This window comes from Liolophura sinensis, chromosome 4 (genome assembly GCF_032854445.1).
Source record: "Liolophura sinensis isolate JHLJ2023 chromosome 4, CUHK_Ljap_v2, whole genome shotgun sequence".
NCBI lineage: Eukaryota > Metazoa > Mollusca > Polyplacophora > Chitonida > Chitonidae > Liolophura > Liolophura sinensis.
The window spans coordinates 24,687,464-24,758,364 of record NC_088298.1 but is presented as its reverse complement, the minus strand read 5'-3'; the positions used below and the strand labels follow the sequence as shown (position 1 = coordinate 24,758,364).

General features: G+C 40.4%; 3 protein-coding genes across 7 annotated transcripts in view; 1 reads left to right on the top strand and 2 right to left on the bottom strand.

The window, feature by feature from the left end:
- Nucleotides 1-21,564: 21,564 nt before the first annotated feature.
- On the bottom strand, nucleotides 21,565-24,055 carry LOC135464544 (uncharacterized). Its single transcript, XM_064741969.1, has 2 exons — nucleotides 24,005-24,055; nucleotides 21,565-22,086 (listed from the first exon to the last, which is right to left on the bottom strand). Exons 1-2 carry the CDS (start codon nucleotides 24,053-24,055, stop codon nucleotides 21,565-21,567), a joined length of 573 nt encoding a protein of 190 aa, XP_064598039.1.
- Nucleotides 24,056-26,795: 2,740 nt separating this feature from the next.
- Nucleotides 26,796-44,017, bottom strand: LOC135464769 (chondroadherin-like protein). 2 transcript variants are annotated; one of them, XM_064742312.1, is made up of 2 exons: nucleotides 43,603-44,017; nucleotides 26,796-29,888 (listed from the first exon to the last, which is right to left on the bottom strand). In XM_064742312.1, exon 2 carries the CDS (start codon nucleotides 29,838-29,840, stop codon nucleotides 28,227-28,229), a length of 1,614 nt encoding a protein of 537 aa, XP_064598382.1. In that variant the 5' UTR covers nucleotides 29,841-29,888; nucleotides 43,603-44,017; the 3' UTR covers nucleotides 26,796-28,226. The 2 variants fall into 2 exon arrangements, with proteins under 2 accessions (XP_064598382.1, XP_064598384.1); XM_064742314.1 differs by lacking the exon at nucleotides 43,603-44,017 and adding an exon at nucleotides 31,886-31,945.
- A 9,349-nt stretch (nucleotides 44,018-53,366) lies between these two features.
- The window catches only part of LOC135464579 (oxysterol-binding protein-related protein 6-like), an 81,760-nt gene continuing 64,225 nt past the window's right edge, over nucleotides 53,367-70,901 (top strand). For all 4 annotated transcript variants that reach the window (XM_064742015.1, XM_064742013.1, XM_064742014.1 and 1 more), the window contains exon 1: nucleotides 53,367-53,480. The gene's annotated coding sequence lies outside the window, so the exon portion shown is untranslated. The remainder of the gene's footprint in view (nucleotides 53,481-70,901) is intronic.

Below are 70,901 nucleotides of genomic sequence, written 5' to 3'. Positions count from 1 at the left end.
CATAGAAAGTCCAAAAATCTGATCAAAGTTTTTGCTCTGACTTTGTACTTTTCGGACATGTAGATCACAGGTAAGGAAATGACACGAGCGTTTACTTACCTGAGCTAATCTATCTTAGCTCACTGTAATAATGGGTGTAAATAAGAGAAGTACATAGCTAGGGATATTCAACTAATAGCGTACTGCTACATTTTCTTTTCTTCACAAACAATACAAACCACCTTTTTAAATTGATCTACTTATATAATTAACTGAGAGTCTACGATATGTTGACGTCTTTCTTTCTTTTTGTAATTTGCCCAACACCTTTTCTGGCGATTTTTCATTTTAACAAAATGTATGATAAAGCTACCATTGGGGAAAGGCTATCATACATGTCTTAATTTACTTCTACTGACCCTATAAATATGTTATTACCACTTTGGTTTGGCCACCCCAGATGGTATCAATATCAGATGTCCTTGATGAGAAGAGGTTACACTTCCCTTGCCGTCGAACAGCGGACTGTCACCCGCTTTATCTTTTTTGTGCCTTTGTTGTTATATGTGTACGGGTCTCCAGAGCGCAAACGATAAGACTTCCGCCCCCACATGAATGGAATTATGATATGAGTATATGAACAGTTGTGATCAAAGAGCAACTAAGATATATATTTACACTATGGACAATTTATTTTCTAGCATCGTATATAATTCGGATACTGATTGCACTCGTTCGCCTAAAACATTTCTAATTGTTCTAAAACGTCCATTTTGTTTCACGGCTGGTATACGAATGTATGTTTTGATGCCAAGAGTTATGGACCCTAGCTAGTTCAATCCGCCTCTGACCAATGAGGTTGCGTGTTCGAATCTAGTTTTCGTCAATTGGACTGTGACTTTACCCCGTGCAAACAGAATTCCTCAGCCCATAAACATACGTGCCGTCATACTGAGAAGTGAAAATTCTTCAATATTTCGTTAGCCTTTTATTTCTCTAATCAAATTACTACCGTAATTAAAATGAATGGCCTTCTGAATATCGCCCTTAGTATCAATCTTATAACTTCATGACTAGATGAGATATGCTTTGATGTTCCATCAGGACAAATTAGCTGCGACCATCAGCAAGTTATATCAGTCCTTCAGCGAAAAGAGTATGAAAAATATGAAAAAAACCTTAACCCCTTATAGCAACAACGGGAGACAAACATCGCAAATCACATTCCCGTCCACTTCTCTGGAGTTTACTGTTCTTTGTAAAAATTCTTGCTTTACTTTTCATAATGCCAAATAATTTTAGTTAAATCTTTTAGTTGTTTTTCCCCACTTATTGTACCATAAAACAAGTATGCTTTTGAACATGCTTTCTTCTTGAACATGCTTTCTTCTTGAACATGCTTCCTCTTGAACATGCTTTCTTCTTGAACATGCTTCCTCTTGAACATGCTTTCTTCTTGAACATGCTTCCTCTTGAACATGCTTTCTTCTTGAACATGCTTTCTTCTTGAACATGCTTCCTCTTGAACATGCTTTCTTCTTCAACATGCTTTCTTCTTGAACATGCTTTCTTTTTTCAAATTATTTTGATGATGTATTATTTATACTATATAACCATCTTAAAAGAGACAATTTTTTTTGCTCGAAGTAACTTAATTACTTAAAACCGCCACAAGTTCCCATAAATGAGGTACACCATCAAGATTTAACTGGTTATATTCTAGAAAGACAAAAAGTATTGGCTCCTTAAGGGATTCTATAAGATGATTTAAATGGACTTTCTTAGAATTTCACCCAAATGGCCAAAACTTGAAATGCTTTACTATTTAATTCAACTGGCCATGTTTATTCTTTCCCGAAATTAAGCTTGTTTTGAAGCACAGGAAATCGCTTTTCAGTTGAGGGCTCTTATATTATTCTATAATTTTAAACACACAAGGGCCAATTTAATTTCTTTTGATACCTTAAAACGCTTTATCGATTGGTTGCTGCCGTCAAATTGAATCGGATGAGTGCAGTTACATGCCATTCTCGCGAGATTTCTTACCATTACAACTTGAGCTATTTAAATTGCTCTTCAACGGATTCCTATCCGTGCAGAACGAAGAAATGGAAGGACACAGGGTTGGACATTATACCTTGTTACTTACACCTAACTTATCTGTCCTGAACAGAAATGCCTATGAATTGATTCAATCAAAAATATTTATTGATGTTTTACGCTGTATTCAAGAATTCTTAACAATCACGAAAGTTGATTGGTGAGGAAAATCGGAGTGCCCTGGGTAAGAAGTGCCTATTAAACAATAAGTAAAGTTTTAAGATCAAATTTCAGATTGTTAGCAAAAAAAAAAACAAAACGCAAAATATAAAGGATTATGTAATGGCGTAAGGCACACATTATTTTTCTGTCTTTTACGGTAATGTGTATTTTTGTAGGGTTCAAAACCGGCCTTAGACTGGACACTGGTACATTCTCGCACCGTCACTGCCTATGGGGCTTTTGTGAGAAATCTCACACTGTCACTGCCTATGTGGGCGTCGTGAGAATTCTCACACTGTCACTGCCTATGGTGCCGTCGTGAGAATAAACATTCGACGACGCTCGTGTGACCGTTTGCACAGTTATTTATTTTAAATAAATAAATAAATAAATAAATAAATAAATAAATAAATAAATAAATAAATAAATAAATAAATAAATAAATAAATAAATAACTAACTGCTCCCCAAGAATGTCCATTTATCACAAGGCGAAGTGTTATAATAACATTTCCTGTAAGTGCCGGTTTATGCATGGACAGACCTTCTCTGACATCATACATGCAGCTTTTATCAATGTACCTTATAATATGGCCATTGCTCTCACTAAAGCTTCTCATTTAATGAGTTAGACGGTTACAAGTCCAGTTATCCCGCTTCGCAGTTTCAAGAGCCGACCCACAATCACAGTTAATATCATTTATATTTAGGCACTAGAGGAGGAAGTGACTTTCGGTTGGATAATCTTCTTTGTGACGCAACTGTTAATATATTTTTTGCGTGGTCCATGGAAGAAATTTCACTGTGTTGTGGCGAAATGCAAAAATACTCTCTCTCAGCAGTTGACATTTGTTGAATGACATTAAGAAATCAAAAAACTCTTCCATGATATTGTTCTTTTCTTGTTCTCTCTTTCAACTTTTGAAGAATGTTGCCAACAAAGGCTTCCATCGAAATTCTATCTAATCGAAAGTCTATCGGTAATATTTAGCCGACGCTTTTAGTAAGAATTTAAATGGAGTGCGAGAAAAAAGAGGCATTTTCAGCTTGCCAGAAATCTTGATATAGCATCACCTTGGTGACGCGAGCTGTGTTGTTTGGGGTGTTAGGGCTAAAGGAAGGGTAAGAGGGGATTGACTAGAATCTCCTGTTTCTTGTGTTCTTGGGGCTTTGGTGGCAGAAAGCGGTGGAGAAGGATCGTGGAGTGGGTCGTGGGGTAGTCTTCCGTGGAGCTGGTATAGACGACCATTTGCGCTCCCCCAGTACGATATACCAGCATGAGGTAGCCTGCCCACAGAACTTGCCTGTGCTTTTAATATTCTGATTATCAAAAGAGGATGGTTCCAGCAGTAAACATTAAGCTGTAAACTGAGGAGTTGACGACATGACAATCGAATAAGGCAGCGCTATGAGTATGTCGACATTGGAAATGGCCGGCTAAAATCTCGCACACGGGATGGTGAATTTATCACTATTTTGGCGACATTTTTTCATGATCTCCCATGACCGAGTTCTTGTGTGCATATAAAAAGACGAACGCAAGATCGGTAAATCATTTATTTCGATCATTAATTTATTCTAATCGATCGTCCTTATATCATACAGAAATAGATGTAATATGTCAGAAAACAACCGATCTTCTAATCAAGGAGCAAATAACTGATTCCCACGCTAGCATATCAGTCATGCGTTGTACCCATCATTACACTTTCTCCTATACACCACACTTCCTTTATCCCCCAACCTTCTCACAAAGCGTTGTAAGGTTTCTACGGAGGACTAATTGCACGTATGATACGGCGGTATATCGATTGTAATCAGAGTATGGTAACCTACCATATTTAGACTAAAGTGTTCCACCAGATCAGTTCATGGCAGCCTCTCCTGTAAGATATTTCGGTGCTTACAGGCGACCGTTACATGGCATATAATTCTAATTTATCTTACTTTCGTTTTCGTGTATGTGCTGGAAGTCATTGCCTATATTCGTGATATATCAGCAACGAACAGAATTCTAATTTATCTTACTTTCGTTTTCGTGTATGTGCTGGAAGTTATTGCCTATATTCGTGATATATCAGCAACGAACAGAATTGTAATATATCTTACTTTCGTTTTCGTGTATGTGCTGAAAGTTATTGCCTATATTCGTGATATATCAGCAACAAACAGAATTCTAATTTATCTTACTTTCGTTTTCGTGTATGTGCTGGAAGTTATTGCCTATATTCGTGATATATCAGCAACGAACAGAGTTGTAATTTATCTTTCTTTCGTTTTCGTGTATGTGCTGGAAGTTATTGCCTATATTCGTGATATATCAGCAGCGAACAGAATTGTAATTTATCTTTCTTTCGTTTTCGTGTATGTGCTGAAAGTTATTGCCTATATTCGTGATATATCAGCAACGAACAGAATTGTACTGTCAATGATTTGAATGCAGTTGGAGAGGTACTTGTATTCCTGTCCATGAAAGTAGCTCTCTTCTTTATGAGAAGAATGCTCCTATGTACGATCAGGTCCAGTTTACTTTTACCGGTTCGATGACCATTACCAGTTAGCTAGCCATTACCGGTTAGATGACCATAACCGGTTAGATAGCCATTACCAGTTAGATGGCCATAACCGGTTAGATGGCCATTACCAGTTAGATAGCCATTACCGGTTAGATGGCCATTTCCGGTAAGATGGCCATTACCGTATAGATGGCCATTATCTTTGAGATAGCCATTACTTCGTTCGATATGGAGATTTATTCGAGCAGACATAGTGACGGAATTGTAAGTAGACGCACTATGGGTAATTGTTGCTGAAAACCAGCTTTCATCAAAACCTCCGGTTTCCTCTTCCCTAAAACGGTGGTATATATTGCTCACCATCGTTTAAGTGAAAATTCTTGAGTATGGCGTTAAACACGGTTAATAAAAGAAATCCTCAAAAACTCAGAAATTGCGATTATTGTGTGTATTGCGCTGAGACCAGTAACTCCAAAACAAAGAAGCACTCCTCCTGGCATTGTTTGTAACCATTTTGACACCTGATTCACAAGTTTTGAGAAACTATGTACCAAGCATACAGTATTTTTTCGTTTAACTGATGTTTCACCGCTATTGTTATTGTTTTTTAAAGGAATTTCCGGAAGACCTTCTATCCGTTAGCTCTTTCTGTTTTCTGCGATCGTGGGCGTTTAAGAGACAGTGTTTTTCTGTCCTTTCCTTTTTCAGTTTTCTTTCTTGACACACATTTGCACACAGGGTTCGCTCAAGCCGTAAAATTTGATGCATCTCTTGCCAGAAATATCGATTACGTTTGCCTGGCATGAAGAATGTCTCAGAATTTATCCTAAAGGTCTGTTGTGCATGGGGACGAAACATGTCTTGCAAATAACGACTTTGAACGACTGGTATATTTCAACTAACAGGTTACGCAAACTTGACGTCCGTATAATGTAGGTTGGGGAATACATTGCTGGCTACATAGTTATTATGAATTCCTTTGTGTATGGGTTGTCTTTCCCAAGAGAAAATATCCTTTTAATCGATGGTAGTCACCACGAGAACCTGTCTCGTCGCAGGTGGCAAAGTGGGCGCAAGTTTCACATGGCATGTCTATCATTATATTATAATTATATTTTGTGTATTTCAGTCTAACAGTATTATCGTTAATAGGGATTACACTTTCTGAATATAACACAGATTCTAGTGCTGAAATTTAGCTGAGACCACTGCGGGTTTCGAAACAACGACCTCAGAGTCAGGCACCAAATCGCCAGCAATACATGTCAACCGTCTAGACCACTCGACCAACAGGCCTTCCACAAAAATAGAAGGTAGTTGACCGGTAGACTTTACAGCAAACATGCATTACCCCTCCGATGATCACAAACGACGTCACTCCCTTAGGTGAATATATCAGGTAAGTATAGATGTCATTTAGAAAGTGGATTAAGTAACAGTATTATTGTTAATAGGGATTACACTTTCTGAATATAGCACTGATTCTAGTGCTGAAATTTGGTTGAGACCACTGCGGGTTTCGAACCAACGACCTCAGAGTCAGACACCAAATCGCCAGCAATTCAGAAAGTGTAATCCCTATTAACGATAATACTGTTACTTAATCCACTTTCTAAATGACATCTATACCTACCTGATATTTCAGTCTAGTCAATTTTCTTCGACAGACAACAGAGAGTAAATCGCTAAAAGAATAAATCTAATTTTGTAGTCAAGCCTCAAGGGAATCATGTGGGCTTTGCCTCCAAAAGCAAAAGTCCAGCCTGAAAGTTTGTCATGTCAAATTACGCCACTAGATGGCGCGGATTTGTGTGTAGTCCTTTCGGTTTTCTGCTAGCTTTAACCCACCTCTTTCAGACTGCATCGATTGATGTCTCTTACGGGTCAGTCAACCATTCCTGATTTTCTCACAGATCGATTTTTTGTTTGACAGTTTTTTTCCAAGGACCTTTAGGCTTTAACTGAATTTTAGAAGGCAGCATTTTCTCCGCAAGGCGTGTAGACGAGCTGGTTTTTGTCTGATCGATCAAAAACATCACCAGATAAGATCAACAATGGATGGTGGTCTGTATGATGATCAGTGCATACAGGACCACGATCACTTTTCAACTGAATCACTTGGGCGTCTGTTCAGTTCATTATTTATGCCACTATTTTGAACAGAAAAGAGAAAAGGAAAAAACACAGAATTGGAAACTATTCTGTCATGCGCAGCTTATTACCCTGTCCTAAAAGAAATTCCTGTTAATTTGTTTAATTAGAACAAGAAAGGATCACTTATGGAAAGACAAATGTTTAGGTATAAAGTTGCGAAATGAAATTATTCGTCCCCAATACACGCTAGGCAAAAATGAATCTCGTTATGAACACAAAGACATTTTGCTTTCCTCCCACCATAATGCTGGTCGCCGTGGTATAAGTGAAATATTCTTGAGTACGGCGTAAAACACCGATTAAATAAATAAAGAAAGACATTTTGTAATTCAAGTATTTTTGTACGCAACATTTTATTACCAGGAAACAAAGCGAAACGATATACCTTTCGCTTTGCTTACGTCTACACATTTAATATTTCTGCCCATTGTAATGATGCTTGTTCAGTAGGTCAGCTGGGAAACTCGGTATGAACATGTAGAAAATGTCCATACCACACATGTTGAGTGAATGATTAGAGTTTAGCATCACATGGGCAGTATTTCAACCACACTGTGGCGAAGCGGAATTAGAATCCGAGTTAATTAACAGCCTAATACCAAATTCAGATGCTATAGAGGAGCTAGCAAGTCAATTGGGTTGGTTAATCGACTTAGTGACGTAACTATTTATATAATGTTTAATGTCTTTAGATGTGGTTAAGTCTGGCAGCAACCTGTGGATGGTCGTGGGTTTCCCCCAGGCTCTGCCCGCTTTCCCCCCACCATAATGCTGGCTGCCGTCGTATAAGTGAAATATTGTTGAGTACGGCGTAAAATACCAATAAAATACATAAATAAATTGAAATGATGTCGAAAGCAAGTTCACCGAGTTGTGGCGAAATGGAAAAATACCCTCTATTAGCAGCTGAAATTTGCAGCGTGTTATTAGGAAATCAAAGTCGACTTCTATTTCACGTCATATTGATTTTTTTACACTGAGTTAAAGATCTAAAGAACTCACAAAGGCTTTAATCGAAATGGTAAAAAAGTCTATCCCTATTTCTTTTGCTGATGCATTATAGCTTGCTACAAAGTCAGCGTCGAAATGTGGTGTGTTTGGGGCTGGTACAAAGTCAGCGTCGTAACGTGGTGCGTTTGAAGCTGGTACAAAGTCAGCGTCGTAACGTGGTGTGCTTGGGGCTGGTACAAAGTCAGCGTCGAAACGTGGTGTGTTTGAGGTAGGTACAGTCAGCGTCGTAACGTGGTGTGTTTGGGGTTGGTACAAAGTCAGCGTCGTAACGTGGTGCGTTTGGGGCTGGTACAAAGTCAGCGTCGTAACGTGGTGTGCTTGGGGCTGGTACAAAGTCAACGTCGAAACGTGGTGTGTTTGAGGTAGGTACAGTCAGCGTCGTAACGTGGTGTGTTTGGGGTTGGTACAAAGTCAGCGTCGTAAAATGGTGTGTTTGGAGCTGGAACAAAGTCAGCGTCGTCATGTGGTGTGTTTGGGATTGGTACAAAAACAGCGTCGTAACGCGGTGTTTGGGACTGGTACAAGGTCAGCGTCGTAATATGGTGTGTTTGAAGCTGGTACAAAGTCAGAGTCGTATCAGTGGTGTGTTTGGGGTTGGTACAAAGTCAGAGTCGTAATGTGGTGTGTTTGGGGCTAATACAAAGTCAGCGTCGTAACGTGGTGTGTTTGGGGCTGGTACAAAGTCAGCGTCGTAACGTGGTGTGTTTGGGGTTGGTACAAAGTCAGCGTCGTAACGTGGTGTGTTTGGGGTTGGTGCAAGGTCAGCGTCGTAATGTGGTGTGTTTGGGGTTGGTGCAAAGTCAGCGTCGTAAAGTGGTGTGTTTGAGTCGTAACGTGGTGTGTTTGGGGCGGGATTGGGGAGAACGTTGTTGCGGTTTTCTTTTGGATCGAAAGATCAGACACAAGTGATCCATTTTCACGCCAAGTCTTTCGAGATTTCCTCTCTTCCTTCATTTTCAGCTGATGAATATTCTGAATGACCTAAAATAATTCGTCCACAAAGGTGCATTTTTAGAGGCAAATAAATGTCTCAAAATATTATTTTTGGTGCTGAAACAATTTTCCAGCGGAATATCATCTCATATCCCAAAAATACCTTTCTAAACTCTTTAGAACACTCAGAATCAGGAAAAATGGGCAAGTTCGTCATGGGCGAAATTTATGGTCATTTAAGGAATATGCATCTATCAACAATCGGACCAGTTTAGCAGTCAATCAAAATGTGACGTCGCCTATCTGTGGAAGTTGAGTATTGTTGGTTATCATCTTTAGGCAAGGTTTTCACTCAAATTTTTTTTTTACTGAAAATCCCTCAAAATGGCGCTGAAATAAATAATTTAGGTTCTTTTCCGCAAAAGAACTTTATTCCAAGTTGACTGTAGGCTACTGTTTGAACACCAGTGCATGAGATCTGTCTGGATCATGAAAGACGCATGTGCATCCTGGCCGCGTATTTCAAAGAAATTTTCAATTGTTCGGGATGAACAGCTAATCTCGTGTTCTCGAAATTTTTAGCTTAGTATTGCCATGCGGGGAAGGACGAGAGTTGGGGAAGACCGAGTGGTCGGGGTGAGGAGGGGGTTTTAAAAAGCCCAAGACGACTATGAGACATTTTCACCATTTAAACGCCATTTTCGAACCTGTTGCATTGTGGACTTCTGATGCTGTGTGTTATGAATTCTTACAGCGGATGTGCCACTCTCTAGGCATGCTTTACATCACTGCCACTACTAGACAAGCTTGACCTTTGGCGCTTGTGCGACGCACGTAGACGTGTTTAGGCTTAGTCTCACCACTGGTGTCCTCGATCGGAACTATTTCAGGTTTTGGTTAGAATCATGTTGTGGATACAAGAAATAAAGAGAATCCATGTGTATAAAGTGCTATTAGAAACAAAGGTTGAGAAAGAGTCACTGCCGGATCACCGAGACCCCATGCAGTGATCTCGGCGTTGTTCGAGACTTTTGCAAAAAACATGCTAGTGGTGCCAGTGATGTGAAGTGAATATAGAGACCAGCACATGCGCTGTAGGCCTACGAAGTTTAAACGCGAGTGGTCAGTCATTTACTCTAATTCCTAATTTATTCCAATCCATCGTCATTAGATCAGAGTAATGAACGCAACAAGTTAGAAAACACCTGATCTACTAATTAACAAACAAATTACCGATTCCCACGCAAACAAATCAGTCACACGTTGTACTCACTCTGTACACTTTCTCCTATACACAACACTTCCTTTATTCCCCAACCTTCTCACAAAGCGTTGTAAGGATTCTACAGGGAACTAATTGCATGTATCATGCCGAGGTGTATCGATTACAATCAGTGTATAGTAACACATCATATTTATATTAGAGTGATCCGCCAGACAAGTTCATGGCAGCGGTCCCTGTGATCAATTCCGGAGCTCACAGGCGACCCTTGTTGCGATGTATATATAAGATCGATTTCCGGCCAATTGCTTATCAGGAAAATGTCGCAACAAATTAGTTCATTAGTACAAATATTGATTTATCTGTTTTCCATAACTGAGTATGTGACAAAAATTATTATTTATACGGATGATAGCAAACAGAATTGTACTGTCAAATTGTACTGAAGATTTACGCCTCACTCAAGAATATTTCACTTAGACGACGGCGACAAAACACATGACAAACCTTTCCACGTGCCACCAGAGATGAAGCCAGCATGAACATGCATTAGTGAGAGGCTCCTGGGTCAATGCGCAGCGCTGTCACGCTAGCCAACTCGACCACTTACGATAGACACAAAAAGTAAACATACAAAAATCAAAAAAAAAAAAAAATAATACCAGCAATAATATCAGCTAGAAGATATTCTTGGTCATAGGTCGAAATCAGCTGTCGTCTTTCCCGAGAAGAATTCTCCAGTGCGCGGTCAAGTTCATTTTGCGTTAATCGGATGGACCTTTCTTCGTTCGGTATGAAGATTTATACCAGCAAATGTACCGACGGGATTATAATCAAGTTAATTGTGTTAATCAAGACTAGCCTTGTAATCTGAGAGTCAAGAATCGTTCCTCTCTCACACTTGGATTTCTGTGGATTACTCGGGTTTATAGTAACTGTGAGGTAACTGCATGTTATATGGGCATTTCCGGTATTTGCTTTTGGCTGTTTCTGCTCGGCTCAGAGCAGTAGACGTCTGTCTTCTGCTCCACTGGAAGCTAGTCTAAAGGTCTTCAATGGTAGGCCAATGATCTGCCGTTAACACATTTGTTGCGTGCCACTAATACATTTGTAGCATAATCAAAAGCCACCACAAGCACACCAGCAGCACACCTCTAATTACTCCAAGTCCACATCTAGCACACCTTTTGTCATGATAGATGACAGCATCTTAATTATTTATTTATTCATTTATTTATTTAATTGGTGTTTTAGGCCGTACTCAAGAATATCTCACTTGTATAATGGCGGACAGCATTATGGTGGGAGGAAAGCGAGAACAGCCCCCGGAAAACCCACGACCATTCGCAGGTTGCTGACAAAACTTCCCATGTACGACCGGAGAGGAAGCCACACTACTCAACAACAAGCACACCTGTAGGGCGCCACTACTCCACCTCTAGAACACCTGTAGCATGATACTATTCCGCCACTAGAACGCCTGTAGCATGTTACTACTCCACCACTAGCACACCTGTAGCATGACAGTACTCCACCACTAGAACGCCTATAGCATGTCACTACTCCACCACTAGCACACCTGTAACATGGCACTACTCTTGTATAATGGCGGACAGCATTATGGTGGGAGGAAAGCGAGAACAGCCCCCGGAAAACCCACGACCATTCGCAGGTTGCTGACAAAACTTCCCATGTACGACCGGAGAGGAAGCCACACTACTCAACAACAAGCACACCTGTAGGGCGCCACTACTCCACCTCTAGAACACCTGTAGCATGATACTATTCCGCCACTAGAACGCCTGTAGCATGTTACTACTCCACCACTAGCACACCTGTAGCATGACAGTACTCCACCACTAGAACGCCTATAGCATGTCACTACTCCACCACTAGCACACCTGTAACATGGCACTACTCTGTAGCACACCTGTAGCATGACACTACTCCACCACTAGAACACCTGTGTCATGTCACTACTCCACCACTAACAGGCCTGTAGCATGTCACTACTCCACCACTAGCACACCTGTAGCATTTCACTACTCCACCACTAGCACATCTGTAGCATGACACTACTCCACCACCAGCACATCTGCCACTTGTCCACCACTAGTACAACTATAGCATGCCACTAGTCCTACTTCAGCACACCTGTAGCATTTCACTACTCCACCACTAGCACATCTGTAGCATGATACTACTCCACCACCAGCACATCTGCCACTAGTTCACCACTAGTACAGCTATAGCATGCCACTAGTCCTTCTCCAGCACACATGTATCATACCGCTAGTCAACCACTAGCACACTTGTATCATTGCACAAGTCAAACACTAGCACACATCTGTCATACCACTAGTCGACCGATAGCACACCTGTAGCATATCACTTGTCCACCACTAGCACACTTGTAGTATGTCATCGGTCGACAACTAACCCACTTGTATTATGCCACAGATCACCACTAATCAACTTGTAGTATGCCACAGATCACCACTAATCCACATTTAGTAAATCACAGATCACCACTAATCCACTAGTAGTATGCCACAGATCACCACTAATCCACTTGTAGTATTTCACTGATCACCACTAATCCACTTGTAGTATGCCACAGATCACCACTAATCCACATTTAGTAAATCACAGATCACCACTAATCCACTTGTAGTATGCCACAGATCACCACTAATCCACATTTAGTAAATCACAGATCACCACTAATCCACTAGTAGTATGCCACTGATCACCACTAATCTACATTTAGTAAATCACAGATCACCACTAATCCACTAGTAGTATGCCACAGATCACCACTAATCCACATTTAGTAAATCACAGATCACCACTAATCCACTTGTAGTATGCCACAGATCACCACTAATCCACATTTAGTAAATCACAGATCACCACTAATCCACTAGTAGTATGCCACTGATCACCACTAATCTACATTTAGTAAATCACACATCACCACTAATCCACTTGTAATATGCTACGGATCACCACTAATCCACATGTAGTATGCCATAGATCACCACTAATCCACCTGTAATATGCCACTGATCACCACTAATCCACTTGTAGTATGCCACAGATCACAAGTAATCAACTTGTAATATGCCACTGATCACCACTAATCCACTTGTAGTATCCCACGGATCACCGCTAATCCACTTGTAGTATGATCACCAGTAATCCGCTTCTAGTATGATCACCACTAATCCACTTGTATTATGTCACTGATCACTAATCCACATTTAGTAAATCACAGATCACCACTAATCCACTTATAGTATGGCACTGATCATCACTCATCCACTTGTAATATGCCATAGATTACCACTAATCCACTTGTAGTATGCCATAGATTACCACTAATCCACATGTAGTATGCCATTAGTTCACCAATGGCCGAGGTATTTAGCGTGCCAACTCGACGCAATGATCCAGAAACCAGTAACCAATGAGGCCACTGTTAGTTCAAGTCCAGCTACAGGGCTACTTCCTCTCCAGCTGTACATGGGAAGGTCTGCCCCTTTACCCACGGATAGTCGTGGGTTTCCTCCCGGCTCTTTCCTTCCACCATAATCCAGGTCCTGACATTGCTCATTAATGGAAGCTGTTCAGTGTATACAGTGTACATATGACGTTGATATGAATTGTTGTGCGCATCACTGGGGGGTTAGAGCCACCAAACAAGACTAGTTGGTCCGGTGTCAGTAATGTGACCGAGTGGGGTGTCATGTCTGGTGTCATAAAATAATGGTCATTGGACTGACCCTCACGATAGTGGGTTAAAAATTCTTATACTGTATACGTATTTCCATTGGGTCATAACCTAAAAATGTTCTATCTCTCTATCAGTACCCCTATAAATGATATGATGCAGGCTTAGAAAATGTCATAGCACATATTTATCTGTATGTATGCACATTGCTTTCCTAGCCTGCTTAGTGCATCAAACGCGACGACATTCGTGTATCTCAATGACATTTTGAAAGCACGTTGCGACTGGCGCCATTTTAATCGCTGACCTTTCGCCCAGGCATTCTTTCTCGGAGCCCAGCGGAGATTGCCGCTGTGCCATAAGTGTATTGGCGTAAGCATACACAACATCCTAGTTCTTATTCACCCCGATAGCTCAGTGGATACAGCCTTGGGGAGCAGTAAATCCAGGGTCAATTTGGGAATTTACTTAGCGATTAAAGACCTGGAACGTCCTTTTTGGTTGACGGCTGGTATACGGATGTCTGTTTCGACGCATAGATTGAATCAATTTAGTAACAATCATAACAAATTACCGGACTGAATTGGAAAGTCACACACTTCATCCTTTCAAATTCCATTTGATGTGTCAACTAAAACAACGACAGGAAAATAGGCGAGTGGTCATCATACATCATACATATACTGTGATTTGTTTACTGATTTTTTTTGGCCAAATTTGGGGCCCATGGCTCAGACGAATGTGGAACTGAAAAGAATTGTTTCTATCATTACTTCTAAATATAAAGCTGTGGAAAATTTATTCTTTGACTTCCACAAAAACAGGGCAGTCTGCTAATGGTACACTTGCGTACCACATTCCTTGAACTGCGTGACGTGTTTCGGATGCGCCTTTCAATCGTTCTGTACAAACACGCGATTAGCATCAAGGAAATTACAGCCTGTAATTAAGCCACATCATTACCCTTTAATGGCCCTTTGTCTGTCGGAAACAGATTGCAGTCATCAGCAAAATAAACGGTTGTTACGGGGGCTGTAAAATTACATCTGTGGAAGCCCTTTACCTCCATCATGGAATCTTGGGTCCCTGCCAGTTTTTAAACAAAGCGCCTGTATAGCAGCATTTTACATTCTATTTTCCTTATTTGGGAACCTTTACCGCCTCAGGTTATTAGAGCCAAGGCTATGTAGTCTGTTGTCCATTCCTCTTTTTATGATGACTACTTGTAGGCAAACGTTGTGTCATATATTACACGATGACGACTTGTGGGCAAACTGGTTACGTTGTGTCATATATTACACGATGACGACTTTGGGCAAACTGATAACGTTGTGTCATGTATTACGCGGTGACGACTTGTGGGCAAACTGGTAACGTTGTGTCATGTATTACGCGGTGACGACTTGTGGGCAAACTGGTAACGTTGTGTCATGTATTACACGATGACGACTTGTGGGCGACAAAATGGTAACGCTGTCTCATGTATTACAAGATTTATTTATTTCTTTAATTGGTGTTTTACGCCATACTCAAGAATAGTTCACTTATATAAGACGGCGACCAGCATTATGGTGGTGGGAAACGGGGCGGATCCCGGGGGAAACCAATGACCATCCACAAGTTGCTTTTTTGGTATTCGTGGGGGGGGGGGGGGGGGGAACTATACAAAATACGATTCTGCTGTGTGATTCAGATGATTTCTTGTCTATACACTGAAAAAATTTGTCACCAGTTTATTTTCCTCTTTACCACATAGTCTGTTACAACATGTTGATCTTCTCGAATGAAACCTGGGATCAACGCTAGCTGGGATTTTATATACCAAAGACTTAACAAATGGTATTTGTTTCTCTCTCACTTGGCGCTCAGCACTGGGATGTTAAAGCAAGGAAGCAGAACTGGTTGGCCTGGTGTCAGTATAATGTCACTGGATGGGGTGTCATGTCTGGTGTCTTCGGTATGATACTTCAGCGGCGGTCTCATTCATTTGAAACACGCCTCGGCGTCTTGTGACTACGCCGTAAAACATCAAGCATACATACGTACATATTCGAATGCGCCTTATCGCGTGTATGGTTCACGGGACATGACTCAGTGGTAACGTACACGACTCTCAACCCGAGGTACACATATGCGGGTACAAATCCGAACCTTTGTCATGGAATTTCTATTCCTGCGTTTTCAATATTTTGGGGTACAATAGTTGATGACGCTCCTAGGGTCACGTTTGCGCAGTCTGACGTTCGTCAATTCCACTTGTCTTCCAACAGATATATTTATGTTTACATCTATATATACTGCATGCATGCCTGTGCGTCAAAAATGGGAAAGTTCGTGAGTGACTTGCCGAGCATCGGTGGATACCCAGCCCACTCCGGTTTGTGGATACATAGCCCAGGCATGAATCCCATATCAAAGTTCAAATTCGTAGTCCATGAATGAGTTCCAGGCCGAATAACAATTAAACAAGGTATCTCAGTCGCGCTTTGATTGCAACTGTCTACAAGATAGATGGTTACACTCGGCAACCAGCGCCATCTATGTTGTTAAATACCATGTACCCGATAGATATGTACATAAGGATAACAGCGCCGTCTATGTGGTTGATCACAATGCAGATCGCCAGAGATTCTGAACGCTCTGTCCATACCTGCCCATTGTAAAATTTGAGAAACTTAGAATGAAGGCTTTTGATGGAGTATCCTTTACAAACTAGTTTTTTGATATGCAGGACCCTTTGGTATATTGCTATCCAAAAAAGGATAATTTACAATATCAAAATTGAAATTATCACTTTTGTCGTAAAGGCGGCACGAAAGGAGACCTTGTTCGTCTTTGTGCAGATAAAGATCCAAATAAGATGTACCATCAGAACTATCTGTTGTCTCCTTTAAATCCAGTGAAGGCAAATAGATTTCCTGCACCGCTTCAGCAATATGGGGGTTATTTAACGCCAGTAGATCATCAATTTACCGCTGGGTAAATCAAAAGGATCGAGCTTTAAAGATATTACTTTTAAGTAATTTGGTAAATGGTATCCCCGAATTTCACATAGATGTTATTAATGAAATGTAATTCAATAAATAATGTAACATCCCATGAGTGGTAACCTTTATAAATAGTAAAACTAAAGAATGCCGTATTGCTTCTGACGCTAATGTAACGGTGACCTGTTTTAGTAAATACCGAGACAATTAACGACGATATTCTTTCAATACGATCTTTGTGAGGAATTGTAGTATAGAGAATAGAGAAATCCCATGTGGATACATCTTTGTACGGTATATGCATGTGACCATCAAGTTCTTCTGTAAGACGTTAGGAGTGGTTAAGAATCCACATGCAGTTAACACCTGAATTTTTTGTTATGGCACAACAATACACAGCCCAGCCCACTCCGGTTTGTGGATACCCAGCCCACTCCGGTTTGTGGATACCCAGCCCACTCCGGTTTGTGGATACCCAGCCCACTCCGGTTTACTCTACCCATCAAAAAACACATAAGCAAAATCTCCTTCAGTATACAGCGCGAAACATCGATTAGTTAAATAAATAAACAAATAAATGTAGTCTCATATTTACGTTATGAAAGGAAAGGGTGTCCTGGAACACTTTGTCAGGTCTGTCATCAATTCAAACCAATTGGTTTGTAATTTATTGTTGGCAAACACAAGCAATTGAGGCAAGTAATTCCCTCTTGAACTACACAACAATTGGTTGAAAGATTGCTCATTTAGTCTCTTATGGTATTATCCTAACACAAATGTTAATTGCTATAAAAGATTGCCCCGTGGATGACCCGTTATTTAGACAACTGGCTTCATAAACACATTACATATTGCCCATTTTAATAGGAATGGGACCTTTGATCCATAGCACAAGTAACAGCGACGAAGTCTTTGTTCTAACTACCTCATATTGTAGATCACAGTTGTCCTCGATTATATACATGTAGTCTTTCATTAGAAGGTATATACGATAGTTAATGAAAGCATTTCTTAATATTGCCCTTCCTAACAAACCGATTGTCTCAGTATGCAACTTTGACCAGGGAACTTGTCAAAGCCGTGCTGGCCTGGCTGTAGAAGTTGTTCTCCACAAACACAAAACCGTCAGCCTTTGATTAAATGTAGTAGTGTATTGCCGCTCTCGTAAGGTCGCCTTTTCAGGTACCTGGTTTACGAACGGTGGTTTCCCTTGGACTCTTGCCGATCTCATCTAATCATGACCCCAACCGCAGTCATGTAGATCATATATGTGAGATATTTCTAGCCTAGGGCAGCACAGCGACTCGGGAGCCTGTCATCAATGCGATCGCTGCGAGTTCAAGTCTAGCTCATTCTGGTTTTCTCTGGTCGTACGTGAGAAAATCTGTCAGCAACCTGCGGATAGTCGTGGGTTTCCCCGTGCTCTGCCTGGTCTCCACTCACTATAATGTTAAACCTGCGTATGGTCGTGAGTTTCCCTCGGGATCTGTTCGGTTTCCTCCCACTATAATGCTGACTGCAGTCGTACAATCAAATAAATAAATAAAAATGTGTTACAAGAGGACCATTGTTTATGCGGCTTGGACCAGAATAGCCATTAATCTAGAAAAGGCAACCCAATCAATTTTAGCGGAATGAGGGGCTACACGACCTACTTCTGGCAGCCATATTGGAGTGCTGTGGCTATACCATAATTCTTACAGAACATGTACCGCTCTCGACGCTCTCTGCTAGCTCTGTTCCATAGGGGCTACACGACCTACTTCTGGCAGCCACATTGGAGTGCTGTGGCTATACCATAATTCTTACAGAACATGTACCGCTCTCGACGCTCTCTGCTAGCTCTGTTCCATAGGGGCTACACGACCTACTTCTGGCAGCCACATTGGAGTGCTGTGGCTATACCATAATTCTTACAGAACATGTACCGCTCTCGACGCTCTCTGTTAGCTCTGTTCCATAGGGGCTACACGACCTACTTCTGGCAGCCATATTGGAGTGCTGTGGCTATACCATAATTCTTACAGAACATGTACCGCTCTCGACGCTCTCTGTTAGCTCTGTTCCATAGGGGCTACACGACCTACTTCTGGCAGCCATATTGGAGTGCTGTGGCTATACCATAATTCTTACAGAACATGTACCGCTCTCGACGCTCTCTGTTAGCTCTATTCCATAGGGTATCTTCATATCATTGTATCATTGTTTTCGATTGCTTTCTTGTAGGACTGAAGTAGCACTAAATATAGTCCATGTATTAGTCTAATATGACTACACAACATGGACCTGAATTACTCAACATAGAAAATAACTCCAAGTGCTTGGTTTGCCATCTCGAACTATTCCTGATACGCGGTACACTTTGTGTGTTCAATTAACCACGCTTCGCTTCTGCCATGGTTAATGTTGGTTCGGTTTGTTTGAGCTCTGTTACTGGATGTTGCGCAAACACTTGGCTATTCCAACGGGAGAACTTTCCCGCAGTCTGCCAGGTACTGACTGACGATCAGGAAGGTCTCTCAACAATCTCACCCTCAACCGTATCTGATCCTTGACCTTCGCTAACGGCTGTCGTTTCCTAGAAACGGCGCCATGTTTGTTTGAGGCACACATCCCGTTTGCAGTCTTGCCGAATGATTCCGATATCTGACCTACTTGCAGTCTGTGGGAACTGTTCGTGGACCACATCGAAAATGCTACGTTATAATCTGTTTACAAAGCGTTCTGTAGTTTTTGTTCCACGTTCACTTTTCGGTCAAGCCTGTTTCTGTACAAGGGTATGGTGGTTAGCGTTGTAGTGCAGCACAATAACCTAGAGGCCCCTTACCAATACGATTGCTATGAGTTCAGGTCCAGCTATACTGGCTCCCTTCCCGGTATTACGTGGGAAGGTCCTGCAACAACCTGCGGATGATCGTGAGTTTCCCCCGGGCTCTGTCCAGTTTCATGCCACCATTCTAATGCTGTCCGCCGTCGTATAAGTGAAATATTCTTGAGTACGGCGTAAAATTCTAAAAAAAAAAATAAATAAAATAAATAAATGAATAAATAAATGTTTCTGTACATATATGCATTCTAAAACTTGCTTCGGATTAAGTATTTTAGTGCTTTGTTTTAATATGGAAAACAGTTATTCTCCAAGATAAATCATTATATACTTGGATCCCCCAGTTTCTATAACCTGATGGTACGTGAACGATATATAACATGGAAATATTTTCTATAACATGATAGTATACTTTGTGTATATATGGTTCTAGTTATATTATTTTGTGTGCAAAGTTGTGCGACTCTCAAGCCAAGAGTTCAATCCCGGATTTGAACAGAGCATTTCTCGATTGTCCCCACCCGTCCCGATGACTCAGTTGGTAGATCGTCGGCTTCGGGGACGGTAGATCCAGGGTCAGTTCTGGGTCGGGTCACACCTACGACCTGAAAAAGGAAGTTGTAGCTCCCTCCCTTGGCATTCAGCATTAAGAAGATCGTACTGGTTAACCAGCAACTGGTTAACTCGTATCAGTATGATGGCTTTTTTGGGGCACCTTACTTGATTTCATCACGGAATAAAACCCACTTTCCAACACGTCCAATGCATGAAGGGTCGAATGCCTGAAAGGGCTTTTTTGTCTTGCTCACCATCACAGCTGTGGTTTGGAGCATAAACGACAAGTTCTAATCCCCCCTTGTTTATGTTAAACATACACACTGCGTCTACTGAGGAACATTTACGGCCTAAACACATCGGTTCCTAACCCTGTAAAGATACGTCATTCTCTGCTGATACAGATGTAGTGCGTGTAAACTACTTTCTAACTTTACGAGCACACCTAAACCGAAACAGTGACGGATTACAACAATGAACAAAACAGTATACCGCTCTGTCCGACTTTATTTATACAGGCAGCTATGTTCACCCTTTCCGCAAAATAGGTTTTGTATATGGTAAGAAGAAACTTTACTAGTAAAGCGCTTATACCTTGCTTCTAAAAGGGTTCCAGTACCTTTGCGTAACTAGTGTTAAAATAGAAGAAAGATTTTGGCAGTAATTGTAAAAGCTCCTCAGTTTATAGCGGGAAATCCGTTTTCCTTCAACCACAAAACTGAACGCTGTTTTATTAATGAAAAATGTTGAGTGTGACGTTAAACATCAAGAACATTATTATAAAGAGATAAAAGATGCTATAGGTAAAAATTGTGTTACTTTCAAGTGTTTTTAAGTTACACTAAAAAATAATCAACTAAATTAAACTGAAAATCAGTTGTCTGAAATGTATTGAATGTATTCTGATATTGCAGCAGATATTTCTGTTCAGTAAAACACACATATTCTATCAATTCAACATAAATATTCTATTACACTGACGGGATATTACGCTGATATTATCAATCGCCAAAGGATAAGAGAATACTAGAACTTAGCGCGTAACGATCGATCGAAATGTGGTGTAGTTTTCTTCGATTGTCTTTATCTGTAAGGATATGGCGCTAACTCAATTTTGCTGGAATTTCGATCCAGAAGGAGGCAATAAAGCTATAAACGCACTCGGTATTTGAACATCGATTCTAACATCGAGGTAATGTTAGGTATATCGTTACATTTTTGGCAACGCAGGGGGCCTGTGCACGGCTACTTCTATAAACAAACTTCCGGTACCAAGAGCATTTAGAGGTTATGCCAATAATTAAAGCCTAATAAAGCTTCCCCATCCTGACTTCTGTTGGTAATTGAACGCATCTAGAAGGTTCCAGTAGTTTTGTGTAGCTAATGTTAAAATAGAAGAAAGAGCTTATCAGTAATTGTGAAAGGTCGCAGTTTATAGCGGGCACTCCGTATTCCTCTATCGCGGGCACCGTTTTCCTGTATAGCGGGCCCTACTTTCTCTTCTATAGCGAGCACTCCATTTTCCTCTATAGCGGGCTCTCCGTTTTCCTCTATAACGGGCACTCCTTTCTGCTCTATAGCGGGCACTCCGTTTTCCTCTATAACGGACACTCCGTTCTCCTCTATAACGGACACTCCATTCTCCTCTATAACGGGCACTCCATTCTCCTCTATAACGGGCACTCCGTTTTCCTTTATAACGGGCACTCCTTTCTCCTCTATAACGGGCACTCCGTTTTCCTTTATAACGGGCACTCCTTTCTCCTCTATAGCGGGCACTCCGTTTTCCTCTATAGCGGGCACTCCGTTTTCCTCTATAGCGGGCACTCCGTTCTCCTCTATAACGGGCACTCCGTTTTCCTCTATAACGGGCACTCCGTTCTCCTCTATATCGGGCACTCCGTTTTCCTTCAACCACACAACTGATCGCCATTTTATTTTGTCAAAAATCTTGAGTGTTGCGCTAAACAGGAAATGAAGAAAAGAGATAACAAAAAGAGATTTCTCATGATGTATGTAAACATTGTATTACTTTCATGTTTTTTTAATTTTCCATCGTCCCAAAAGATAAATTTTTTTCCAAATTAAAGGCATAACAAAATGTGAATCCTACAACGGATTAAAATTCATGCTGACTACCTATCCCGTCGTACTTGAGACGGTCTGATAGCAACCTACCCAATGGTCTTGCGTTTCCCGTAATGATGGCCGCCGTCGTATAGGTGAAATATTCTTCAGTACGGCGTAAAACGCCAACAAAATAAATAAGTAAGGCAATTAATGAACACGGAGTCATGAAAAAAGGCTGTATGATACCGAACTAAACACCATTCTGAAATAACGACCTTGACACATTCAACTTCCTTGAGCCGTTTTCATGGCTATCACATTCCCACTAAGTTCTTGTACAATGTACGACGTAAGAAACTTCGCATTTTCAAATTCAGTCTGAACGATCTCGCATTTGAGTGGTTACTCTAAGAGAGCATATCCTAGGAAATAGATGTACTACTAAGTTTTAACTTCCACCTCAGTCTACAGCGTGATAAACGATGCCTTTTCTTTTTAATGTTTGTTTTCATATGAATCAAAAGTAATCTAACCTACTAAATCTTATACTAAATGACTTCAATTCCAAGCCTATAATCCACCTTTGGGCCTGGCCTTGTCTAATCTAATTATCTATTACACAGGTGCCACATTTTTAACTTTCAGTGTGAAATTCTCTTGCTGGCTACCGTGTTAAAATATATGTATTCTTTGAATGTGTTACATAGTTAAGGACCGAGAAAATCCTACTACCACAAACGCCTTACAAGTAATTAACAAAAAATGGCAGTCAAATTGAGATGAGGCCGTGCATGAACCTGGATCTGAAACCGGAAGGCCATCACGAATTATCAGGCATTATCCATTGAGACTTAGACGTGCAAGCTTTACGTATTTTGCACGCTCTGGTGTCAGCTTGACGTATTTTGCACGCTGTGGTGACAGCTTGACGTATTCTGCACGCTCTGGTGTCAGCTTGACGTATTCTGCACGCTCTGGTGTCTGCTTGGCTTATTCTGTGTGCTCTGGTGTCAGCTTGACGTATTCTGCACGCTCTGGTGTCAGCTTGACGTATTCTGCACGCTCTGATGTCAGCTTGGCGTATTCTGTACGCTCTGGTATCGGTAGTTGCAGAGTAATAAAACAGACCTGGACAAAAGGTAATCTCTCCATTATTCGACGGCTGTGGGTGAAGTTCAGGCCTTAAGTACAGGTTGGGGGTTCACATTTAATTTCATTATTACAGGTAAACTTCAAGCAGATAAAACAGTGATGATAAGATTATTTTGCCCACAAATGACAGGTTAACTGTAGGTAACTTCTAAAGCGGTAAATGTGTCTTCAAAACAATGAAAAACCCACAAGAGATCTAAATAGAAAACGTTCATCGGCAAAGAAGATTCACTGAGCAGGAATTCACTTAAAATGAAAAAGGAATGGAAAAGAAGAATACTTAAAGGCTTTCACGGTTTTCGTGAGGTTAAATGATCTCCGAAAACAGGTGGCCGTTAGAGACAGGTTCTGGTTGATATAGTTCGTCATATAAACTTACTATTTTGGCTCTGTATTGCTTTCTAGATCAGTAACTAATTATTTATAACGTGACTGCTCTCCTCTCTATTTAAGCATTTACCTGAACAGTCAGAATAAAACCCTGACTGAGGTAAATTGACAAGAGTCCGTGTTTCACCGGTTACGTGTGATCATTTGCTACTATCACCCTGTCGTCACTACTCTGATTTAACATGCCATGCTATAGCCGTATTTCACCGGTTACGTGTAACCATTTGCCATCTATCACCCTGTCGTCACTACTCTGGTTTTCCATTCTATACTGTACATATTTACACATGTACCTACTACGTTTCAAAACACTACAAGGATCTTCCATAAATGATGCTAGTAAGAATCCATTGGTATAGGGATAGCAAATGAAAAGCGCCAAAATGCTATATATCTTCCAGTACCGTTCTGCAGCAAGCTCAAAACGCGCTATAATCCATATGACAATCATACAAAGTGCCAAAAGCTGGGAATTTATCGCGCTAGCACCGGCGTGGCCATCATGCATTAACGGTTTGCTTGAATAAGCAGGCAAGATGCCATTCTATTCATAAAGCGATCACCGTGCGTGGAACCGGCTTTGCTGATACCTCCTTGTCGATTTGGAATCGAATTAAGAGTTGCCTGGGTAAACACATCGGACCGTGAGACGATGGAAGGCTGCCTGTATGGTCGCGATCCTTTTTGGAATTGCAAATGGTTAGATACGCTGAATCGACTCGCGATTTGCCAGCGTCGGTACTCAGACGTTTCTCTGTCAATCCAACTGATTGCGGTTCCCCGGAGCTTTTAAGATGAATACTGTTATATATATCGCGGCCTAGAACGTTGGGCTTTTTTTGACTGTTTTATGCTGTGCTCAAAATTTTGTCACTTATACGATGGTGGTAAGCAAACCACATCTAGTCTGTCAAGCTCACCAGCAGAATCCAGGCGTTCGCAAGTTATAAATCTATGTGTCGAAACACACTCGTTACCTGCCGTCAACCAAAATGGACGAGTCATGACAAATCATGAGGCCTCCACCCACAAAACTTCCCGACATACAAGGAAAGAAAATAAACTTCTTGAGCACGGCGTTAAAGATGAATCAAATATATCATTAAATGAACATTGTAGGACAGAAAATTAAAAAGACAATCGAAAGTTTATGCTGGATATTTTTGTTCTGAGTTGGCAATAAATGCTCCAGCAATAATGCGTTCTCTGAAAAATCTATTAAAACGACTGTGTACAAATTTACACATCCACAACGACACGTGTATCAGTTATCTATCACTCATACCATGTCATTCTGGATGTGTTACACAAATTAAACATTTTGTGTATTGCTGTCACACAAATTAAACATTTTGTGTATTTCTGTCACACAAATTGAACATTTCATGTTTTGCCGGTAGACAAAATTATATGGATGTGCATTTTGACGCAGTAGACTTAAGAGGGTGCAGAACGCCAAAAGCGCAAAAAACCCCGGACGGCTGTAAAAGTCGAAAACGGACTATTTGCAAAGCTTACAACACGTCCATGGTGCGAAATGATACAAGTTTTTTTCTTTCAGATTTATTCCAACTTGATGAATTAGCTGTCTCTCAGAGTGTGCAATACAAAAGACGCCATAAACTATGCAATTACTTAGACTGCAAGATGCCGTCCTGCTATCATCCATCAATTACTGTTCTCGCTCTCTGAGAATTAAATTCCTGGACGACCTATCATTCAGCCGTCAATGTAAGAATTCAATGGAAGGTCGTTGGGTTCAGATCTTTGTATGAGTCTTTCCCAATCTGAAAGAATGAGTAGCGTGCGACGTAATTTGTTTTGAAGATTATTTCATTGAATCTTATATATTTATTTGATTGGCATACCAGAATCTTCCAGCCATGCTATATTATATATTTCTTTCTTTATTGATTTTTGCTTAACGCCATAGACAAGCACTTGTTCATTGACACCATGTCCGTTAGTTTTTTGGGCGGAGGAAACTGGATTGAACTTTGAACTTTTGTGGCGTACAGATATACATATATTATCTATTTGTGGAAAACGAGAGGTCTTTAAGGAATGTTAGAGAGGACAAACGGCCACATAGGCGTCGTTGATCACTTATTGTACAGTGAGAGGGGTGGTGGTGGAGGGAGCGGGGGGGGGGGGGGATAATTCCCTGTCCACGGCCAAGTTTGAGCCTCCAACACTTGTGTCACAGATGTCCCTAACCACTCGGTCATAACCAGCTCCACGAAGATTAAAATGTCACATATATGTTTACAATTTTTCTCCTATTCTACTTAAGAGGGCAGGCCGTTGCGGAGAGATTAAGGTGCAGGCCCCGAGATTATGAAATGATCTTAGACTTGAGGCAAAATTTCAAATCATTTTAAAATTGTTATTTTTGATGCAAAAAGGTCTAAGTTTTTCTTGAGAACGTAAATTCTGGGTAAGTTATTGTTCCACAAACTTGAGGTAAAATAACGGAAGATCGCTTCGTGATTTCGGGCCCAGGGCTTTAAATCGCTAGGACACAGGGGGCCTTCCTTCAATTCCAGACGCGGGCAGCCAATATTCAAAATTTCCTCACTAATATTTTCACGGCTCTTAGTGTAGCTTGCGTGGTCTTACATGACGTTTCTTGGAGATGGCAAACTTTTCACAAACATAGCACACACTTTAAACTAGATCTGAAGGTGAAAACATGTGTGTCACACGTGGGACATTTAGTTCATTCGTTAGCGAAGCAGCACCATAAAATACATGAAATGCATCGACACTTTGATCGTACTGCTGTACAAATAGACACCGTAGCGGTACGACCGAAATATCGTCGAAAGAGCGTTAACTGCGACAAATAAATTTACCAGTCAGTACCAAAGATGGTATTTCAGTGAGGCAGCAAAATACATTTATCTGGAGATCGTTCCACAACTGTAAAGTTAATCTCTCAGACAATCTTTAATTCGATATCAGAAATGATATTTATTATATACATATCTATGTACAACGTGTCCTTTAGGGTATACCATATTTCAGCTAAAGTTTCGCACGGTAAAGTCACACCTTTTGGTTGATTCTGAACGGTTCATCCACCTTACACGACCACTTAAGATTTTTGAGCAGAGTTTGATCAGTTTCTTACCAGAAAAGCTTAAGTGTCTGCATTAAAAGTATCATGTTAAGTCTTTACGTCTTGCTGAAAGTGTATTTTACATCTTAAATACCAAACTTTAGGTGAAACACAGTATTAACACTTCAGGATAAAACAAATGCTAAAAGCGAAAGCAAGGTAAAGCACACCTTAGGATCTATAATCCTTAAACATCTTCTAAAGTTGACACTGAGTTAAAATGTCCGTAGGCATTTCTATTAGTTTGACCAAAGGATAGCCTAAACATCGAAGCTTAAACTAATCCTTCAATTGTTATTTCCCTCGTTTGTGAGCATTTCATCTTAGTTTGACGTTTCGTCTTAAGTGTTTTACAACATGGGAAAACAGACAATTTGAGAAAACGCGGTACCGATGTACAGAAATGATGGTTCCATTCACATGACTCGGGTACATAGCAAAAAATAGTAATTGATAAAAATACGAAATGTACAATTCCGGGATATGATATATTTCATATGATAAATCTGTTATAGTTCAAGCGGGAAAGTTAATTTAAAGCGTGGTCGTTTTCAGTCAAGTTGCTCAGTGATCAGTAATCATAAAATAAGCAACAGAAGTTCGTTAGGCGATGGCAACCACTAACACGTGCCTGTTCATCTCGGATATTGTCACCATGCTTCATGCGCCAACTTTGTTTAAGTTTAGTTGAAGAAAAGCTACATATAATTTGTCTCGTATTGAAGAAACCCCGGTCATGGGCATTTAATATCTCACACATTGCTACTAGTAAATTCTACAGGACCTACACAATCTCATAGAAGAAGACTCTGGCCTACGTCGCACAGAGTAAAGTTGATTTCACGTAACAGCAATTTCTAGATGAAGTTGTCGACACTCATTGCACAAATCAGCTGTCATATATTCAAGTCTGTGTTCCTTGCTCGATTTGTTTTTACTTTTACTTTCTATTTCTTAATATTGGACAAAACACATTTGTAAAAAAAAAAATGCGCTCTCCAAATATCTCTTGTCAAGTCCTTGCATCCTTCATACAAATCCCACAAGCCAGGGACTTTACAGGAAAATTGAGATTCTGTACCTCCTCAACTCAACAAAATGGCTGCAAAATCACACGCCACGAGGCAATGCATTTCTATAGATAGCAAGAGCTGTCACTTTGATATCTGTAGCTTCTACTGAAATGAACACAAAAAAAAAACCCGACAAAAAACAAACAAACAAACGCACGCTCCACACGAAATGGATGAGTGTCCTATGGATGGGACAATTTATGATTGATTTTTCTATCTACACTGACGACTACAAGACGTGACTATCTAAGGAAGCTTAGAACGGTCAATAATGATAACGTGATGGTGGCAGGAGATTGCCGCACCCAGCTGCCAGCGCTAAGCCACCATTTGGAGCAGAGTTTCGTGTCCTCAAAGAAGTGATCTACACATCTCCAGTACATTGTGTTATCGAACTCCGTACTACCAATGGCGAGGCCTTCCACAAAATCAGGTTTGGCACATGTCCCTTTCACTAGCAAGTGAGGGTATTTGGAAAGCCTGTAAGTATGGCAGTCGCACAAGATCGGATTGTCGGTTACGTCGATTCTCCAGTAGTAACACGGGTCCTGGACAAAGTCCAGAGTTTCTAAAGAATTTCCCTGTAATGTCAGACTCACCTGAGACGATTTCCCCGAAAAGGCAGTTGGGGAGATTTTTGTGATGTCACTGTTGCTAAGGTGATAATCTGTGGCCGGAATGCCTTCGGCAAAGTCACCCGGAAGTTCCCCAAACGCATTATGGGAAGCGTCCACAGTGCGCAGTCCCCGTAATGACGTCAGTTCCGGGTTAGGCAATCTGCTTATATTTTGCGAAGCGACCTTGATGAAAGTCAAAGATTCTTTCAAACCGTCAAACATTCCTTGGGAGTAGTCCAGTGGATTATTATCAATATAAAGCTTCTCTAATGAAGTTAGGACGGAAAATGTTCCTCGCTCGATGGAACTAATCTGATTTCTGGACAAATACAATGATTTCAATTTTTCTAAAGGCGTGAAAATTGTAGGGATTCGCGTCAGCCCAATACCCGTCAAATCAAGCAGTTCCAATGTCTCCCCGACTTCGGCAAAACTGTCTGGCGGGAAACTCTCCGAGGACGAGAGGTTGGCGTTGCCCGTCAAGTCCAGCGTTTTTAGGCTGTGTAATCCTTGGAAACTCTCCGATGTGAGGGAGCTGAACCGATTACGGGGTAGACGAAGAATTTCGACGTTCCCGAGAACACTCAGCGCTTTAGGGACTTCCGTCAGAGCACAATGGTGAAGCATTAACTGCTTTAGCGTTTCCTGAATCGGTTCAAAAGCCTCGTCGTGGATCTGAAACCCTTCCGCACAATTTCCCAAATCGAGTTTTCTCAGGGAGGTCAACCCTCGAAACGAGTTCCACGGGAGCTGGTATATCTCCTCATTGCTGAGCAAGTCTAGAGTCTGCAAGCTTTCCAGAGAAGATACGGCGCTGATGGGCCACGTGCTGAGCCGGTTAGACCCCAATCGTAACGTAGTTAATCTGGTCTCTAGTCCGCGGAAAGCGTTCTCTTCGATTGTGTCTATTTTGTTACCGGACAGATCAATCAGTGAGGCCGATAAGCCAAAGAAAGCGTCTTTCGGCACCACGGCGATTCGATTATTCTGGAGAAAAACCCTGTCAACAGTCACATTCTCCAGCTGTCGAAAAAACGGCACGGCGCTGATTCGCTTGTCACTGCAGTCCAAGACGCTCACCTCGAATCCGTCCGGTTCGTCTTTGGTGTATTCCGTCTTTTTGTAGCACTCGCACGGCGGCCCAGCTACGCATGCGTCAGCGAAATTGTATGTCACCCCGGCAACCATCAAACTTGAGCCCGTCAAAGTTAGCGCAACCGCTATCATTACACCAACCATTTTGAAAGCCTATATTCGCTCTAAAAGCCGCTTTCGTCAACAACCGATCTGCAAGAGAAAAGAAATATAAATATATATATACAAATATATAAAAAAATCTAAGAATGAGAAATATTTGACTATGAAGCAGGGCTACTTCTACTTCTTTTCACTAAAATGTTAACAATAAAAGTTAAGCATCCTTAAAAACACCAAGACCTACACACCATATCCACCCAACCACCCCACCCAGCCACCATCCCCAACAACCACCCCACCCAGTAAATACCGGTTTTAACAACAAAGAAGCCACTTGTCCATTAGTCAAGTAATGAGCGCAAGTAAACGAAATATCCAAATTACAAATTCAAAGTCAAATTCTCAAAGAACACATCTTCACAATCTCTAAAACACATGCATAACTATAACGGCATACAGTTACCTGGACGTAGAGATATTAAAATGCTGTCAACGTGCCGTTAAACTTCAACCCTTCTTTCATAACGTCCACTTACGCTGTTACAAATGCACACAGGGTAATTAGGCTTCCGGTCGTGTGCAATTTCACACAATGCGCATGTGTTAATCATCAAGTCTCAGGCGAGAAATGAACAGTTATACTGCTGACAACAGCTTGACATGAAATATGTATGCTCTCATGGCAACCTTAGTGATTCCAGTGGATACCGCGCTTCCCACGATGGTACGTGGGAATCTACGGGCTGATATTAATTGACTGATCATGTATACATTGATTTGATTGTTGTTAAACGCCATTCTCAGGAATATTTCAGATGTACGATTACTGGAGCAAATGAAACCTGGATAAACCAAGAATCTTTGGCAGTTACATTTACGATCTTTCCAACACGATGTGACGTACAGATATGCTCATCATACTGGTGTGAAATAAGTGGCCTTAAGCGAACGTCAGACTGCGCAAATGGCTTTTGGACGCATGAGGGTTTTGGCCACATGAGGGTTTTGGCCGCATGAGGGTTTATTTTCACCAAGGCCCGAACGAGTAGTTCGATAAATGCTCCTGGTAGTGACGCCATGGTTTAAAGAGCAGCTCCGGTTCAAGCATATAAGCCTATAATTGTTTTAAAAGATAATCTCGATTGTTATCCCGATAAACAACAAATTCACACAGAATCTACGCCGTGTGTATGTATGTGTGTGTATATATATATATATATATATATATATATATATATATATATATATATATATATATATATATATATACGACTCATTAGGTGTGTTTACATACACTGTGTCTTCTTGTGGCAGAGCGAGTCCATGCAGCCAAGGTACTGCTTCCACTGAGGTATCATGCCGCAAGCAAAAGACATGACACTCCACACAGTCACATTATACAGACACCGAGTCAACCAGTTCTCTTTCCTTGCTCTAATCTGAGCGACAAGCGAGGCAGCGCCTTGTACCATTTGTAAAGTCTTGGGTATGACCCGACCTGGGTTGGATTTACGATTTCACCACTTCAAGACGAACATCCTAACCAATACGCAACCGAAGCAGTATCTACCCCTCATTGGGCAGGCTTACTTTTCTCTCGGAATGAATGATGATTGGCGTCAAATCTGAAATGTTCATTATTCTTTTGCAATGCATTAGTACTACATAACTAGTTTGCTCACATAACATCATCACAAAACCAGACATGAAAAGATCCGACTTTCTTTAGGCTGGAAAGGTTAGGTATTCCATATATTAACTTATATCATCTTAGAATAAGGGTCGTGGGTTTCCCCTGGGCTCTGCCCGGTTTCCTCCCCACCATATTGCTGGCCGCCGTCGTATAAGTGAAATATTCTTGAGTACGGCGTAAAACACCAATCAAATAAATAAATAAATCTTAGATCGCATTTCAGATTTTGACATTGTGAAAACAAGTTTTGTAAAAATGACCTCCGGCAATGATTTAGAGCAGGCGCTCTCACACAGTAATAGAATCGCACAGCTGTATTCACAGGGAATTCAAAGACCGTACAATTACTATAACTGAACATCAGACGGATGCCGGCCGACAATTTACAACTCACCCAGTGACACATGTTCCTAGATTTTAATTAAGACGTTCTGAAAAGATTTTTAAGTTAACGTTATTCTTCCCAGCACAAATAATTGGTAGTGACAAGTTCCAATTGCCCGCTGTCAAAAAGACGACGACGGCAGTGCTTGTTCAAATTAGCTGTAGTCGTTAACATACACACAGAGAAATTTGAGTCTCTTTTTTCCTTTTTGGGGGAAATTTTTTTGACATGGTGTGCATTTGAAGATTCCGGCACTCCTCTCGTCGCCTTGGTTACAATAACTCGTGTGGCTGTTTGCTTAGTCCAACCTTCGTTGGAAACCACTTGCTTTCCATCACACCACTACGGTGAGAAAACTCTCTACAGGTCACATATGGAAAAGTTCGGCAGTAACTTGTCATACGTCGATGGATGCTTCCGCCTCTCATGAAACTGACAACAATCGCATAAATGAAAAAAAATTGAGTATACCTTTAAACAACAATCAAACAGTCAATTGCATCCTCGGGCAGTTGTTAATTCCAAACACGCTACCTGAACGATTGTCTTCATTATCAGTGAATCTAGCCACAACGGATGTGAACCACTTGTAAGATCACGCACATCGTGCGCACATCAGGAGAATGTGATTTGTTGACGCGTAGCTATGGAATGTTCGTGGAACAAGTACGAAGGAGAGTGATCGGTGTGTATAATGGGGTCGGGATAAGTGTTCCACTTAGATTCACATATAGGGCAGGAGGTTATATTTAATTCATGAACAGTACACACAGACAGACGGCAGCAAACTGATAAAACAATGCTTTATATACAGGTCTCAGCCAAACGCACAAAGCACTCTAAAATCCCCGTTACACGCATCTCTAAACGATGCTTTTACTAAAACATGCGTCACGAGGTTTGGTTCGTACTTAGCACAGGGTGGCCGTTAACAATCGGCATTCATGTTCCATCTACGACTGAACATGAAACCCCTCCTCTCCCTGCCCCTCAACGAAATAAAAAATTCTGAAGTTGGTCGTTAAACATCCCTTAAGTAAATACGACAATAACCTGGGTCGAAATCAGAGATATAAGTACAGCAATCGTCACTCATGATGGACGTTCTAGTAACCAGTAATCAGGAATCAATACTCACGAGACCAAATTTAAAAACAAGGAAAACAGCCAAAAAAGTGAGAAAGTAAAGCGCAGCAGTCAACGGAACAGACATTCATAAACCAGCCCTCAACCATAATGGATGTTCCAGATCAATAATCGCAAGGCCAATTTCCAGAACAACCTTGTACACAAACCACCAAAGTACTAAGAAATAAAATTGAGAAATTAGAACAGAACGATGCAGTCAAAAAAATCAGTCAACAGAAAGTTCTGGGTCAGTTATCGCCAGAATAATTTCCAAAACAACGTTGAACACCAACCATCAAGTAACTATCAAACTAATGTGACATAGGGAGGAACGATGTAAAAAGAATCAGTCAACAGAACGTTCTAAGTCAATGATGGCAAGACCAATTTAATAGCAACGCTCTATACAATCGTCAAAGAACTGAGAAAGTAAAGTTAGAAACCGTTACAGCGTCATGCAAAGCGAAGCAACAGTTTTCAAAGACAACGAAATGAATTTAGGAGTCGAGAAAAACATTATAATATACCAATATTACCCATAATGGACGCTCTAGTTTAATAAAAAGGCCCATTTCCATAACAATGATCAGCATAACTCAACAAATAACAAAGAAAGTAAAGTGACTTAATCGAAAGGAATCATATAAGGCGAAGCAGTCAACAGATGTTGAGGATAAGGGAATGAATTTAGGCGTCAAAACAATTTTTAATTGTATCATGTCGACAGATCTAACGAAATACTCCTACGCTGTCCTGCCACTTTTCCTCCAATCTACTTCTTGCGTCTGTGTTTTAGGAAGAGATCTCAGTTCCTCTCATAATCGGCCGTGTATTGAAAGGGCGAACCTGATTGGTCGTATAACGTTTGACCCCGTTTGAACCTGAGGGAAATGGCTGAGAGCAAATCTTTCCACAGATCTTGTTGGCTAGATAGTTGTAAAATAATTAAAGACATACAGAGTAAACTCAGAGCAGCGACGACAATGTGAAAATTGGCACGTAACCGGTGAAACACAGCCTCTTTGTCAATTTACCTCAGTTAATCTTTTTTCATTCGCACCATTTTCACGGCTAATAAATAAATAAATAAATAAATAAATAAATATTACTTCACTGGAGACTTCAATATGACCGTATGTGGGGAAATCAACTGAAATGTCCAGCAAAGCAAGCTGTTCCAGAACAACCAATCGACAGCATGCTGTGAAAGTCCATCCATCAGTGTTTTCCACGTTGTTTGAACTGTGGTACAAAGCATAGTCCTTTGGGAGTAATTTTTACTCATTTATATTCATTAAGCTTCATTTCGTCGAACAAAGCAATTTGTCCATGAAGTGTCCGCCCGTTGAGTCATTTCATATGCAGTTGTCTGAGTACCAGTACATGACATAGTTTAGCGTTTTGTAAATCTAAGTGCATGTTGCTCAATTACGGTGGGGCATTTGGGGCACATCGAACTTCAAAAAAGAAAAAAACCCCAAACAAACGCTATAATTAATATATAAATATCAGCACGTTTCACCACAAGGCACGCTAAGTTCATGAGAGAGAACATAAAATAACCTCTAGTACAGAGTGCGAGATATAGATTTCGCCGACTGCGTTTCAATAAGTACATGTTTTGACTTTAGTGAAAAGGTAATATTAATATTTTGAATAACCAATATGCGTAACGATGAAATAAATGTATCACAACTGGAAGATCCGGGGTTATAACATAAATGTATCACAACTGGAAGATCCGGGGTTATCACATAAATGTATCACAACTGGAACATCCGGGGTTATAATATAAATGTGTCACAACTGGAACATCCTGGGTTATAATATAAACGATCACAATTGCAACATCCGAGGTTATAATGTAAATGTATCACAAATGGAACATGTATCACAACTGGAACATCCGGGGTTATAATATAAACGTACCACAGCTGAAACATCCAGGGTTATAATATAAGTGTATCACAACTGGAAGATCACAGGTTATAACATAAATGTATCACAGCTGGAACATCCGAGGTTATAATATAAACGTACCACAACTGGAACATCCGGGGTTATAATATAAGTGTATCACAACTGGAAGATCACAGGTTATAACATAAATGTATCACAACTGGAACATCCGAGGTTATAATATAAACGTACCACAACTGGAACATCCGGGGTTATAACATAAATGTATCACAACTGGAACTTCCGGGGATATAATATAAATGTATCACAACTGGAACATCCGAGGTTATAATATAAATGTATCACAACTGGAAGATCACAGTTTATAACATAAACGTATCACAACTGGAACATCCGGGGATATAATATAAATCTATCACGACTGGACTATCCGGTGTTATAATTAAATTACACACCTTAATGGAGTTTTACATTTTGACTTACGTACAAAATGTCTTCGTTGAATCGCAGAAGATGTCTAGGTCTTGACACCCTGTAATATCAAAAAGTGTCGCGAAAGCCATTTTATTCCATCAGGCATCACGTCAATGCATTAACATATGCATTAGCACAACTCACCAAGCCGTATCAGGTGGCTTTATTTACGTGTGAAATTCATGTAAGACGAAATAACGCCATTATCACGAGATCTGCATGAAATCAGGCACCTGTTCAGGTGTCAGTCCTATCATTTTGCATCATCTTCACGTTGAGAAGCGAAATTTCGCACTGAAGTTCCATGAAGTGTTATGCAAAAGTAAACGTATTTTAATTAGAGTTGTCAGTTGTATCTATGCGTCAAAACAGATATTCGTATACCAGCCGTCAACCAAGATGGGCGTTCCAGGTCAATAATCGCAAGGACGATTCCCAAAACGACGTTTAACAAAACGTACTAAAGAACTAGGAAAGCATATAAAGAGCGAAAATAGGACAGACTCATGCAAAGAGAAGCAGTCAACAGCTTTCAGCGATGCTGGAAAGACACAAGGTATGATCTAGGCGAGTTAGTGAAATCAGTATTCAAATCCATGCATGTACCATGCTAGTATAAAAGTTATGAGTTATAAGATACTCAAAATATATGTTCCGCTTTGACTGTGCCTGTTCATATATCTAACGTGGAAGTCATATTCAACACGATGGATATACAGCCTCTAGCCCCGGGGTTAAGCGAAGTAAGACACAAAGACACAATTATGATACTAAACAGCTGTACTCGTTGTAAAACTTAAGAAACTTCCAGTGAAGACGCTTGACGATAAATCTTTGACACACTAGCTTTTATCATAATAACTATTGACGTTGACTGAAACCGTCAAATTACACACCAGAGATATGTACACGCCATGTGCTGGACCCTTCGGTTTATATTGCAGTCAAAGCAAGGATAACTCACTGTGTAAAATTTGAAATTCCTGTGAAGACCATATTTGCAATCTGCATTAAATGTTCTGTCAATTGATGCAACACGATTACCTTATTTTGTACAACACTTCCTGCAATATCACCGTGGTCAAATTCTGTACAAAATTTGCTGGTGGTCGCATGCGCATGAATGCCGACATGTTTACAGCGCTACATCACTTCACTTGGTAGATACCTCATGCCCTCACTGTGCCTAAGGTCTTCGTACAACAAGCGGTCACCAGAGCTCGTGTGGCCATTAGTCGTCTAATATTCATCGAAAACTACTTGTATGAGCTGGATATCAACTCACAGTGACCGCATGGTGAGAGACTCATGAGTCATCGCGCCGCGCTGGCATGCTATAAGCGCTTGGCCACGGAGGCCCCCGAAGTACATATTGTTAACGACATTGTTTTCAGGATCACCAACCCTCTTTTCGATATATAAAGATCCATCTCTACAGTATGTCCCTGAAGGGTTTGTAACATATAGGGCTAGCAAACCGCTGAAAGCTCATTAGCTGGAAGTGTGTGGTTCATGACTAAGTGAGACAGAAAGCGCTGAGGACTTGCAGAAATCACAGACGTCCCATATCAGGCCATTGTCTGGCCATTTGTGACCAATTGTGACCACTGTGCCTAGTTTCAACGTCAAATCAGGGTATCGCCAGGACTTTGCTGGTCTGTTGATCATTTTCATGAGATTTTCCGAACGTTTTTGCTGCGATTTCAAGTTCGTCAACTTATCCATACCACAGATTCATCAAGACTACAGTTTTTAGCAGGTTTCACAATGAGTGAAATCTACGCAAAAATTATGCGTTAATCTGACGACCACCATAAGTGAAAATTCTTGAGCATGGTGTAAACACCAAATGGAAAAATAAATAAGAAAAAGTTAGAGCGTCGATTTCACTGGAGAGCGATTGTCTTTGTGGCCCGGAACTGGCCAATCAACTGCCGGACCGCGATATAGGACATAACGCTCAGGGGGAATCCTTTCAAGAGGAAACATTTAGACATTTAAAACCATAGTTATGGTTATAGTTAAAGTTATACTCCATATCTCACGGAAGACACATGGCTACGGTTAAAGTTACAGTCCATGTCTCACGGAAGGCACATGGCTACGATTAAAGTTACAGTCCATGTCTCACGGAAGGCACATGGCTATGGTTAAAGTTACAGTCCATGTCTCACGGAAGGCACATGGCTACGATTAAAGTTACGGTCCATATCTCACGGAAGGCACATGGCTACGGTTAAAGTTACAGTCCATGTCTCACGGAAGGCACATGGCTACGGTTAAAGTTACAGTCCATGTCTCACGGAAGGCACATGGCTACGATTAAAGTTACAGTCCATGTCTCACGGAAGGCACATGGCTACGGTTAAAGTTACAGTCCATGTCTCACGCAAGGCACATGGCTACGGTTAAAGTTACAGTCCATGTCTCACGCAAGGCACATGGCTACGGTTAAAGTTACAGTCCATGTCTCACGGAAGGCACATGGCTACGGTTAAAGTTACAGTCCATGTCTCACGCAAGGCACATGGCTACGGTTAAAGTTACAGTCCATGTCTCACGGAAGGCACATGGTTACGGTTAAAGTTACAGTCCATGTCTCACGGAAGGCACATGGTTACGGTTAAAGTTACAGCCCATGTCTCACGGAAGGCACATGGCTACGGTTAAAGTTACAGCCCATGTCTCACGGAAGGCACATGGCTACGGTTAAAGTTACAGCCCATGTCTCACGGAAGGCACATGGCCACGATTAAAATTACAGTCCATGTCTCACGGAAGGCACATGGCTACGGGGAAAGTTACAGTCCATGTCTCACAGAAGGCAGGAGTGGGGTGTGGGGCGTGGGGCGGGGGTTGATCCTATTATGGGGCGTTTAGTCTGGACTCTGGATTATAATGTGGCAAAGAATTGCCTACACTCAAGAAATTAATCTTAATTTTAAAAGAGAGTCTGTTGTGTGAGTGATGCTAGAATGTATTTTGCTATTAGAACTCAATACTGTGTCATAATATCCTGCTCGTCTTATAGAATTTTTATGTTAAGGTTATATAATAAGTGTGTTACATTTAACAGTATAATCTGTTGCAATAGCAGCATACATTCTAGCATCACTCAGAGAATAGCCTTTCTGTTACAATTAACGGATCAATTTTGTGAGTGCAGACTAATACGTATGTAGATACACTTACATACTCTATTAGGAATTATTACCGGCCCGGATAGCACAGTTGGTAGAGCGTCCGCTTCGGGACCGGTAGATCCAGGATCAATCCTTGTCACACCTAAGACTTTAAAAGAGGAAGTTGAAGGGGATAGTGCAACGGCTGGTTGACCCGTATCAGTAGGCCTATAATGGCTCGGGCGGGTCCTTCGGGCCTTCGGTAAGTCGTCTCAGTGAAGCAGCACTAAATAAAAGAGCGGTGGAAATCCGTCCTGCAACAAGGAGGCACATTACACGTACGTGCACCCTAAGGATTCCTTCGTCGTCATATGACTGAGAAAATGTTGAGTACGCCGTTAAACCCCAAGCACTCACTCTATTAGGAATTAGGACTTCGCATCTGGGAAACGAAATAGATTTCAGTATTTAAGATGCATTAGAATGTGCAAACCAGCTATCTTTGAACTTGATTGTTTCCCATGGTGCACTTGTCATGCTTTACAAGAGTGTTTCCGGTCAACAATGGCCAGCGTCTGGATAATCGAGCCAATCTAGATGGTGGACATTTGGGAAGATAATGCACCCAAAACACGGTCACCAATTTGTGCAAGTAGCATGACATAAAAATAGGGACAAATACTCATGAATATTTAAACACGCGTGATGTTGAGTATCCTTGAAAGAAAACACCAGCAGACAATCTCAGCACGCTAGCTGACCATCCAATAACACAGTAGCCACCGTAACTGGCGCCATGCATACGTAATAGAACTTTTCCGGAACTGTTTGTGGCAAGTTGGTAATATTCGGGCATGGTATCCACTTGCTATAAAACAGTTTCTTTACTTCAAGTGTAAAATCTCATTCCACATGTTTTTCATTAAATTTACACGAAAAGTGCCACGTGCTGTGATCTGAGACAAGCTCTATTTCCAGATTTAATCTTACTGCGAGGAACTTGATGCCACCCAATATTCTAAGTGTACCTCAAAATAACGTGTTATTGTAAAATGAAACCTACGACAGGCTCTGACATCGACCAGCTCTGTGTTAATAACTGTCTCACTGACAGTCGAGAGTACTGGATAAATGGGATGCTACAGCGAGGGCGCCTGGTTATTACGTATTTATTTCATTAGTTTTACGCCGTTCTCAAGAATGTTGCAATTATACGACTGCGGTCAGCATTATGGTGGAAGGAAAACGGGCAGAGCCTGAGGGAAACACACACTCAAATAAAAATCACGTCTAGGATATGAATTCGACAAAGTCGCGTTAAAATAATTTAACTAATATAACTAAGCAGTTATTTGTTATTTTAAAAAAATTAATAGAACAGATTAACAAGCGTTCGTAAATCTGTAACATACCAGAACGTTGGACTACATATTCCCTTTAACACCCTGACACCTTAGTCACACAAGGTTTAATATTGTCTCATTGCGCTGTCTCATGGAAAGTTTGTATATACATATCTCAAGGCAGTTGGCCTTGCTTGATGGTCTCAGATATTTTATCTCAACTGTGTTACGTTGTTTTCTCACCTGAGTGTCTCGTAGTTTGTCTGAACTATCCTATGTTGTTTTCTCACCTGGGTGTCTCGTAGTTTATCTGAACTGTCTTATGTTGTTTTTCTCACCTGAGTGTCTCGTAGTTTGTCTCAACTGTGTTATGTTGCTTTGTCTCCGGAATGTCTCGTTGTTTGTCTCAACTGTTTTATGTTGTTTTGTCACCTAAGTGTCTCGTAGTTTGTCTCAACTGCTTTATGTTGTTTTCTGACCCGAGTGTCTCGTAGTTTGTCTGAACTGTCTTATGATGTTTTGTCACCTGAGGATCACGTAGTTAATGTCACCTGCCTCAAGAGTTATCTCGCCAACGTCATATACTTTGTCTCATCTGTATCATACTTTGTCTCACATATAGGTGACTGATACCTTGTCTCTTCTGCATCATACTTTGTCTCACCTATACGTGACTGATATCTGTCTCATCTGCAGCATACTTTGTCTCACATATAGGTGACTGGCGACTTGTCTCCTCTGCATAATATTTTGTCTCACACATAGGTGACTGACATCTTGTCTCATCTGCATCACATTTTGTCTCACATATATGTGACTGGTACTTTGTCTCATCAGTATCATGTTTTGTATCACATATAGGTGACAAATACCCTGTCTAATCTGTATTATACATTGTCTCACATATTGGTGACAGATACCTTGTCTCATCTGTATCATACTTTGTCTCACATACAGGTGACTGATAATTGTCTCATCTGTACCATACTTTGTCTCCAATATAGGTGACTGGCAACTTGTCTCCTCTGTATCAGAGTTTGTCTCCTATATTGGTGACTGATACCTTGTCTCATCTGGATCATACTTTTTCCCATTTTGGTTGACAGATAACTTGTCGCATCTGCATTATACTTTGTTTCACCTATAGGTGACCGATACCTTGTCTCCTCTGTCTCGTATTTTGTCTCGTCTGCTTCTTATAGTTTGGTTCACCTCTTTCATAGTTTGTCTGAGGCACCGGTTTACAACGACAGATTGAAATAGCTCATCTGATCACACGTATACAAGTTAAAACAAAAAACAGAATATGGCAAGTGGTTTCTTTCGTGTCCATTATTCTCAAAACTGTATGGCTTGGCCATTAAGAGGTAATGCTAAGGCTATGACAGAAGATGATGTCATGTCTGGTGTCCCCTCCGTAGTGTTCCCATGTGGTGGGAAATTGATTTGCATGACACAAGTCAAATTCGTGGTTTTGTTTGCAATTAAACATCGTGTTCGACATAATTTCAAATATATCACAACTAACGAAATCCCCTTGGCGGAATATGCAAAGTAAAGCGTCACTAGAATACCATTCCTTTGCCTAAATCCGCTGTCATGAGCCTCCGTCTCTCTTTATGGACGGAAGAGCTAGGCTTGTCTATGTTAAAGCTGTAGGTCTGATTCGACATGCTTACCATGACAACTTTCCCTACAGGCCTATGTTGTCAAAATTATTTGAAGCGACACACACGATAGGCTCCGCAAACGGATACACAAGCGAAACGGCCACAAGTTACAAATGAAACCCAGCTCAATTGAACTCGGGCGCATATATATATATATATATATATATATATATATATATATATATATATATATATAACAGTGCATAGACCTACTTAGAGCGCATGTGTCGCTCTCATCACGCTTTACATCACTGCCACCACTAGACAAGTCTGACCGCTGATGCCTCTGCCAAGCACGTACGCGGGGCTTGTTTAGGTCTAGCACCACCACTGGTGGCCTCGCGCGGAACTATTTAAAGTGCATTTAGCAATAAATCATTTCAGGTGTTGGTGAAAATCATGTTGTGTATACTTCAGATAAAGCCAGACAAAGATTTTTGTGTTTCCTGACATCAGTTTCTGCTTCATCACCGTCACCTCGGTCTTGATTTGTGTACAAAATTTGCTAATGGTGGAAGTGATGACAAAAAAAAAACCAATCAGTGCTGATTATATGGTGGAGAAGCCCAAACTCAAACCCTCTAGGCTTGAGTGTAACATCCTTTCTATCGCCAGCGCGTTGGCGTACAGCTTTTTTGACATGACAATCTGTCGTAGATCACAGGCAGAGTTTCTGACACTTTGATGAACGGCTGTTAACAGTGAGAGGAGAGCAAACGGAAATACTGCACTTAGCTAATAAGGGTAAGAAGATAACTCATTTCCTGCAAAATTACATAAACAGGACGGTAGTGAGATTCGAACTCTCGAAGAAAGATGGTCTAGTATCAAAGCAGGTGGAAAGATATTTGTCAACAAGGCAGATGCCAGGGTGGAGATGAGAATGTTGCTATAGAATGGCAGTTATACGTGTTAAAACATGTCATCAGGTACATTACGATGTTTTTTATTGTGCGTCCCAGTAAGATCACGGCTTTCCTTGGCAAGCCCTTGACAAAAAAATCGCCACTCATTTTCGTTAAATGTATTTATAAGAGAAAACATCTCTGCAGGGCTTCGTTTTAAAGTGGTATCCAATAACCTGAGTATCGTGTTTTTAAATTACAAGGCTGTGACATTTGCCCAAAAAAATACAAATTGTATATGAGGAAGAGTGTACACGCATAGCTTTCCACTGCTTGACAACATCGGATTTATCAGGTGTATTCATCATTCTAATGTGTACAGACAAATTCAACAGGTTATTGAACTAACAGGCATGGTGGCGGGGTGGGGGATGGTGGTGACGGGGTGGGATGGAGATTCCTAAGCTCTCCCTGCTAGTGGGGCATTTTTTACACAATAATCGGTCGACGACGTTCGAGCGGCCGTTTATGTAATGTTTGTTGAAGACCAATTGTCTCCTTCCACCAAAAAATACGGTGTGCATATAATACATGTCCCTCTGCAAGTCCCTCAGTAACTTGCCAAAGGTCCATGGTTTAGCACTCCAGGATTTCTCCACAGATAAAGCTGACTGCAATCGTATAATTGAAAAACAGTCAGACGAATAACTCGGCTGGTTGATATTGACAACTGACCCGCAACACAGTATAATGAGCAATTCTAGACCACTGGCGCCTAACAAATTACCCAATTCTACTCAAGCCAATGGGGGTGCTATTTAAGCAATTGCATACACAGTTAGAGTAAAGCCCTAAAGCATTCATACACGTCCATAGGAGTAAACACTTCAAACCTTTACCAAATGAACATCAAATCGGATTACTAAAATATATACGGACAATTATGAATTAAAATTCTTTATTTTGCTAGTCCGTTTTATAAGATAAATTACGAGCAAATACATTTTTTATACTTGTCCGAAAATCGCAGGCATGTTGTACAAATAGTATATATATTTGCTTCTTCCTACAACATGGTATAAGTCTTTTAGGTAAAAAAAGTCTTTATATTTATATACGCTAGGCGTCGTTTTGGCGGGCAATTTGTAACCATATAAAGTCAACAGCTGAAAATAAGCCATTCATCCGTAGAATAATACAGGCGTATAGTACATGTTTACTTACCATCCCATCAGAGCAGTCTTGCACAAAATATCCAAGTCTGAGCGCCATCGTCATATGCAGATTAACATGCCATAGTATAAGATGATGTAGTTGTATTCCACATTCGTAACCCAAATCTCTACCGGATTTGACACGCGATTCTTCAACAACACAATAAACACAGCGCTGTAAGAACAGATGTTACTGAAAGCCGTGCGCAAACTTCCACGTTTCCCTTAATTTCTCTCTGTCTCTCTGGGACCGCTGTATACGATACAATGTGCCAATCCAAGCTCTTCACTACGGCTTCTAATTCCCAGCTGCAAGTACCCGCAACCACGGCTGACGGTTAATTTTTCCACGATAGCTTTATCCATTAGCGACCAGACCCCGTAAAGCATCGTCCGCAGTTTGCGGAACCGCGGCCGAGCCACATCGGGTTTTATGCCAGAGCTCACTAACCACCAGCAGCGCCGACAGGGTAACAGGTCTGTACTTTCACACACGGCGGCAGAGGGAGAATGTGCCGAGTGATATCCACTCCGGCTGACCGTCACATATACCTTAATACCACCTTAAACACGGTCCCCAGATAATATCCCTGCGGCATTAGCCACCATGACGGCGGAGCACGCGGTGCGCTGATCGTGATGGTATCGGCAATCAACCTACATGTATTTGTTATCGACACCACGACCTCGTAAATTGCAAAATCCGATGTCAGTTTTTTTTAAGGTATGTTTTGCGTTTAACTGGATGAGAGAATTGGGAAAAAAACAAAAGTGACGATATAGAGACTGATATTTTTTTCTCAGTTTGACAGCAGGACCGCTTAACATGAATCAATTATATCAAAAGACATAAATAATAAATTTCTAACGGATTAAGAAACGATCTGAGCACCTCATAAATCGAATACTCGTGTAACCATGTTTGGAGGCATTTTTTTTTTGTTTGTTTTTTTTTTGTTTTGTTTTTTTTTTTTGCTGCGGTACAGAATGAACGAACCCATGATTAGGATCTAACACAGTATTTCGGTCATATCGTGACGAAAACATGTTAAAACCATGCAGGAAAGAGCTATGGCTCTTCACATGTGAATAACATTCAAAATCAAAAACGAAAAAACACGGACATCTATAAAACCAGCTGAAACAATCATTACAGTTACAGTTCGGAAAAACATTAAATATTTTAAACATGTAAAGATAATTTATTCCAAAAAAAAATTTACCGGTACCTTGAAATATAGGCCAAGGATTAAAAATATCTTCCAAATCTTAGTCTAGCCTTCAAAAGGTGTTCTTCCAAATCTAAAACCAATTTTCCGAACAATAAAGAGCTACAGCATAGAGTGTAAGACCAGAGCAGAGACGACAGTGTGAATAGCCTGCAAATGGTCTCACGTAACAGGTAAAATACGGCCCCTTGTCAGTTTGCCTCAATCAGGTTTTTATTCTGGATGTTCGTACAAATGCATAAATAGTAGCAATTTACACGTTCCCTGGTACAAAATCTGAGACTAGTTTCTCAAACCAGATGATCTCCCAAATCTAAAACCAATTTCCCAAACGAACAAAGATCCTTTAACTTCGGGACTAGTTTTTCAAAACAAAAGAGATCTTCCGAATCCAATATTAGTTTTCCAATTACCTGACCTGGAACCTTCCAAATCTGTAACTAGTTTCACAAATCAGCTGAGATCTTTAAAATCTGAGACTAGTTTTCCTAATCAGAGTGATAGATTTATGGATCGATTCATATGAACTATGTTGATTTGTTTATTGGTTTGATTCTTATTAAATGTCGATAATGCCGAGTGGTAAGATCTTTGTTTCCCAATCACCAGCACGCGCGACGTGTTCAGAGTGATCCCGTCATACTCCTTACGGCGCATGCGTCCTCTCTATCCTTCGCTTTGCATCACTGGCACCAATATAGACAAACTTTACCTTTGGAACCTGTGAGACGCACATAGGCATCCTTAGACTTAACCTCATCACGTGTGTCCTTTCACGAAACTATTTTAATCAGCATTCATCCATAAAATTGTTTTAGGTTTTGATCAGAACGTTGTACATACTCTAGATAAAGAGAATGCATGTGGATGAAGTATTGTTAGAGACAAAGATAGAAACGAACTTTTGTGTTTTCTGACATCACTTCCTGCCTCATCACCGTGACCCCAGTGACCTCGGCGTAAGATTTCTGTGCAAAATATACTAATCGTGGCAGTGATGTAAAGCGAAAGTACAGAGCGACCCATGCGCTGTATGGAGTATGTAATCCACTATAATTTTTGTGCATGTCACTACATATGCGAACCAAGAAAGTCTTTGACGCTCAACGTCAGGGAAAAACCGACATCTTGCAAACAATACAAACCAGAGGAAATTTTCACATGCTGTGGCTGGTCACCAGCTCGCTGTCAGCGCAGTGAAAGGAGGCTATACCGTGCATTTCACAACCATAAAACTAGTCTTCGTCTCCCGTGAGTTTAGAGTTCTAATCAGCGTTGTGGTTTAGTGGATACGGTGAGAAGCCATCATTAAGCTATCGCTGAAGCATTCTTTGTCTATGCCAGAATCACTTCACATGGACACGTACCTCACTTCCCGACTAGACGCTCACTATAATAGCTTGAGAGGAAGAGAACTTTTAAACTTATTGTCACTGCATGGGCTGGGTACACTTGAAGATTGATTGGTTGTTTTGTCGATTGCTTGACCATTGACCATTGATTGTTTGGCGACTTGATCGGTACGCTAGTTGATTTATTGAATGAACTGATTGATTGGAGTATTCATCGATTGATTGATATAAAATGACACACAAGAGGCGACGCCACAGGATTGAATAGCAAACTTTACAGCTTGGACCTTAAATCTCCAGTCTTAACTTTTCGGTTTTTGTTAGATTTTGTTCGTTGTCCGTAACAGTGTAGTTGAGAAATGGGCTGCGCCCATACATCAGAATGTCTAATTTGTACCGATATCAGCATATGTACTGAGCACAGAACAAGATCCACAAGTCGTCATTTATTCCAGTGTTAAGGTATAAACTGCTGAGGCCGGGTTACAACCGTCTTACTGCGGATGAAAACAGATCTATATTTATACGTACATAATGATCAATGTAGCCTCCATCTGGCGGAAGCTGAATATGATATCATCCTTCGGTTTTTAATCAAAAACCTCCGCCGGTAAAGCCATGGCAACAATTTAAATGTTATATGCAGGTAATTACTGGAGCTTCTTATAGATGTGAGGACCGATATGATGCCTTACACAATACCGATATATATATATATATATATATATATATATATATATTATATATATATATATATATATATATATATATATATTTATGTGAATTTAAGTCCAGCTCATGCTGGCTTCCTCTCCGGTCGTACGAGGGAAGGTCTGCCATCTCTGCCCAATTTTCTCCCACTATAACGATGGCCGCCGTCGTATAAGTGAAATATTCCTGAGTATGGCGTAAAACACCAATCAAATAAATACAATGAATATGACACAGTGTATATTATGTAATTATAACAGAACACATTTTAGCATCATTCAGACAACAGAATTTCTGTTACAATTAAGAGATTCTTTTTGGGAGTGCACATATACATGCTGTCAATATGAGTGCTATATCCTCAAGCTTTACCAACAAGATGTAGGATATCATTAAGTGGGCAATAAACAAATGGGCAATAATGAAAACATCCCGTGTCATAACGGAAACGTGTTTGAGTGGCATTTGTAAGTTCGGGTGATAGACAGGAAGTACTGTAGATTCTGTCTGTAACAACGTCATTTATACCAATGTTATGCTAGACATGAGTATTAAAATCTTCAGCTAAACGTCGACCATACATATGTGTACGAATGAAGTTATCGTTGGAATCTACGTAAGTTTGAGTTTTACCTCACTATGACGTACAAGAGCCGTTAATTTCTCACGTCACCTGTAACGGTGAAAAGCTCACCTACGCTTCAGAACTGGTTGACACTGTTTGTTTTTGTATATCGCCTGAAAGTAACCTGCTGTACATACACTGGAAAAGCATACAGAGTGATGCTAGAACGCATTCTGTTATTATGATACAATGCTGTGTCATTTTCTGTTATACAATGATACACAATTTACGTTGAAGTGAAAGAATATATGGGCTTTATTTAACAGAATAATCTGCAATAACAAAAACATTCTAGCTTCACCCGGGAAAGATTTTTTTCTCTAGACTATCACAAAATTATTGATTGTGGGCAGTGTTGTAGTGGTCAAGGTATTTTCCTCCTTTGATCCAATCGCTAAGTCACACAAAGAACGAGTTCAAACCTGGACGGGAATTTGTATATTCTCTGCGCTCACTGCGTGTCATATGGGATGAGGGTGGCAGTTAATGGGTGGACGACGTTCGTGTGGTGGCCGGCACAGTTCAGTGTTCGTTGAACACCACTTGTCTTCCATCAGTGCCCACGTTAGTTGGATGTACTGTATATACATATTTAGGGGTCAGGTTGATACACATTGTTTGATGCGTTGGGTTGAGTGAATTTCGATACACCAGTACATTGATTAATTTTCTGATGGACATCAACATTGTTTCAATGATTGATTGATTGACACACATTTTGTCGCGTTGATTGGTATATAATGTTTCACTCAATGATATATACACTGTTTTTTTTTATACTGGCATAAGTTTATTAATTGGTATCGTTTTATTGATAGTTATAATAATGGCGGACTAGAGCAGTCTATACTGCTTTTCCATTCTCAAAAATATAATCTGTTAATTTTAACACAAAGACTGTTTTCTGAGTCATATCAGAATGTATTCTACTATATTGCTGTAGGTTATTCTGTTAAATATAACACACATATTCTATTAATTCATCAAAAAGATTCTAGACTAAAATGATATTACGTTAAATATGACAGAATATTTTCTAGCATCATTCACGCCAATGACTTCCTGTTAAAATCAACAGATTATTTTTTGGAGTGCAGTGGTATTTTATAGCCATCTATATGAGACAGAGAATTTGAGATCAGTACACTTCTTTATTCTTTAAATTATTCAACTTAAGCATGCGTAAAATCTTTGCTTGTATGCAGGCATACATCTTATTTAGTGTCAATAAAATGAACTGTGAACACAACAACCTTTCACTTTTAAATGTGTTTCCCTATACCTCATTGATATGATACACGGGTGTCGGGCATGAGCAAATAGTCTGCCAGCAATTGCGGATGGTCATGGGTTTTCTCCGGGTTCTACTCGGTTTCCTCCCACCATAATGCTGGCCGCCGTCGTATAAGTGAAATATTCTTGAGTACGGAGTAAAACACCAATCAAATAAATAAATACATATGAGCAAATGAAAACAAACTGAGCTCAGGGGAAACCACAGGAAATGATTTATTTATTTATTTGTTTATTTATTTATTTATTTACTTTAATTATTTGTTTATTTATTTCTCGTTGATGCAATACTCATGAAGTTTGCACTTATAGACGCATTTTATTATAATTCGTTCACATTTTTCCGCGCATGGCGACTCGTGTCCAAAACGGATTGACCTCTTTCAGTACATGGCTACTACGATGCAAGTTACCAGTTCACCCGACACAAAGGGGATAAAGTTCCGGCCCTGGATGATCCAGTGTCGGGAGGCCTATAAAAGTATACTGTGATCGGATCGGAAGGACGTGTTTGGTATCTATCAGAAGAGCTTATCAGTGATGCAGCACTATACACATAGGCTCTTTTAGTGTAAAAATTGCTGAAATATGCTGAACACACAGATGATACTCTGTTTTGTTTTGTTTTTTTTGTTTCAAACATTTCGTTATACGGCAAACTTCATCTGATTTACCGTGTATATTGAACCGAATTGAGATTTTAAATGTCATATGTAAACTGGTGAGGACACGTGGACTTCTCGGGAAACGAGACGGCGGACAAGTTTACTTTGGACGGGAATTTGGGAATAGAACTTCGTCATGACTCCGTTATCCCCCCCCCCCCCCCAAAACAAAAAACGTTTTGCTGAATTTGCTTGGATTCCCGTAACAGGGTGACATTCAAGGTCATGTAGTGTTACTAAAATAATACACACATTGTTTTAGATCATTAAAATACATGTAGTAAACATACATGCGCTGAGTCAGCAAAATCTGCTTATTACTATTATATATAGCAAACCCTTGGAGCAACCTCTTGCTGGTCAGTGTACCAGATACTGTATGGACTCCCCGCAAAGCGAATGTGTGGGAATCCATTTACAGACTCTGGTAAAATATGACAAAAGTAAAGCCCTGAACTGTTGACAAAGCTTACTGTTCTGTGTGGCAACTGCTAGTGTAATAAAGACGCTTGTCACACTAAATGTCCAGGGGGTGGAAGACTTTGTTGTAATTTGTTGTATACTAATTTAGTTTTAATATGTGCACACTGGTTGATTTGACTTGTTGTGTAAATCATTCTGTAAAATAGGGATAGGAAAAATGCAACAACTGTCATAACTACCATCAACACTGAGATTCGAACTTTTACCCAAGGGAAATCGCCTCTTAGAGTTCCCATATGATCAAAAACCTCCATCTATAGAATCTTTATTATCCAAATAATATATAGCAATGGTGAATTTATATTTATACATCTTTAAGATTGCTATAGACATTTTGGCAAGCGCTTTGATATCCACAGATTCGGGTGTATAGAACAACCTGGCGTGAGCATGTCTAAGCAAGGGAGATAACTCTCAAGGACATAATACTTCAGTGGTTATTGTTGTTGTAAAACCGTGTTCAAGGGCCAGAGAAATGCCCATCAGTGCCATGTCCAGGGCTAAAAAAAAACATGTTATTGGTTGAAAAGACACTGGCAGGGCTGTTTTAAAAGAGCGCTAAGGATGTAACATGAAAGTACTCCCCCAAAAAAGAATCTATTGAATTTAACATAATGTCTGTTGTTTGAGTGATGCGAGAATGTATTCTGTTATACCAGAAGATTATTCCGTTAAATATAACACACCTATTCTATTAATTCAACTTAAAAATTGTGTGATTCCTCAGCAAGCTGTAGATGGTCATGGATTTCCTCCGGGTTCTGCTCGGTTTCCTCCCACAATAATGTTGACCGCCGTCGTATAAGTGAAATATTCTTGAGTACGTCGTAAAACACCAATCAAATATATAAATAAATAAAGATTGTGTGAGGCTAACAGCTTATTATATCGAATATGACACAATATTATGTTATTATTACAGAATACACTCTATACACTTATGGCTTCTGTCAAAACTAACACATTATATTTTTGAGTGTATATTGACATACATATGTATTTATTTTACTGGAATTTAACACCAAACTGAAGAATATTCCATGTATACAATAGAAGTCAGCTTTTATGCCTCTGTGCAGGACACCAGAGTACGCACAGAGTAAATTTCCGCAATTCGGCGCACTAGCAAGAACACCAGCACCCCTGTCCTTTCACCCAGATGGTACTGATGCTATCACACCTTGCTAACAGGCTTCCTCATTTAAATGTTTCATTGGTGTTTAATGCTATCAAACCTGACAAATCTTCTATCAAAGTCATAGCCAAAGTAGCGAGGGCTGGATTGGAACACGCGACCTCAATGGTCACTCGTCTGATAATTTGTGCGATTTCTATATTTCACATTTCCATAGTCATATAGGTGGGGGGTGTGGGGGGTGTGGGAGTGTGGGGAGTGTGGGGAGGGGTTTTATGAAAAAGAAAAGAAAGAAAGAAAACAGCAATATTATAAATCGGACAGCATTGACTCGCACTTGTGTGCAAAAACTTAATAGACCTAGCCTAATTGAAAGGTAGGAGAGGCCTACCTATCCTAGGACTAGGGCAATTCTACTGCATGGTAAATGGTGTACTGGCCATGTCTTAATCATACAGATGTCTTATCAATTTGTGTTGCCCAATTATTGTTATTGGTAATGGCATGATGTATATCTTTGCTGTCCATACTGATTATATTTGATACTATACTCTCAACAAAAATCTGTTAAATTTAACACAAAGTCTGTTGTCTGAGTGATCATAGAATGCATTCTGTTATAGCAGCAGATTGTTCTGTTCAATGTAACACACACATTCTATTAATTCAACATAACGATTCTATTAGACTACCAGGATATTATGTTGAATATGACAAAATATTGTGTTATAATAAGAGAATACATTCTAGCATCATTCAGACGCTGTTAATTTAACACATTAATGTCTTGAGTGATATAGGCCTATTTGTGAAGGACACAAAACGCAGCTTTCAAAATATATAAATTTACGCCATTGATACTTAACGCTTCGTTCTCCTAACTTGTTCACTCTAGTATACGGCAATTTTAGGGTCGAGAAAACTGCAGTGCGCATCAAAACACCCATGCAGATTCTGATTGTTGGCAAGTATCTGGTGGACTTCACGCGAACCGACGTGCATGCGACACACATGCAACTTTTCACCACGCACCTCGATATATTTCTACTAAAAAACAAAACGGTCGAATATTTTATTCTCCGGCCGTAGGCATAAGTGGGAAGGTCTTTTAGCAACCTGCGGATGGTCGTGGGGTTCTCTTGGGCTCTGCCCAGTTTTCTCCAACCATAATGCTGGCAGCCGTCGTATAAGTGAAATAGTCTTGAGTGCGGCGTAAAACACCAATGAAATAATCAAATAAATAAGATTTAACTGTTATTTAGAATATGTAATCGTTCATAATGGGAATGAACACATGATTCTCTGTTATTTTAGGAATGTACGGGACGTTACATCAGGCATTTATGGAACAAAATCACATTATATATATATATATATATATATATATATATATATATATATATATATATATATATATATATATATATATATATATATAGCACAAAATGTGATTTTGTTTTTGTATCTATTTAAAGTAACAAAAAGACCAACTACCATAGTGGATATTTCCATCTGTTAAAAATCTTTGTGTCAAAGAAAAAAAAATGTCTACTTCGAATACATAAAAGCCAACTATTTTAATTTCCACTATTGTTCAATAGCATCATGACAAAAAAAACCCATAATAATGAAAATAAAAATAGATAAATAAATAGTTTGGTTCTTTATGATAAAAAAAAAAGAAAAAAGACGAACTTGTTTTTATGCAATGGAAAGCAAAAAATGATTAAGCTATTTTAGTATAATGATATGAGTGACAAAATAGTTTTACTATTTTTTTTCTTTGATATACTTGCAAATATAAAAACGATGAGAATTAATGTCGGCTTATAGGGCTCTGTAATAGTCTCGACAATATGATCGACAGATTTAAATATGTCCTTGGTTAAACATATCAATTTGTTTCTTTTCCACACATTAATTAATATGTATATGTTTAAAAGGTTTCCCCGACAGCAGAGGTCTATTTTTATAAATATTTTTTAATTATAGGACCATTAATTACTGGTAGCAATCTGCTGAACTGGGCGGCGTGTAGAGGATCAAACATATATTTAAGACGAAAGAGCCAAAAAAATAAAACATGTTAGTTACATTTGTATAAATAAATACAAAGAACGTTTCTTTCTTCCGTCCGGCTTTTAGGTTGCGTGTTTTATTTTGAGCTCGGCAGAGGTATGTTGGGTGGTGATAAGTCGTTCTAAAAATAGATCCAGTGCGTGTCTCTCCGAAAGCCTCGCTTTCATCCGCGCTTTCCGCACGTCAAAGATGGCTGCTCGTAGAAAGTTCTACAAGTGATTGTCTTGCCTGTCAGACGAAGTTTCGGGGATTATTTGAAGTAACATCAGCCGGTTGTGCCATAATTGAGCGGATCTGGTGATATTCTCATCGTGTGGTAAGTTTTGACGGCATTTTTCAGCTCCAACCTTTTTGTTTTGTAGCTTTCATCTTTCTCTCTTGAATCATCGAAAGTCAAAACACCGGTCTGTCAAAAACGGATGTGGCGGTTGAGTAGGCACAACCGACCACGTTTACACTTGTATAAATAGTGTGTCAGCCAGTGGAAATTGTATTAACCGTGTACATTGTTTTAGTGTTGTGTTGCCCAGTATTTTCGGAAATCGAGCACCGGTAAGTAAAAGTAAGAACTTCTTATTATGTGCAGTCAAACAATGAAACATTGAATTTCATCAAAACAACTTGAGCCTTCCGCACGGCATACGGTGTATCGCCCTTAAGCGGCCGTGTATTTCGTTATGTCAGTGCATAATAGCCAACATAAATGTCGGTAAAAAACACTCGGAAAGGCCTAGGTTGTGATTTTGCACACCACTTAATTCGGTAATGATGTTTGTTTATTTTCTGAACATAAATCCATGCCAGCTTACATGACGTACAACTACAATTCCATGGAATAATAGTAGCTCATTTTTATTCTGTCAAATAACAATCAAATAAATATTACAGCTCTGAGGAGTTTTGTGTTAGTTCCTGAGTTGATGTCTAGTGTCTATGGCTGACTGTATTATAAATATAAAGTTATGACCTATTTACCTGTGAAAATTATTCTTGAATTGTTAAAGTGTCAAAATATGTATCACTGCTACTGAAATCCTCGGTACTCTTTTTCATTTGAACAGATGACAAGCTTATAAACATGACCTGAAAATAACTAAATTTTATAATAAATAAATTTTTAGAAACAGACTGGGCGTGTTATGACAAACCCTCATTCAAAGAAGTGATATTAAATAATTTTTGGCGTTTCCAATCTTAGAAAGCACCATATTAAATGCAACCTAAAAGCATTTGTGACAGCGCTAAACAGATGTTCTCAGCACTTTTATACAGTTACCAACTAACTAATGACAAGAACAGAGCAGGTGGCAAAACAAGAAATGTTCATGCCCAGTTCATTATCAGTACTGCTAGGTATATGATACAAATTCTTCCTTGTTTTAAAATAATGAGGATGTATTTAGACTACAGGGAACCAGGTCAAGGCACTTCCTGATAGCGTCATATATGAGGTCTTATCATTTGGGTGTGTCTGTCTGTATGTGTGAATGTGATCATGTTTAATAGATTTTATCAGATCAGTGAGCTTTTTCAAAAAATACTGGGTTGCTTTTATCTGTAATACTATGTTTTTCAATTGTATCTTAGTTTGTGCAAGTTTTGGTGTCAGATATAAAATAAAAACCAGTTAGAATAGGTCAACGTCAACAGTGGTGGCTTCTGTAACTGAGGTGGTTAACGTGCCAGCGCGGCACAGCGACCCAGGAGCCTCTCACCAATGTGGTCGCTGTGAGTTAAAGTCTAGCTTATGCTGGCTTCCTCTCTTGCCGAACTGCCAGCTACCTGCGGATGGTTGTGGGTCCCCTCCCCCACCGCCCTGGCTTTGCAATGTTTCCTTCCACTATAATGCTGACCATCGTCATATAAGTGAAATGTTCTTGAGTACAGCATTAAACACCAATCAAGTAAATGAATAATGAATGTGTTTCTAGTTTTCTGGAATATCTGGAAATTTGTAGATTATTAAGATGTGAATAGGATTTGATGAAAATATTGTTTCTGAAAGAATTACAAGTGCTTTTGTGAAGTTCTACAGTTAGTTTCAAGGCTCAAACTCTACAAAGGTGTGCCTATTACCACAAAACCCCATGTATGAATGATGAATATTAACATTATAAATTTTATGTAAAATTTTTTTCACATTTTTTCACTCTTTAACATGTTAAAAGTCAAAATAATACTGCAAAGGTTCTGCTGCACAGTGTACAGGTACTAATCTATTAAAAAACAGTTGAAATTCAAACTGCTGTCAGTTACATACAGCAGCCACCCACCTACCCATGGCTGTTAAAAGCTAGCTGACATTGTTTAGCCCACAGTTTGACTGGAGTCATGACATATGTTAGCACTTGCTCAAACAGCGTGAGGAATTCAGCTGTTGTTGGAACTGGGTCATGAGGTATTCATTAGTATACTAGACACTGTGCATGTATACCTGGATGTTGTTCAGTGTGGAGAGTAGCATGTGGTAACTTTTCACCTGGTCAGACCTCACTCTTGGCATGTGTTCTGTCCAAGACGACAATAGCTCAAGGCAATGCTTGTAGTGTTTATTGCAATTTATTAAACATACTGGTGTAGAATTGCTCAGAATGCTGTGTTGTCATCACATTTAACATATACATGTATGGGTACAATAACATTAATACAGTTTTAAGGGACCATATATGCCTCGGGAATGTTTAGTCCACCAGCAGGGACCATGCAGGCCTCGAGGATGCTTAGTCCAGCAGCAGGGACCAGGCCTCGGGGATGCTTAGTCCAGCAGCAGGGACCAGGCCTCGGGGATGCTTAGTCCACTAGCAGGGACCAGGTCTTGGGCATGCTTAGTTCACTAGCATGGGAACATGCAGGCCTCGGGATGCTTAGTCCAGCTGCAGGGACCAGGCGTCGGGGATGCTTAGTCCAGCTGCAGGGACCAGGCCTCGGGGATGCTTAGTCCAGCAGCAAGGACCAGGCCTCGGAATGTTTAATCCACCAGCAGGGGACCATGCAGGCCTCGGGGATGCTTAGTCCAGCTGCAGGGACCAGGCGTCGGGGATGCTTAGTCCAGCTGCAGGGACCATACCTCGGGGATGCCTTGTCCACCAGCAAGCACAGGCACTCGAGGATGCTTAGTCCACCAGCAGGGACTATGCAGGCCTCGGGGATGCTTAGATGCAAACATGGCTTGATGGAATCGGTCCCTGTGCACTATATTTAGTAATACAAGATGAAGTTTACATTCTGAAAATTGATACCTGCGTTAGGCTCAGTGTTTGATTGTAGGGCAGCATTTTACCTTACAGGTACGACTGATTCACCACTCGCTATAACATCTATGTGTACACGTGTACTTCCAACACATGATTCAGTACAGCGTGATAGTTGTAACAGCTGTTGCTTCATGTATCTGTATGTGCTTATTTCTAGATCTTTGATGGTAAACAAGAAACATAAACACCTCCAAGGTATTGTGTACATGGATCTTAATTGTTTGTACTCCAAGACTTTAATACCTTAATTCACATGTTTATACAGTGTTCACATCAAAGGACAATTTGCGGGTGATATTACACTACATGTGTGTTGATCTATCTATTCTAGAATGATGAAATTACACTTTTACTCTACAAGCCCTTCATGAAGTTGGTCAGCGAAGCCAGTTATGTAGCGTTGTCTCCATAGTCAAACTTTATAGGTGCATTTGTGTAAGTTGCTCTTTTATGAGTGAAAAGGTTGCAGAGGATTTAGGGTATGGTATATTTATTCAGGTTTTCTTTGAAACTGTTGAGTACAGCATCATTCTGATTTGACTTAAAATTAACACGCAATCAATCAATATGCCTGCACTGATCATTGACACATGATTGCTGGCAACAACAACAGCCTTTGTCTTACGACAATCAGAGCCATATAGCCCTTTTACATGTATAATATTATTAATGCAGCTTTATTGAGTATATGAAATTATCTGACTATAAATGACACATACATGTATGTCTTCCTGATACTTGTGCTTGTCTCTGGTTCCTGATACTTGTGCTTGTCTCTGGTTCATGATACTTGTACTAGTCTCTGGTTCCCGATACTTGTACTAGTCTCTGGTTCCTGATACTTGTACTTGACTCTGGTTCCTGATACTTGTACTTGACTCTGGTTCCTGATACTTGTACTTGACTCTGGTTCCTGATACTTGTACTTGTCTCTGGTTCCTGATACTTGTACTTGTCTCTGATTCCTGATACTTGTACGTGTCTCTGGTTCCCGATACTTGTACTTGTCTCTGGTTCGTGGTACTTGTACTTGTCCTCTGGTTCCTGATACTTGTACTTGACTCTGGTTCCTGATACTTGTACTTGACTCTGGTTCCTGATACTTGTACTTGTCTCTGGTTCCTGATACTTGTACTTGTCTCTGGTTCCTGATACTTGTACGTGTCTCTGGTTCCCGATACTTGTACTTGTCTCTGGTTCGTGGTACTTGTACTTGTCTCTGGTTCATGATAGTTGTACTTGTCTCTGGTTCGTGATACTTGTGCTTGTCTCTGGTCCTGATACTTGTACTTGCCTCTGGTTGACACAAGCTTCATGTTGATTCACTGATAATGTTGGCATGTCATGTGGTATTTTATCTACAATGTACATGTCAACTACTTCTGTCAGGTTCATTGTGGGTCAAGCCCAAATTAGATGCTTATCTGTAAAGCAGTCATCATGCCCCATGGCAGAATCTTGTCATTGAAGGGTGGCAAGGAAGTAATAAATTATAGATACCGTAGCAATTTGGGGCATCTTTTCCTGAACCTGTCTAATGGGGCCCTGTACATGTATATCTTACACATGTACCCTAATACTTCAACCTTTCAACCGCCTATGCAGCCATATTTTGAAACATTCTGCTCAAGAGAACTAGCGTATTGGGGTGTACAGATAGAGAAATAATTTAGCTCAGTTTTATGATGCTTGCATCTTTAATGGCACAAAAAAATCAATATTTGGTGTGATTTTTATAATAATTGTATGGATATATTCCGCTGAAATAAAGTGCTTTTAGCGGTTGAAAAGGTTGAAGATTTACAGTTCATCATTTGATACCAACATTCACTGTATTTTACCCAAAGTTTAGTTTGTAAAAATGCAACCAAAGATCTTGAATGATACCTTTGATGCTGTCACCTACATGTACTGGTAACATTTCACACAAATCCCCCTGAAGTGGTCCTATATTGTGGATAAATCAGTCAGAATCAGGCAAAATATGTCACTTTAGACATGCTAAACTTCAGGTAAATTACACAATGCTGTGTTTCCACAGATATGCGATTCCTCATCTGTCAGATTTTCTGAGAATTACAGAAATATGCAGGAGTAATCTTACAAACTCTCACAGCATAATTCTTTAAAGCAGGCGTTAAAGCAAAGTGAATGGATCATGTCCCATGTTTTTTTTGCTAGAGTGGATTGAAGATATACAGGTGTGGTAGAATTGCAGTTGTCAACACATGGGCTGTGGAAACATAGTAACGCATTAAGTAATCGTATGAAACACAGTCACATGTCCGAGGAGGCAGTCTGAATTGTACATGTATAGGTACTTGGATCTGCGGGTCTGTTTTGCAGGATTAAGGTTCAGCCACAGGAATTGTACATGTATAGGTACTTGGATCTGCGGGTCTGTTTGCAGGATTAAGGTTCAGCCACAGGAATTGTACATGTATAGGTACTTGGATCTGCAGGTCTGTTTGCAGGATTAAGGTTCAGCCACAGGAATTGTACATTGTATAGGTACTTGGATCTGCGGGTTTGTTTGCAGGATTAAGGTTCAGCCACAGGAATTGTACGTGTATAGGTACTTGGATCTGCGGGTCTGTTTACAGGATTAAGGTTCAGCCACAGGAATTGTACATGTATAGGTACTTGGATCTGCAGGTCTGTTTGCAGGATTAAGGTTCAGCCATAGGAATTGTACATGTATAGGTACTTGATCTGCGGGTCTGTTTGCAGGATTAAGGTTCAGCACAGGAATTGTACATGTATAGGTACTTGGATCTGCGGGTCTGTTTACAGGATTAAGTTCAGCCACAGGAATTGTACTTGTATAGGTACTTGGATCTGCAGGTCTGTTTGCAGGATTAAGGTTCAGCCATAGGAATTGTACATGTATAGGTACTTGGATCTGCGGGTCTGTTTGCAGGATTAAGGTTCAGCCACAGGAATTGTAATGTATAGGTACTTGGATCTGCGGGTTTGTTTGCAGGATAAGGTTCAGCCACAGGAATTGTACGTGTATAGGTACTTGGATCTGCGGGTCTGTTTACAGGATTAAGGTTTCAGCCACAGGAATTGTTACATGTATAGGTACTTGGATCTGCAGGTCTGTTTGCAGGATTAAGGTTCAGCCATAGGAATTGTACATGTATAGGTACTGGATCTGCGGGTCTGTTTGCAGGATTAAGGTTCAGCCACAGGAATTGTACATGTATACATGTAGGTACTTGGATCTGCGGGTCTGTTTGCGGGATTAAGGTTCAGCCACAGGGAATTGTACATGTATAGGTACTTGGATCTGCGGGTCTGTTTGCAGGATTAGGTTCAGCCACAGAATTGTACATGTATAGGTACTTGGATCTGCAGGTCTGTTTGCAGGATTAAGGTTCAGCCACAGGAATTGTACATGTATAGGTACTTGGATCTGCGGGTCTGTTTGCAGGATTAAGGTTCAGCACAGGAATTGTACATGTATAGGTACTTGGATCTGCAGGTCTGTTTTGCAGGATTAAGGTTCAGCCCACAGGAATTGTACATGTATAGGTACTTGGATCTGCGGGTCTGTTTGCAGGATTAAGGTTCAGCCACAGAATTGTACATTGTATAGGTACTTGGATCTGCGGGTCTGTTTGCAGGATTAAGGTTCAGCCAAAGGAATTGTACGTGTATAGGTACTTGGATCTACGGGTCTGTTTGCGGGATTAAGGTTCAGCCATAGGAATTGTACATGTATAGGTACTTGGATCTGCGGGTCTGTTTGCAGGATTACGGTTCAGCCACAGGAATTGTACATGTATAGGTACTTGGATCTGCAGGTCTGTTTGCATGATTAAGGTTCAGCCACAGGAATTGTACATGTATAGGTACTTGGGATCTGCGGGTCTGTTTGCAGGATTAAGGTTCAGCCACAGGAATTGTACAGGTATAGGTACTTGATCTGCGGGTCTGTTTGCAGGATTAAGTTCAGCCATAGGAATCAGATTCAGGCTTTTTTAAAATTTTTTTTGTTTTATTTTTTGTTTGGTATCTTCTTTTTTACATTATTTAGGAAATCTAAAATCAGCCATTTTAAATCATTGTGATGATCTGGAATTACGTTCAAATCACATCTTTTTTTAGCAATCAGATACACTGGTACATGTACTAACTTTCTCTGAGCTGTATATATGTTAAATTTTATTAAAGGAGGCTGTTTGAGTCTAAAGTTGGAGATTTTCATGATGCAATCCATGCATGTATGAGCCTTGACTTTGGCTGTTTACTTCATGAAAGATTAAATCAGTGCGTCATTTCACTGTCGAGAAGCGTAAGAAAGGTGGAACCTCTGGCCAGTTTCTGACGGCAAAGGATCGTCTATTGAATCCTTGTAATTGAGTTCCAGCGGACTTGACTTGGGCTCTATTAGATTCTGCCGGGTCTATGGCTGAAGGGTGAAATTACGGCAGCTATCAATGAAGGATGTTTCCAAAAGTGTGGCAGCTTATCTGCACTGGCACAGACAGGACTTTTGTCTGTTTGCCGAGACATCCTGTGCCTAGATTTAGTTTCTCAGCTGGCGGTTTGTCACGGACCGAAAGGAGGGCAGCTGATCTTGTGTCAAATTTGATTGCCAGGAAATCAATACAGGGTTTTGTTTTTGCCTCTAAATTCTGGTTATGTGATGGTTTTGGCCTATCACTCTACCCTAGTGTACATTGTGCTATATACAACATTTTCTATATATAAAAGTTTGCATGCAAATACACACAGTTATATGCCCAAGGATTGTTTGTGTGTTCCGTTGTGAGGCTTAAAAAACAAAAGATCCTTTTTCAACTTTCTACAGTTTCGCCTGCAGTTTCGAACATCTTGTTGTTTATATCACGGAATCATGTATGTGTGTATATATATATATATATATTTATTTATTTTATTATTTGATTGGTGTTTTTACGCTGTGCTCAAGAATATTTCACTTATACGACGGCGGCCAGCATTATGGTGGGAGGAAACCAGGCAGAGCCCGGGGGAAACCCACGACCATCAGCAGGTTGCTGGCAGACCTTCCCACTTACGGCCGGAGAGGAAGCCAGCATGAGCTGGACTTGAACTCACAGCGACCGCATTGGTGAAAGGCTTCTGGGTCATTACGCTGCGCTAGCGCGCTAACCGACTGAGCCACAGAGGCCCCGTGTGTGTATATATATATATATATATATATATAGCCCTGACATTGACCAATTCCATTTTTCTTTCTAATGTGACATTAAAAAGGGTGCATAAATCCCATTGGGAAGTTGCCCTTTGATCAGGGAAGAGGTTGAGGAATCAGGGTAATTATCTTGTAAATGTAGGGTCTCAATCCATGGCAGTTTTCTGTGAAAACAGACCAATAGCAAATATAGCTTGACCTATATCGTAACAGTTGATTAGCTTGAGATTCTAGCATATTCACAATTTACACATACGTATACATGTGGACAGTTATTGGCGGACCATCACATATCAGTACAGTGTGTTTGTTCCAAAACCAAACCCAAACAGTCCGGTATGTTTTCACTCTACCAGCTCCCCCACAGCGTCTTCAAGCACCTCCCTGCCGTCTGTCTCGCAATTTATCGATATTATTCTTGGCATTAGATCAAGAGACAAAAATCAAAGACTCGGTATTCTGTGCGTACTGTGCGTATAGCCAGCTTGCATCCCTTTGTCTATAAAACCTGTATGAGGGGAACGTTTATGTATCCATCTACAACTGAGCAATGTCTGATTCGTCTAACTCCACTGTTGACTTTTTGTTATTGGCCGGATGCTGTAGACATGTTTGACACATATGTCCTACAAGTATCTCTTTCACAGATAGTCTGATGCTTCAGGTCATTTGGCGTGCAATATTTCTGAAGTCTTTGTGCTGTAGGTTCTAGCTGGGATTACTTTGTGAGTGGATGCACAGTGTTTGCGGGTGAGACATGTGCATGTTATTCACGGAGTCTGGACCAAAGGCAAGTACATGTGCGGATCAATCTTCACAATTACAGTTATATATCAGAAGTTTAGAACTCAAGGCTTCTTAAAAGATTTTGTCAGGGTGTCAGTGAATTGACGGATAACATTGGATAGGGATGGAAAATTCCTGTACAGTATGCCATGGGGATAATGTTAAATAATGCTGTCAACAGTGGTTTTGGAGCACTGTGCAGTCTTTGTAGTGTAGGTTTGTTGAAGTCTATTTGTCCTTCATCGATATGGTGTGCTGGTCAAACTTTGAAAAGTTGGTGAATATCTTGGCATAGGTCATTGGTTTACTCCGGGCACATGCATCGCATTTCCACCATGCACCCATAAACCTAGAAGATGCTAGACTGACTTCGGTCTATTTTTCAAAATTTGCTTAATAATGTTCGGTTGAAACAAGTTTAAAATCTAGAGGACATCACAACAAGTTGTCTGCAAACTATTCCCCCACAAGCCTTTTTGGCTCAGTTCAGACATGTTTTAGAAAGGACTTTTTGAGGATTTTGGCATTAAACAGTTTGAGGATTTGAACATTTAATTTCGAGGATTTCGGCATTGAGTATTTTTGAGGATTTTAACATTGACTATTTTTGAGGATTTCAACATTGAGCATTTTGAGGATTTTTGAGAATGTCAGCATTGAACATTTTTGAAGGTTTTAGCATCAAGGATTTTTGATGATTTTGGCATTCAACATTTTTGTGGGTTTCAGCATTGAGTATTTTTTATAATTTCAGCATTGAGCATTTTGGTGTTTAACTTACATGCACATGTAGGTTAAGCCATATTTAATCACTAATTATACATTTAACCAGAGATAAACTGAAAAAAGATTAATATTCATAAAGGCGGGATGTCAAGATGTGTGGTGATTTGTCAGATGTTAGGAAACTGTTCCCTCAGATGATTATACATACATGTACATGTAATTACTGATATTAGGCCAGCCAGAACCATGTGGTGGTTAAATGTAACCTGTGTCAGAATATCAGGATTAATCTGGCTGAAACTGTTACCAGTGAAACCATGTTGCATGTACTTCACAACTTGTATTAAGCACTACTCGCACATGTACACGTTGCTCTGATTTCGTGTCTTAGGGATGGCGATCAACCCAGGATGTGGCTGTAAACTAGATCATTGTTGTCTCCCTCATAACTCTGATATGTGTAATCAGAAGTGCTACCTGTACTTAAAGTCTCGATAATAACACGATATCCTACTAGTATTTTGTAATAGGAGTTTTGAAAAGAAGATTTGATCAGTAAGAATGGCTGTATTCTCTGGCCAATTGATTACATTGTGTAAATTTTCATAGCATTTATTTCTCGGCACTGTAGACTAATACGCTGATAATGACGGCAGATTGGCTCGATTGTCTGGCTGTCAGGGGAATTAAAACTGGGTGATCATAATCATGCCGTCTTACGTTGTCGTGGTAACGGAGTATTTTCTGGAATAAATGAGGAATCGATGTGAAAAAAAAAATAATAAAATAAAAAGGGTTCATAAATGGGATTTTGGATGAAGGCTTGTTGTAGTGCAGTATGGCTCCAATCAACTTTCTTTTATTATATGCCCAGTTTTGTAGTTAGCGGGATTGATAAATGATGTTCTTTGACTTCTAATTAGGAGCATTTGTGATGCTTGTCGCTGTAAATTGTGGCATTAATTAAGCTCATATTTACTAAATCGCACTTGTATTGAATAGGCAGCCAACATATCGTCTGAACTGCCAATCAGGTGGTGGCTGCTGACGTCCAGGCATCTCATAGCCGTAACAACCACCTTTTGGAATTCCGTTTAGTCAGCCTCAGCTGTACCGTGGATACCTGGCAAAGGGCAGTGGTTTTTACAGATTTCCCTCCAGTTTCCTCTTCTCATAATTCCGATCTCATGTATAAAACGTGTACATGTCAGTGAAATATTCTTGTACAATCAAAAAAACAAAAAACAAAAACAGAAACAAAACAGACCAAAACAGCAATCAGATGTATGTTGATACTGTGGAATACATGTAGATGTAGGGGGCCTCCATGGTTAGCATGCTGGCGCAATGCAATGACCAGTGAGCCTCTCACCAATGTGGCCGCTAGGAGTTCAAGTCCAGCTCATGCTGGCTTCCTCTGCAGCTATACATGGGAAGGTCTGACCCAGGAGACTTTCACCAGTGTGGTTGCTGTAAGTTCAAGTTCAGCTTACATGTATGCTGGCTTCCTCTGCAGCTACATGTATACATGGGAAGGTCTGACCCAGGAGACTTTCACCAATGTGGTTGCTCTGAGTTCAAGTTCAGCTTACATGTATGCTGGCTTCCTCTGCAGCTATACATGGGAAGGTCTGACCCAGGAGACTTTCACCAATGTGGTTGCTGTGAGTTCAAGTTCAGCTTACATGTATGCTGGCTTCCTCTCCAGTTATATAGGAAGGTATAGCTGCCAAAGAACCTGCAGATTTCCCTCTCTGCTATGCTCAGTTATCCACCACCACAATGCTGGCCACCGTTGTACAGGTGAAATAATACAATGGTGATGAGACTACAGGGCGGGCCTGCAGCTCAGTTCACATCTCGCCCACAGGCTGCTGTGCATAGGTGATACACCACAGCATGCCACACCTTGAAGCCAGCCATTATCGGGAACCCAGACAAAATTATAATTGGCATTTCTGTGTGTTTCATTACCAATCGCTGTTTCCATTCAATGTAATTTGAGCTTTATTTATTTTTGTCGGTGATAGTTTTTTAAAACACGAAAGGTTAGCTCGATTGTTAGTTTCACCGTCATTGCACCTCACAATCGGCTGGCCCGACTGCATGGATCCTCATGTCACAGTCTTTGCTACTAATTTATAGCCGGTTAACTGCAAAACCGTGACAAATTCTCCATGATTTGGTGATGGCTTATCATTAACAAGTTTCTTGTTAGTTGGATTGGGCAGTTTCAGGTATTTATAGGAAGTATAATTTTATCAGCCAGCACAGAATAATGCCTTCAGAAAGTGCTAGAATCAACAGCTTGCAAATGTGCGAAAAGGATGAAGAATTACAGTACATGTAAGAATTAAAACCTTTACCTCTCCCACCCCCGACCTCTACACCCCCAGCTCACCGTGCACCCACCTACACAACACTCTCACTGTGCACCAACATATTTGTAGATATGTATAGAGATGACCTGATGAACGAGATTATTAAGTTTTCTACATGTGGTCATTATCTGTGTGACCAGTGGGATACTTGTTTAGCATTTGTGGTCACATTGTGGTCAACATACAAAACATTTACCTGTGACTTGCTGTACATGTATAAGCAGGGAACGGAGGGGGTAAACATGTTTGATTGCAAAGGCAATTATATTTTAATTGTGGTTTGACCAAAGTTTTAAATGCTGTTTTAGTGTCTCTAGGACTCCCCACTGTGCCTGACATAACTTGGTCATCGTGTAAATTATTTAGATGTGCTTATATAATTATTTAAATTTTATTTGAGTTTTAATAAAACTTTATGCAGTGCACTGTAAAAGTTAAAAATGTAAATTGATAGTAAACACAAAAAGTAGCGTTTTATTCCTGAAACTATTCCTGCCACTTACAGTCTCTCACCAGTGCGGTCCCTGTAAGTTGAAGTCCAGCTCATGCTGGCTTCCTTTCCAGCCATATGTGAAAGGTCTGGCTGCAACTTGCATATGGTTGTGGATTTCCACCAGGCTCTGCCTGGTTTGCTCCCACCACAATGCTGGCCACTGTCGTATGAGTGAAATACTCTGGAGTACGGCATAAAACACCAATCAGGTAAAATAAATATACACGTACCTTTATTATAATAATATCTTTATTTATCGAAGGTAGTGCAGCCAATTTACAATGAAAACTGTTCTCCCCCAAGGCCTCCACAGAGAAAACAATATATAGAAAATGTACATCAGAATAAAAAACAAAAATATATATACATACATGTATACATACATCCCTACACCAATACATGTATATGTAAACCAAGACAAGGTTGTCATGTCGTTTGAAAAATAAAGATACATACATTCATACATACAAAATCACCAACAGAGGCAACAGTGCTGTCTCCCACAACTGTCCCAACCAGCAGCAGTAGTAGGGTAGTGGGGAGATATAGAGTACCTGTTAGCAGTGTATTGTAAGGTGGTGTCCAGGTGGTGTCAAGGTGGCAGCCTCACCGCCACTTCACTCTCATTGCTTATGTCCCCTGATGCCTGGTATCACACAGAAGGTACTGCCCATCCAGGGTTAGTATGATTGACCTTCACAAGCATGGGGTCATGCTTCTACATCAATTGACACATGTTTTATGAGGCCATCGACTGAGTGGTCTGTTGTATATCAGTATCTTGCCAGGTTTATACAAACTTGTACCACAATGACCAGCTTGATGCATGTATACTTGTATGTGGTCAGACACAAGAAATGGTTTTCATACCGTTGACAGGTGCCCATATTAATTGAATTCTGTAAAAAGGCAGGCTCCCAGTATAAACCTTGAACATCAAACAATTCATTTGTCTGGGGATTTGGCCAAATTAAAACGCAGCATATTATCTCCATATATATGTATAGGTTAATCGAATCATCTGTCAGGATGGGAGGTGGTTGAGCAGCTATTAAAGTACATGCGATTCCCACCCTCAGTACATGCGATTCCCACCCTCAGTACACTTGTCAGGTGCAGTTCAACCCCGACCTTGGGCGGGAAACTTTCTCTCATTTTTCCTGAGGCCTTGGCAGTTATACGTGTAAGTGCATCTTAGAGCGCTTGTCTACCTCCAGTTTGGTGGGCTAGAGTCCAGATGTGTGTGACAAGTGGGAAAGTTTGTCAAGAAGTTGCCAAAAGTTGGTGGCTTTTAGTTTCTGCAGGGTAGGCTCTCCAGATTTTGTCACAGTCAATATTAAAACTGCTGAGTGTTCAAGAAATAACTGACAATATTTTCCACTTGCATTGTGACTTTCTGACTTGCATGCCATATTGATGGAAAACAAGTGGTCTTCAGTGAACAGTTAAATATAAACTCATCTCCACTGTCAGTCACTTCACACTGTTGCAGAGGCCTCACAAAGGGTAATAACGAAGGTGTCCGCATCTTGTGTGCGCTCAGGATGGATGTTTACGCGTCTGTAGTGAATTGGCTGAATAACATGTCGTGCAAAGCATCTTGTTTTACATGTTTTGAGTCGATTTCCATGTTCCATGTACATGCATTGCTTTACATGTACAGCCTGATCTACCACAGATATACTTTATGTACCACATTTACAGGGCCTTCATTATCTTTCTGAGAAGGATGTCAAGGAAAAGTAGTCTGCTACGTGGCAGATATACATGTACTTAATTGAAGTAAAATAGGAACCATGGTTGACATAGATGGCCTTCATAGATAGAAACTGCCTCCTCATACCCTATTTTTTCTAAAATTTTTGACACCTGGACTGCTCATTTTAGCCAATAAATATGCAATTCTAGCAGGAATATTGAATATCTTTTTTTCTTTCATGGTTAAACCATCTAAGGATGAACGTACTCATGTCTTTACTCCTCTAAAAAGCTGGTAAAGAAATGTAATGTTCTGCTTTCAGCACTACTGATATCTGTCCCAAATTTTTAAGAATTAGAGCATCATATTTGGTTCAGCCAATTAGAATAGGTCAATTTCAACTTTTTCTTTCTGTGCATGTACCCGTGGAGGCCTTTGTAGCTGAGGTGTCGCAATGACTCAGAAGATTTTTACCAATGCGGTATTACCAATGAGTTCAAGTCCAGCTCTTGCTGGCTCCCACTCCCACTCATGTGTGGGATGGTCTGCCAACTACCTGCGCTAAATTGCGTATATTGTTGTACATTGTACAGGTATCTACATGTATTGTTGACAATACTGTCCTGTTAATAATCTGCTTAATAATTGTCCACTAAACAAACACTGTCAGTTCCACTAGACGCTACACGTATATCCCAACACACACCATCAGTTCCCCTAGACACTACACGTATGTCCCCACACACATTGTCAGTTCCACTAGACGCTACACATATATCCCCACACACACACAATCAGTTCCCCTAGACACTACACGTATATCCCCACACACATTGTCAGTTCCACTAGACGCTACACATATATCCGCCCCACACACACCATCAGTTCCCCTAGACACTACACGTATATCCCCACACACATTGTCAGTTCCCCTAGACACTACACGTATATCCCCACACACACCGTCAGTTCTACTAGATGCTACACATATATCCCCACACACACACCATCAGTTCCCCTAGACGCTACATGTATGTCCCCACACACACCGTCAGTTCTACTAGACGCTACACATATATCCTCACACACACCATCAGTTCCCCTAGACACTACATGTATATCCCCACACACATTGTCAGTTCCACTAGACACTACACGTATATCCCAACACACATCGTCAGTTCCACTAGACACTACACGTATATCCCAACACATATTGTCAGTTCCCCTAGACACTACACGTATATCCCCACACACATTGTCAGTTCCACTAGACACTACACGTATATTTCCACACACACACAATCAGTTCCCCTAGACACTACATGTATATCCCCACACACATTGTCAGTTCCCCTAGACACTACACGTATATCCCCACACACATTGTCAGTTCCACTAGACACTACACGTATATTTCCACACACATCATCAGTTCCACTAGACACTACACGTATATCCCAACACATATTGTCAGTTCTACTAGACACTACACGTATATCCCATACGCTCAGTCAGTTCCTCTAGACACCACACATATATCCCATACGCTCAGTCAGTTCCTCTAGACACCACACATATATCCCATACGCTCAGTCACTTCCTCTAGACACCACACATATATTCCCTGTGACACACATTGTCAGTTCCCCTAGTCACTACACACGTATATCCCAACACATACCGTCAGTTCCACTAGACACTAAACGCATATCCCCACACACACACACCGTCGGTTCTTCTAGTCACGACACATGTATTCCCTGTGACACACATTGTCAGTTCCCCTAGTCACTACACACGTATATCCCAACACATACCGTCAGTTCCACTAGACACTAAACGCATATCCCCACACACACACACCGTCAGTTCTTCTAGGCATGACACATGTATTCCCTGTGATACACACTGTCAGTTCCCCTAGTCACTACACGTATATCCCCACACACACCGTCAGTTCTACTAGACACTACTCATATATCCCCACACACACCATCAGTTCCCCTAGACACTACACGTATATCCCCACACACACACACCATCAGTTCTTCTAGGCACGACACATGTATTCCCTGTGATACAAACTGTCAGTTCCCCTAGTCACTACACGTATATCCCCACACACACCCTCGGTTCCTGTAGGCACTACACGTATATCCCCACCCACACCGTCAGCCACTTTATATTGTCATCATAGCCTCACAGACAATAAAAACAGAGGAATCCTCATCTCGGGTCTCTTTGATGGATTTATGCGTCTCAATACCAATCCACTGAGGTTCACATAATTCATGTTTGTATGTCCCACTCGGCCCCATACCCTATACAATAGCACTAAATGTACTCCCGACAATTCAGGGGTATAACAAGCTAAGCAGAGCAGGTGACTGGCGTTTGATTAGTCTGCCATGGCGATGGTAATGGATTAAGATTGGCTATGAATTAATAATTAATTTTTCATAGACATCGAATGTGCTGCATTGCTCCATGTGGGTTACATGATACAGATGTACTCTGAAGGATGTAATAAGCTGGTGTGCATGTCTTATAGGTGACGTAAATGTAATGTACAAGTATACGCTATATGGAAGGACGATAAAGGCACTGTACGTATTTCACCTGAAGCTTGATACGTAAAAAAGGGACTTCCATTGAGCATATAGACCACATAAAACTACAATTTAAAGCAAGGCCTTAACTTTTTCTGATAAGAAAAATTAAATAAGCAAAAAGATCTTACATGTAAATGGCACTTAAGGTTAATGAATCAAACAAAATAGGGCTCAAGAAAAATGACAATCAACTACATGTAATATATACAGTACAATGTGCATGTGTGTGCGTGATTCGTAATGGATCTGAATCAACTACATGTAATATATACAGTACAGTGTGCATGTGTGTGCGTGATTCGTAATGGATCTGAATGAACTACATGTAATATATACAGTACAATGTGCATGTGTGTGCGTGATTCGTAATGGATCTGAATCAACTACATGTAATATATACAGTACAGTGTGCATGTGTGTGCGTGATTCGTAATGGATCTGAATCAACTACATGTAATATATACAGTACAATGTGCATGTGTGCGTGATTCGTAATGGATCTGAATCAACTACATGTAATATATACAGTACAATGTGCATGTGTGTGCGTGATTCGTAATGGATCTGAATCAACTACATGTAATATATACAGTACAGT

Coding starts and splice junctions, on each gene's coding strand:
- LOC135464544 (XM_064741969.1), bottom strand. CDS start 24,055: ATGGAAAACCAGAGTAGTGACGACAGGGTGATAGATGGCAAATGGTTA. Junction 22,087..24,004: donor TAGATGGCAAATGGTTACAC/GTAACCGGTGAA, acceptor GTGTGGTTGAAG/GAAAACGGAGTGCCCGATAT.
- LOC135464769 (XM_064742312.1), bottom strand. CDS start 29,840: ATGGTTGGTGTAATGATAGCGGTTGCGCTAACTTTGACGGGCTCAAGT.